General features: G+C 38.5%; 4 protein-coding genes and 2 non-coding genes across 6 annotated transcripts; 3 read left to right on the plus strand and 3 right to left on the minus strand.

Moving 5' to 3' along the window:
- Window positions 1-10,925: 10,925 nt before the first annotated feature.
- LOC149011940 (subtilisin-like protease SBT3.9) lies at window positions 10,926-14,643 on the minus strand. The gene is made up of 11 exons (XM_089164165.1): window positions 14,427-14,643; window positions 14,238-14,329; window positions 14,040-14,137; window positions 13,784-13,945; window positions 13,031-13,695; window positions 12,880-12,954; window positions 12,692-12,795; window positions 12,339-12,581; window positions 12,149-12,263; window positions 11,864-12,050; window positions 10,926-11,779 (listed from the first exon to the last, which is right to left on the minus strand). Exons 1-11 carry the CDS (start codon window positions 14,559-14,561, stop codon window positions 11,211-11,213), a joined length of 2,445 nt encoding a protein of 814 aa, XP_089020291.1. The 5' UTR covers window positions 14,562-14,643; the 3' UTR covers window positions 10,926-11,210.
- A 3,606-nt stretch (window positions 14,644-18,249) lies between these two features.
- On the minus strand, window positions 18,250-18,388 carry LOC149011941 (small nucleolar RNA Z247). The gene has a single exon (XR_016174904.1). It is a non-coding gene; the product is annotated as a small nucleolar RNA Z247 (small nucleolar RNA).
- A 6,087-nt stretch (window positions 18,389-24,475) lies between these two features.
- On the plus strand, window positions 24,476-33,875 carry LOC149011942 (wall-associated receptor kinase 2-like). Its single transcript, XM_089164148.1, has 4 exons — window positions 24,476-25,432; window positions 25,631-25,825; window positions 31,954-33,017; window positions 33,515-33,875. The coding sequence occupies exons 1-3, from the start codon at window positions 24,544-24,546 to the stop codon at window positions 32,979-32,981; spliced, it is 2,112 nt and encodes a 703-aa protein (XP_089020274.1). The 5' UTR covers window positions 24,476-24,543; the 3' UTR covers window positions 32,982-33,017; window positions 33,515-33,875.
- An 11,386-nt stretch (window positions 33,876-45,261) lies between these two features.
- LOC149011943 (small nucleolar RNA R71) lies at window positions 45,262-45,364 on the minus strand. Its single transcript, XR_016174848.1, has one exon. It is a non-coding gene; the product is annotated as a small nucleolar RNA R71 (small nucleolar RNA).
- A 337-nt stretch (window positions 45,365-45,701) lies between these two features.
- Window positions 45,702-46,505, plus strand: LOC149011944 (uncharacterized). The gene has a single exon (XM_089162800.1). The coding sequence runs from the start codon at window positions 45,702-45,704 to the stop codon at window positions 46,503-46,505; it is 804 nt and encodes a 267-aa protein (XP_089018926.1).
- Window positions 46,506-46,665: 160 nt separating this feature from the next.
- LOC149011945 (uncharacterized) lies at window positions 46,666-47,121 on the plus strand. Its single transcript, XM_089162801.1, has one exon. It carries the CDS (start codon window positions 46,666-46,668, stop codon window positions 47,119-47,121), a length of 456 nt encoding a protein of 151 aa, XP_089018927.1.
- Window positions 47,122-68,589: the final 21,468 nt, after the last annotated feature.

A 68,589-nucleotide genomic window follows, 5' to 3' on the forward strand; every position in this document is an offset into this window, starting at 1 on the left:
CCATATAGAACATGATCGCTTGTCCTGAGTTTAATGGGATCAAATCTCTTTCTATAACCTTCTAGTTTCTTCATGCTTATGATACATTTCTATCATGACTAGTTCGCTACCTAAGGAAAATTGATTCTTGGGCAAATTATTGACCTTATTTCCCATATTGAAAATCGGGGCATTATGTAGCCTCAACCACCATAGCTACAAATGTTTTAATCCTCTTACCGGGAAGACAATTGTGTCATGTCATGTTATTTTTGATGAAGGATTGTTTCCATACAAGCATAGATCTACTACTGGTTCCAATAACAATACTATTACTGGTTTGGTGTAATCTTCACAACAACTCAATACAGCTTTGCCGGTGCCGTGTGTAGTTCCCTTTCCTCCAAGAAATTCTAATGCTGGTTCTCCACATTTACTTAGTGATACAACATTGTATAATTCAACAATTGCTTTTTCTGTACCTCGGACTATAACACGGACTATTAATGATTTTTCTAAGCTTGTTTTTTATGCCTTTGCTGCTACTAATGGTTTGGTTCCAACAGTTATACCTAATGATTGTTGTCATGAACATTCTAGAGTTGTTATGGATAGCTCTCCCATTAGCTACGAGGGTACTTCTGCAGAAGAGGTTGCCAATCTTGTTGGAAGCACTCCATTGTGTACACATACACGTGACTTAAATGGTAGATGTCCTTTAGTGGATTTACATAATTCTTGTGATGGGCCTCCATTAGTGGATTTAATATTTCTTCTACTGAACATCCTCTGGATGTGTTGCCTGGCCCACGGTCAGATAGTGTTGCTATACCAAAAATGGTTGCACCTTCTCATGCTCCCTCTAATGCTCAATCATCTGTTAGACTTTCACCCTGTGATGCTATTGGCTTGGGTAATGTTGCGTGTCATGGGCTTGCTATGCCTAATGCCTTGCCCTCTTCTTCTCCAACATCGATGCTTTCTAGTACTCATCGCACCCATCAGATGATCACACGATCTTTAGATGGCACACGTGTACCTCGGGTCCCTAAGAATTTCTATGCTACTCGCTATCCACTTCCACTTGCTCTTCTTTAATCCATAGAGCCCACATGATTCTCAAGACAAACACGGAAAAAAAAAAAAAAAAAAATTTTTTAAAAACATAGTCCCCACTTCACCGCCTCCTAATCGACCTATTATTGGTTGTAAATGGTTGTTCTGCATCAAACGTTGATCCAATGGGATGATTGAGTGTCATAAGGCCCACCTTGTGACAAAGGGCTATACCCAAGAATATGGTTTGGATTATGAGGAGATTTTTAGCCCTGTTGTTAAACCTACTACCATTTGGATCATCCTTTCTCTAGCGGTTTCCTCCAAGTGATCTATTCGACAACTTGATGTTAATAATGCTTTCCTTCATGGCCATTTATCAGAGGAAGTTTATATGCAGCAACCTCCTGGTTATATAGACTCTAGATTTCCTCTAATGTCAAATCTCATTTCACTTGCAATGGTTTTGAGAAGTGCCTTTGAAAGAAAACTGAAATCATTATAGAATATGGTCTCACATAGTTTTGGGATCAAACTAATCAAAGAGGGATAAAGATCCAATAGATCTATAATAGGTCTTCACCGAAATCATACTGTGAAGTTCACATAAGAGTTAGAATGAATGGAGATTCACTCTAGAACATAGAGAATAGAAGAAAATGTAATAACAACAAATATAATCCTTGTAGAAGGTCAGTTCCGTATGTGATAGTCAGGTAATTTTCGCTACTAACATGGATCGAATAGAGGAGCATGGAAATTGTCTCAAGGGTTTATCACCTTCATTTCATAGAAGAAGAAACAATGAGCGAGGGGAAGGCTTTTGGAATGCTTGGAAAGCAATACATTTGTTTTCAACGATGGAGGCGGGATTTTAATATCCACTCTCCTCAACCAGCAGGTAAGTTGGTGAGGGTTCATTTCCCTGATTTACCTCTTGAGTATTGGGATGAGAAAGTGCTTCTTTCTATAGCAAAATAATTGGGAGATAGTTTCTCTTGATAAAGAACTAAATTCTGCAGTAAACCTCCCTAAGATAATCCTATTGTGGATGGGATTCCTAGGACGGTGTGAGAGTGCAGACTTCAAGCTCACTCCATCATTGATTCATGTGGCTCTAGAGGTGGCGGGTTTGGAGGACTCTATTTCATCCAATGAGGGCGCTAGCAAATTCAATTTCAAATTTCAATTCAAATTTCAAATCTACAATGTTGGTTCCCTACGATGTGGTGATCGCGTCTAGCGGACTCTTCTCTTGATCTTTCTCTCTCTCAAAGTGATCATTTTCAACTTCCAAAAATTTTAGATAAAGCGCAAGAGTTCGATGTTGGTTGGTAATCTTTCAAAGAACGTAGTTACCTCTATTGGTCCCACGACTAACCAACTTCCATCTTATTGGCCACTAAGGATATTGGCTCTTTTGATCGGTTTGAAAAGGTTTATGAGAGGCCTTGTGGGGCGGAATAAAGGTCTAGAGTGGAAGACTCTTCTACGGAATAGAATCCGGTTTATGTGGAAGACTTTTCTACGCAACAAAATTCGATTAGATTGGAAGAAAGGCATTGGACGTGAACTTTAGTTTGGAGCTTCAAGTGGGGTCATGCGGGCCCAACGGAATTTGAATAATTTTGGATGCTCTTCTTTGGCCGTGGACTCTAGTTTTGAAATTCAAAATTCCTTAGATGCGGCAAAGTGTTTTAATTGAATTGGTAAACTTCCTTTGGGGAGTTCACTTAGTGGGACCTACAGATAAGCTCGAATGTGGTTCGACCACTCCTTTTGAATTTCAAAAATGCTTGTTGCAGTGAGAGTTCTATGCAAATTGGAAACCCTTCTTTGGAGTGTTCATTGGTGGGACTGAAGTTGCAAATATTATTAGAAGTTCAGCCATTGAAGGAACGACGGAGGATGATTTGGATTATTGTAGGGTCGACATAATTGGCTAGGGTGGAGAGTTCGACCAATGATGAAACTTTGCAATTGAAAGTAGTTCTCCACTTTCATCTCGCTATACGTGCGAGGCTGAAGGTTCTCCTCGTCGGAAACTTGGTCGTCCAGAAGAAGGTCAAGGGAAGAAAGTAGTAACAAGTGAAAAGGTTTCGAAATAGGAATTCAAGAAGGTAGATGCGAAGATAGCGAAAGTATCTAAAGTGCATTAGAGCCTAAGATTTGGAAGAGAGGATAGTGCTGCTATGTACCTATTGTTTAGGAGCTTTAATTCTTAAAGATCTTGATTTGCATGCATCTAGACATCCTACATTTCGTTTGATGACTTAGTTGTTGTCAATCCATGAGTAGGAACCGGTGATGAAGGGTATATTGGGGGCAACGTTGTTGCGGGGGCAAGAAATAATTGCTGCCTATTTCTTTTTTCTGCTTATTTTTGTTATAAAATGACCCTTTTAGCGAAAAAAGGTAAAAACTTATCGAAAGAGAAGAAAACCTTGACATATGAGGAAATCTTGTGCAAGCTCATTATGCGGTTTTTAAACTTCACCAAGATCTTGGATTGGAATCTTGTGCAAGCTCATTATGGGGTTTTGAGAAGTGCCTTTGAAAGGAAAACTAATTTTCACATAAATTATACATGATGAGATAAATACATCCAATTGGTGGATGGATCAAGACTACAATATCCGAGATGATTTGAACTATTCCCTAAAAATACACATTTTAGTAGATCTAAAAGATAACTTACGATTATTATATGGTCCAACTAATTGACATGCTGCAGAACCAAAGACTCCTAAGAACTTGTGATTAGTTATGATGTGAAAGAGGCACTCAAATGGAGATTTAGTGTTCATAAGTGGTGTTGGAAGCCTGTTAGTAAAGTAACCAGTAATTTCAAAGGCATACGACTGAAATTTTAGGCAATTATATCCACAATTATGGTGCATTTTTCTTTCAGTCGCTCCATTTTGCTAATGCATGTGGGAAAAAGTAACACGATAAGTGATTCCAAATTTTAATAGATCTTGGCGAAGTTTGAGATATTCCCCTTCCCAATCAGATTGAGAAGCTTTGATGATTGAGTTTTGAAAATTGTCTACCACTGTTATAAATTGAACAAAAATGGATGAAACTTTAAAACATTTAACAAGAGGATATAACCATGCATTTGTGTTTTGTGAAATCATCAATAAATATTGGAGAATAGGAAGTGGAAGGAATGGGAGCAAGACATTACATATCACTAAAAATTATTTCAAAGCTTCACAACTATCAATTCTCTAAGTGGTAGATGAACATGATGATATTTACCATGGAACCAAGAAGAATATAAAGATGGATCGTTTGATGAAGATGGTAATTCATGTTGATGAATAATAGAATGAGCAAGTCGAAGATGTGCATGGGTGACCTAAATGAGCATGCCAGTCATAAGTAGAACTAAAATTGGCTTGGCTAGAGAAAGCCTTATTGGAGGAATAGAGATGTGGTAGTCTTTAAGGAAGCATTGGAGCAATGGAACCTTTGTCACTGCATCCTACACAACAAACTAATATCGGTAAATTCAAAGAAGCATGAGTTATCTTTGGTAAATTGATGAACATGAAGCAAAGAAGGCAAGGATGTCATCCTCAGAGGTTGATACTTAGTGGCCTAATTTGACGCTAGGAGAATTAGATTGGGATGCCTTTGGTCGACCTAGGTTTCGATTCTAAGGCTTATTAACCTGATTGTAGGCTATGGTGCTAGGGGAGTTTGTTTTTTCGTCTCCTAATCATTACTGAGAGTAGAACCAATGAGGTTGGGGGTATTGGATGCAACTGATGTTGAGGGCTGAGTGCTTGGGTTTTTTGTATTGATTGGAGAATTTTTGTTGTTTTATTTTCCACTTTAATAAAAATGACCTTTTAGCAAAAAAGAATGAGAAGCAAAGTTTTTTGAATGTTGGGTATATGCAAAACATTGGGAATGTGAAAATTCTTTTGGGTGGGAGAAGCAAAATTAGATGAACCAGTTTTAATAATATTTAATCCCATTTCATTATTGACGAGCAATATTTCTTTACTAGGCGAAGGGTGCACATATTTGAAGCATGGCCAAAATTAGATGTGATGTGGTTGGTTGCATGCAGCAGTGTCTAGTAGCAAATCTTTAAAAGCTGGATGTCGAGAGAGACGAGCATTCTTGGTTGCAGGGTTTTAATTGGTTTTCATTGTTGGAGTTGTTAATTTGGAGTACACTAAAGATAGCATCGATTCACAGTGTGGTTATACTCACCACAAATCCTATTACATTGTCCTTGATTTCAAAGAGCATTAGGAGTTGGAAGAATGCCTGCATTTGTGTTAGTCACATGCCATCACTAAAATCAGATCCAAGCTTTTAAAGATGACGCATTAAGTTATTCTAAGGATAGAGGCTTATTGGCAGCAGCGAACTGATCGGATATGTATTTTACTTCTCTGAGATGAACAACTACTGGTATGTCGCTTTTACTTGTGTATCGCGTAGCTGTAATATATTTGTGTACTTGAAAAAGAGTTCTGAAGGCCATCTGCAAAGATTGCCAAACGTCATATTCTTTGCTATGACCAACTATGTAAGGGAAGACCTTGGTGAAGTTTGTGATATTCCCCTTCCCAATCAGTATAGGCCGGATAAATAAAGAGAGCAGTGGTGATCGCTGTTGCATCTGCTGCAGCAGCAGCGAGAGTGGCAGAAGGGTACTTGGTTGTGCCATCAATAAAGCCGATCAAGTCACGAGACTGAAGTGTCGGAAGGAGGTGAGTTTTGAACCTGATTTTATGTGAGGAGAACCTCCATGTTTTGATAAACTCCACTGGTTGAGTCTCGGGTGGAAGTCTTTTTGAATAAATTACTGAGTTATAGACTTGGTTACATGCAAATATTGAATGTTAGGATTAAAGCGATCAATTACACACAATTTAACAAAAGGAGACACGGACTTTATTCTGGTTCACCCCAATGTGAAGCTAACAACTCCTTTAAGATGTTATGTTAGAGATATTCCTCCTATACCCCCATAGACTTATGAAATGTCTTTTGTATCCCTCTATTTGTCTCTTATATACACTTAATAAACTGTCTCAGAAATAAAGTGAAACATTCATTTTCACATGGTATCCATTGCTAGGTCATCTCTTGATTTCGGTTTCTTCCTTTCTTGCTTCGATTCTTGCATTTGGGGTTTTGCGTTGTTGCTTCGTTTTCTCTAGTTTCTTCATCTTGTCTTCTCATGGTGTTTGATTCATCAACTTCAGATCTGCAGTCTCCTGAGCCTCCTTCCATCATCTTGTTCAACAATGTTCATTATTTTCTCTCTACCAAATTTCTGCAACTAACTATCTTGTTTGGTGGTCACAGTTCATTCCTTTACTAAAATCCTTCAATCTCATGGGATTTATTGATGGAATGAGGTCTGCTCCGCCTCCATTTTTGCAATCGGTTTCTGACGCCTCAACACCGCTTCCTAATCCGGCTTTTCTGGTATGGCAGCGTCAAGATCAAGCTTTATTGAGTTGGATTATTTTCATCCCTGACGGAGATGATTCACTTGTAGGTGGTTAATGTTTCCGCATCTTTTGCTGTTTGGAAGGCTCTTGCTGAGACTTATGTGTTTGCCTCTCAAGCACGTGTTATGCAGCTGCGTATGCAGCTTCATTGTATTCGGAAAGGTTCTGATAATGTTACTACGTATCTTCTTTGCGTGAAACAGATCACTGATGCATTAGCTTTAACAAATCATCCCGTCTCTGATGATGATTTGGTTCCTTATGTTCTTGGAGGTCTTGGCTTACAAAGTTTCAAGCTTTTGTGACATCCATTACAACTCGTGCTACACCAGTTACCTTTTCTGATCTCCATGGCATGCTCTTTTGTGAAGAAATTCAATCCACTGCTGCTCTTCAAGATTTGACTAATGTTTCTGCTCAAGTTGTGACTCTTGATATTTCTTCCACTTCAGGACAAAATCTTGGTGGTTCATGATACAATCGGTCTCTTTCTCGCCAGAATTTTGGTGGTCGTACTCCACATCCACATTTTAGCTCTCAGAATCATATCGTGTGAATTTTGGCCGTGGTGGTTCTATTCACCCCTTTCATCGTGGTGCTTTAGGTAGATCTCCTTTGTTCTATGTAGCTATGTGATCATCCTGGTCATGCTGCCAAGAACTATTACCAATGATATCCCACTGATTCTTTTGCTCCTCAAGCTAATTGTGCTCTTCAGACTTCAACTGGCTCTGTGTGGATTCCAGACTCTGGGGCATCTCATCACCTCTCTCCTGATATTCACCAATTATCTGCGCCTACAGTTAATCAAGGCTCTGAGGTGGTTCGTATTGGAGATGGAACAGGTTTGGACATTCATCATGTTGGTTTTGCTATTTTGAATTCCTCTCAATCTTAGTTTGTTCTCAAGAATGTTCTACATGTACCGCAAGCTTCGCATAATTTGCTTTCTATTAGCAAATTGACGAGAATCATGTTTATGTTGATTTTTTTGCTGATCATATCCTTGTCAAGGATCTATGGTCGGGCCGCACTTCGGCAAGCGTAAAGATGGTGTCTATGTTTTTTTTTGGAGTTCCATCCATGCCTTCTTCTGTGATTGCACTCTCTGCTTGTAAGGGCTCATCGTGATCTCTGTCACATTCAAGTTGGGCATCCTGGCTCTGCTATGGTTTAGCATCTTATTTCCCAGGTTTTTCTTCCTACTATTGGTAATAAAGCCAACTCTGTATGTTCTTCTTGTCAATTGGCTAAATCTTGTTTTTTGCCTTTTTCTCGTTGTCCCACTAGTACTACTGCTCTGCTTCAATTAGTGTATTCTAATCTCTGGGGACCTTCTAGGATTCCCTCCAGTGAAGGTCATCGGTATTATATTGCCTTTGTAGATGACTATACTAGATACACTTGGATGTATTCTCTTGCTAATAAATATGATGCATTGAATGTTTTTAAAATTTTTAAGCTCTATGTAGAAAATCAGTTATCTCATTCTATCAAGTTCCTTCAAACTGATTGGGGGGGGGGGGAGGTGAATTTTGAAGTTTTAGACAATTCCTTTTAGCATCGGGTATTGGTCACCATATTTCATGTCCTCACACAAAATGGAAGAGTTGAACGTAAACATCGTCCAATAGTAGAGGTAGGTTTATCTTTGTTGGCTCATGCTGGTATGCCTCTTAGTTTTTGGATTGCTGCTTTCTCTTCTACAGTCTATCTAATAAATCATTTACCCTCTGCTGCTATTAGTTTTGACTCTCCTCTCTTTCGTCTTCATCATTGGCATCCTGATTATCTTTTTTTAAAAGCTTTTGGTTGTTTCGCTGTTTTCCTATGCTTCGTCCATATAATTCTCATAAACTTGAGTATTGTTCGGCCCCTTGTATTTTTGTGGGTTATAGCTCTCAATATCATGGTTATCGTTGTTTTAACCATGTGACTAAAACTGTCATTGTTTCTTGACATGTTGTATTTGATGAATTACTCTTTCCTTTAGTCAAGATACTCTGTCTTCCATGCCTCTTGCACCACCATCCTTTTTTTCTTTTTTAGTTTTTCCTCTTGTTCTTCCCTACTCTCCATCTTCTTTACTTGTTACTGAGTACCAATCTCATGTGGCCGATGTCCCGTTAGTGTCCATTAGGCAGGCCTCTCCAACAATGCTTCATGGGCCTAATTGTCTTGCTACTACTGGATCTGTTGTTCCCAATTTTAATGCATTTAATGGGCTTGTTATTGGACATTCTAAACTTGAAGCTGATGTAATAAGAACTGTACTTGAAAATTCTGAATCTAAGGTAATAAGGACTGGACTTGGACATTCTGAAACTGATGTAATAAGGCCTACTATTGGACATTTGGTTCAACCTGTTACTGTTGTTACTGATGGCCCATTGGCTCCTATGCATGCAACTAATGGATCTACCTCTCATTGTCACCCTATGGTAACTCGCTCTCGGGATGGTACTTGGATTCCTAAGGTGCCTCTAAATTTGTTCGCTACAAATTAAACACCATTTTCCCCTTGCCTTAATGGCTAATGAGCCTTCTACTTTGGAGCCCACTTGTTATTCCCAAGCAGTCAAGCATCAAGAGTGGCATACCGCTATGGATGCTGAGTTTAACACATTAATTGCTAATCATACTTGGGTGTTGACTCCTCCACCGTCTGATGGGCATGTTGTGGGTTGTAAGTGGTTATTTATGCATTAAACGAAAATCTGATGTTCTGTTGAAAGCTATTAAGGCTCGGTTAGTGGCAAAGGGCTTTACTCAGGAATATGGGCTTCACTATGGTGAGACTTTTAACCCGGTAGTAAAACCTACCACTATTTGGATTCTCCTCTCTCTTGCTATCTCTCATCGTTGGCATATACAACAATTGGATATTAATAATGCTTTCTTACATGGCACCTTAGATGAGGATGTGTATATGATGCAATTGCCGGGGTATGTTGATCAACATTTTGCCTCATATGTGTGTAAACTTCAGCAGTCACTCTATGGATTGAAACAAAGCCCGTGTGCTCCACGGGCTTGGTTTCAACGGCTTAGTACTTACCTATTACAACTAGGTTTTTGAGGCTCCAAAACCGATTCCTCGTTGTTCATGTGTCATGATCATTCTAGGCCTTTATACATCTTGGTCTATGTCGATGATATTCTCCTACTTGGGCCTTCTACTCCTAGCATTGAGACACTTATGGCTTCTCTTTCCGCTGAATTTGCCTTAAAAGATCTTGGACCTACTAGGTTCTTTCTTGGAGTTGAACTTATTCCCTTATCCACTTGGCTTCTTCTCTCTTAGCAACGTTACATTAGCACTCTTCTTGTCAAAGCTGGAATGACTGATGCAAAACCTCTTTCAACACCGATGACAACTCATCTCACTCTCACCAAGACCGGTGGCAAACCACTAAGTGATCCTTTGTTATATCGTAGTCTTGTTGGCGCCCTCCAGTATATTACACTCACTCGGATTTCTCCTTTAGTTTTTTTCGCTAAAAGGGTCATTTGTATTAAAAAGCGAAAAGAAAAATAACAAACATACTACCAAAATGCCATCCCTCACCCACACCAACATCGGTTGCCCCAAATACACCCAAGCTCACTGGATCCAACTCACATGATCCGGATTTCTCCTTTAGTATTAACAAGTTGTGCCAGTTTTTAGCCTCACCAACTGATGAGCATTGGGTTACACTAAAGTGTCTTTTCTTCGATATCTTAAAGGTACCATTTTATATGGTTTACACTTGACCCCGTCTCCTACATGCACCTTGGCGGCTTACTCTAATGCTGATTGGGCTGGTTGCCCGGATGATCGCTAGTCCACGGGAGGGTATCTAGTTTATCTTGGAGACAATTTGATTTCTTAGCAGTCTCGTAAGCAATGCACTATTGCACGCTCTAGCATTGAGAGTGAATATCGTGCCCTTGCTATGGCAGTTGGTGAACTTACATGGGTTCAATTTCTTCTTTGTGAGATCGGAGTTTCACTCTCCTCTCCTCCCACTTTATGGTGTGATAATATCGTGGTGACTTATCTTTCGGCAAACCCTGTATTTCACACTCGTACGAAGCCTATAGAGATTGATTTTTTCATTTTGTTCGTGATCGTACTGCCATGGGAGAGTTACTTGTTCATTTTCTCTCCACTACGGATCAACTTGCCAATATCCTTACGAAAAGTTTGGGGACCTCTCGTTTTCAGTGTTTACGTTCCAAACTCAAGCTCCTCCACGGACCCTTGACTTTGCGGGAGGGTGTTAGAGATATTCCTCCTATACCCCCACATACTTATGAAATGTCTTTTGTATCCCTCTATTTGTCTCTTATATACACTTAATAAACTGTCTCAGAAATAGAGAGAACATTCATTTTCACAGAATATATGTATATGCACTTAGAAATTCTAAATCACAGTTATTCATGGGCCCAAGCCCCAAACTACAAAGAAACTCCCATTGTTCACACAAAATTTTTATGCCAAAAAAGAAATTTGAAGAAAAGGAAAAAGACGTCACAAATTCCTGCAAGAGCACCAAGGCCCCCCATAACCCCAACAAAAGATGGCTCATACTTGAACCTCACTTACAATAACAAAAATTCACACCACTCAGACCCTAGAGCCATTATTCAGGACAACCTCACACGCTAGAAAATGGGTGAAGAAACCAACACCAAAGGCTATTACTTATGAGAAATTGAATATCGATGAGCAACGCGAACTGCCAATGGAATCCTGACCAAATGCTTTTTATCAGTCCAGGCCAAGCTTCCAAATAAGTAATCCATAAGCTGCACCTTTTGAGTTGAATTAAACGTGACTTTGAAGGAAAGCACTTTGGTTGATGCGGTGAAGGATAGTCTATCCGGTTCAACCTTGACACCGATACCAGGAGGAGATACCACGAAAGCTCTATACACTGAATTTACAGGCCCCACATTTGTCACTCTCCTGGTGACTGTTATAGTATTTTCCAGGTACGGGATTGAAATGGAGGGGAGATTCAGATCCAAGCTAGAAGAAAACCTCGAACAAGAGTCGTTTCTTTTAGTCATGCTGGCCATCTGTTCATTAGTGTAGCCTTTGGAACAGAGGTACTGAATGTAGTTGTTGGTGCTAATGTCATAAACCAGCCCTGGATGTGCTACTCTCATGGGATTGATATTCCCTCCACCCATATCGAAAGGGGTTGCTGCCTTGAGATTACCCGCCTGTGCCCATATTACCTGTCCGTCTGTGCCAGTTTGTGAAGCTGCAAGTGTTCATGGATGAGGTTCAGTTGTTTGAATCTGTGTAAATGTGTGGATTGATGCATATATAGGACTAGCTCTCTTACCAGTAGTCATAATTGCTGATTTTATGGCTGCAGGAGACCAATCTTTGTGGTAAGACTTGATAAGGGCAGCAACACTGGCCACATGAGGGCAAGCCATTGATGTTCCAGAGAGAATTTCATAAGGGTGACCGGTAATTGGCGTTGGATACGCACCTAAGATGTTCACTCCTGGTGCCGCTACATCAGGCTGTCATGCCACCACCACAAATAACCTAATTAGCCCAGCAGTGAATATGCATTGCAGTGTTCTTCAGTTGATGAATGAGTCTCGTTATTTAATAATACCTTCAACACATCTGGTAACAAAGAATTTGGTCCTCTGGATGAGAATGAGGCCACTAGTGGAGATACCTTTTTCCCAACTATAGTCATTGGTAAACTGTGCCTCACAACTGGGGAGCTGTTCCAAAGATGATCAGTGAATGAAAATGATTTTCCTAGTTAATCAAACTACATTGTGTAAATATGAAAATACCTTGCACTTCTGGCATAGGCAAACATGTTTGTGCCTGTTTCAAAGTCTACTTTCAAACAAGGAATGGTGCATGGAGTGAGGACATCATTGTGAGCTTGTGTGTATATAACCCCAACTCCTCCTGCGTCGGCCACAACATTTGCAAGTTCCTTTGCAGTTCGCCGTGAGGATGGCTGCACAAAACAAAGGACAACCTTCCCTTTCACCAGTGTCGCGTTTAAACTTCCTTTGGAACAAGCATCTCTGCACCAACAACCAAGAACGAAAAAAGCAAGCAAAGATTAATTAAACAAGGCTTAAGATGAGGACTAGCAAATATCAAAATCGCTCAAGCTAGGGTACGTTTCTCATACGATGAATCATCTGCTAGCACATTAGGACCCGTGTCTGGTTCGGAGAAGGATTCCGCAGACATTTGATCATTTTGATTACTACCACCTGACGATACCGTATTTGCCTGCAACAAGAAAATTATGTTTATGATATTAATTAGCTATATCTACATTCTGTACAGAGCATAACATTATAAACAATTTATTACCGAAGCCGTTTGGCTCTGACCTCCTTCACCATCCATTTGTGCATTGAAAGCCCTATCAAAAGTGCTTTCTCTCTCCTGCAACAAATATGATCATGAAAAAATTAGTAAATCATAGCAGTTTAATTAATTAAGTTCACTACTAATCTCCTACCAAGAAGGTTGGTTGAATATTTCCAAGTGTAAGTTCTGATTTGAAATCCCTGTCAATGGTGGTGGCTGCAACAGTGATGATCCATGGAGCTGTGTTCCCAACTGTATCAGAGTTAGGGCCATCGTTTCCTGCAGTTGAAACCACAGGAATACCCTTTGCCACTGCATGGAATGACCCAATTGCAATTCCATCGTCGAAATATGGTGGCAAAGGCAGCCCTCCGGCATCCCTTCCAAAGGACATCGATAAAATATCGACGCCGTCATGTATGGACATGTCAAATGCCATTAACACGTCTGCATCTGTTGAGATTCCAAACCAAGCTGCCTTGTAGATTGCTAGTCGAGCAAGGGGGGCACCTCCTCTTGCTACACCTCTACCTAGACCATCATAGCTTGCATTTGGTACAAGACGACCAGCAGCTATGGATGCACAGTGAGTTCCATGGCCTACTTTGTCTCTTGGGGACAAATACTCAGCCATTCCAGTGGTGTTGATGGGCCCATACATCTTCTCATAGCCTCCACTGAACCAGCGAGCACCAATGATTTTCTTATTGCAGTTTTTGGAAGTGAAGAACTGCCCAGTTTGGCAAGTTCCTTTCCAATGCGATGGAATTGGACCCATGCCATCATCCTTGAAGCTTTCTGACTCTGGCCATATTCCTAGACCGTAGAATAAGAAAAGTTAAAGAGATCTCAGAATAGAATAATAAACCACCTAGACCAGATATATATTTGTTGGATGCCTTACCTGTGTCTATAATGCCTACAATAGTGCCATCACCCATATCAGTTTTAGACAAAAGGTCTCTTCCACCTCTAAACTGGTTATTGAGCTTTAGAAAATCCCAGCTTCGGGTAGTATGGATTTTATGAATGCGATTACGGAACACAAGGACAACACCGGGCAATTCTACAAAGTTTAAAGATTCTGGATCATCAGTAATTTTTCATATACAATACTTTCTGAAGTTTAATTGCAGCTTCTTCTCGTACATGAAAGTTACCTGCAACTGCTTTTGCCTGGGAATCACTTAGAGAAGCTGCAAACCCAGAGAAGCCATGCTTATAGCTGTAGACAATCGAATTCCTGGCAGCTTCTTTGCTGTATGGGAGAAAAAAAGATTAAGATATGAACGAATGAGGAAGAAAGGAGCTTGGGATTCCTTGTATACATTACAGAAGCTATATGTCTGTTTGTATACCTTCCGAACAACGGTGCTAGCATGTCATGGTGAGAGGCGATAATGGATTCTGGGTCCTCTTGCTGCCTCTCACCCAAGTACACAATGTACACCTGGAGGTGAAATTTTACAAGTGGCAACATTAGATTCACTAAACCCACTATGTTCTAGATGGGAATGTATCAAATACATAATAAGTTTTTTGCTTACATTGGTTGTTGTGGTATCAGCAGCGGCAGCAAGTGCGAGAGAGCTCCAGCAGCAATGGAGGTTATTGAGCAAGAAGAAGACACCAATGATCATCTGAAAGTAAAAGTGCCGTGAAGCTGAAGAGGTAGCAGCCATAGTAAGGTGCTGCTGAATGTGCTGTGTGAGAGGTGTGGTTCAGTGCTTCCCACTAGTTGGCCCCATATATATAGAAATTCTGGGCTCCAACAAACCAGCCAACATTGCTTGTGTCTGATCCTTGGAAGATCTTCCCTCGGAGTTTTTCTAAAATAAGATTTTTGAAAGTGAGAAGCTTCCGTGAATGTAGGGTAGGGATTCTGCTCTTCACGACTAAACTTCAGGAACAGCTGCCCTACTTTTCAAAGTCTTCTTTTTCTGAGGATAACAAAACACGTGTTACAGCTGGAAGTTCCTTCCCTACCTTCTTTCTAGCCAAATTAGATTCTTGCCTTCTGCATACGGTTTTGAATGTAAAAATGTATTCCTCTCTTTACCAGCTTTTGACGACGTAGGAAAGAAAGATTTAGGTTTCTCTATCTGGGAGTGTTGATCATTGTGGGCTTTCACACTCTATAAGGTTGGGATCTTCTATATTAACAAATAATGTTTGTATTTCTCTCATACTTTTATTGTCACATATTTTAGTCGGGATTAATTTATACTACACTTTACTAATATTCACAGGGAGACTGCCCAAATTTATGGTGGAAGAATGTGAGGGGAGCATATTCAGACTTATTTTACCATATATTTAGGAGAGGAAACCATTTTTGAATATTGAAAAAATAAACTAGAGTTGGATCCCAACTTGTAATTTTGTGTATATTAATCCAAGGCATCTAATGTATTTGTGGATGCTCTGAGTTAGAATTCATTTGAGAAAGAATTCTTCCACACTCCAAAATGAGTGGAAGATGTATTTATAATATTGAATTTGAATTACAATTTGTTTACAATTAGAACTCTACAACTTGTTGACCCTTCAACCACAATTCAAACTCCTCTTGATCAACTAGAGATAAGATTAGTTGAGGATAGAGTTAGTTATGGTGGAATTGATTTTGAATCTAGATTGCTCAAAGGCTTGTATGTCCTTTACACTTCCCCCACAAGCTAATTGGTTGGGGAAAACAATGAAATTGGTTTGCAACAATTTAAATCTCAGAGTGGGTAAGCCGTTGGTGAGAATGTCTGCAATTTGGTCTCCTATAGGAATGAACTAGATTAACAGGTTTTCGGTGGCGACCTATTTGTGAACAAAATGGTAGTCAATCTCGATTGTTTGGTTTGTGCATGGAACACCGGATTTGCAGCATGGTAAGTGGCTCCCAATATTGTTGCAGTAAAGAGTTGGTCCATAAGTGCCCACCCCAAGTTTGCGTAGAAGCTGATGTAACAATATTAAGTCAGTAGTAGCATTGGCAACCCTTTGTACTCAAACTATGTATAGGAGCGGGCCACAATGGCGGGTTGTTTCTTGGAACTTCAAGAGATTTGGTTAGGCGCTAAGTAGACATAGTAGCCACTTGTAGATCAACAATTAGTAGTTGAACTGACCCAGTCCACATCACTATTGGTAGTGAGAGAGAGATTAGCTATTGGCAAAAATAGAATCCCAAGAGATGCGGTCTCTTTTAGATAATTAAGGCTTCGTTAACTACAGCCTAATGATCAACTATTTGGACGGTGCATATATTGACAAACTCTATTGACATCAAATGCTATATTAGGGCATGTGAGAGGCAAATATTGAAAAGCACCCGCTGTACTTCTATATTGGGATGGATCATCATGAGGAGAAGGTCTTCGGAGGTTGCTTTGGTCGTGGAGGCTATGGTTGCTATTGTTTGTCCTCATGCATATTCATCTTTTGCAAACTATCTAAGGAACATTTGGATTGACATAGGTGTAAACCTCGGTTTGACTTGTTGACTTCCACCCCTAAAAAATAGCTCAATCACCAAGATTTTTGATGGCGAATTCATTGCCACTGGCTTTAATCACACAATTAATCATAAAGAACTAGATCTAGTGAGGACAATGCCGTCCACATATACAAAAAGGTAGAAAGTTTGATTTGTTGAATTACGGAAATATAGTGCCGTGTTAAATGAGGACTGTGAGAATCCCAGAGAGTGTACATAAGTGCCAAGAATATGAGACCATTTCCGAGGGGCCTATTTTAAATCATATAATGCTTTCTTATGGTGGCATACATAAGTAGGTCTCTCAAGATCAATAAACCTTGTGGTTAAACCATATAGACCTCTCCAGATAATTCACCAATGAAATGCATTTTGAACATCCAATTGGAGAAGAGGCCATCCTTGTGCAACTACTAGAGATGGAATCAATCAAATGGTCAAAGTAATCAATTCCTTCACACTAATGCAATCACTTAACGACCAGATGAGCCTTATAACATGAAACAAACTCATCAATGTCTTTGTTTGATTCTATAAACCCATTTATTACCACCAAATTCATGTGTGGCTGATGAGGAACAAGACTCCAAGAACTATTGCGTAAGAGATTATCAAATTCTTCGCTCATAGCAAGCCTTCATATATGGTTTTCACTAGCATTAGTATATGAAGTGGGTTCAGTTCCAAGATGGGCGGCTATTTGGTTCAATTTGGATATGGATTTGAGATGACCTTAGTAGGATTAGGGTTGAGTGGGTTGGGTATGCAGAGGTGGTTGAGGTGCTCTTGTTTTAGGTGGGGGTGTTGGATTAAGATTAGTTGTTGGGTGGTAGTGGGAGAGTGGGTTGGTCAATTTTTTGGTACAAGTAGTTAGGGGAAATTTCAGGTGATCCAAGATGGGAGGGTAAATGGGGTTTAAAATTTGAATTTGAAAAAGGGATTAAACTATCAGTTGTAACTAACGCGGAAGTGGAGTGAGGTTGGGAAGTATGATTGGAAGGTTGAGTTGCAAAGGGAAACTTGGTTTCATTGAATATTACATGCTTGGAAATGAAGGACTGACCAAGAATGGGATCATAGCATATATACCCCTACTGTGAGTTGTTGTACCCTAGAAAAATACATTGCTTAAAGCGATATTGAAGCTTGTTGTTGGTATAAGATTGTAGCCAAGGAAAACATGCACATCCAAAGATTCTTGGAAAGGAGAGATCTCTCGGAAATAACACCTAAAATGGAGATTTATTTCCAAGTACTAGTGTGGGCATTCGATTGATTAAGAAAATGGTCATTTCAAAAGCTGTTGGCCAAAAAATGAGGACACTAAAGGCTCAAGCCATAAGGGACAAGTTTGTTTCTACTATATATATGTGCTTCCTTTTCGCTCTCCCATTATGTTCAAAAGTGTGTGGGTATGAGTAGTAATGTGATACACTATCTTCTTTGAAAAATGATCAACTTATTTTTTATTCCCTGACACGATCAGATTGAAAATTTTGAATCTCGAGATTAAATACATTGTCATAATAATAGAATTGCCTGAAAATAGAAATTGCATTTAAACTGCGTAGATGATGATGGGGAGGGCCCCAAAATCAGAGTGCAACAATTGGAATAGAAAGGCACCTCCTGATTTATTCAGCTTGATTGGTAACTTATGTTATTTTTTCATCTAGCACGTAAGACACAAAATTGGTGGTGAGGATGAAGGATGGAGCAGGCAGAACTACAAAGGATAGAGTCCATAGTTTTCTCTGATGGATGCGCTAATTGGTCATGCCAGATTTCTTGAGATACATGTACGTTGAGATGAATAGAAGGAGATGCGAATGATAGATGGAAGAGATAGAGGCCACCTTCAGTTGTTTGATCTTTGAAGATGTCTTGATTCAACAATAGCCCTATGAAGTCATTGAGGGGGACAGTGTTAAGACGACAGGTAATAGAGATGGCAAAGGACTCATACTCATTGCCCAGGCAACAAAGCATTGTGAAGATGATATCAACATCAGAGACGGGTTGAGCAACAATGGATTTGATCTTTTGAACATATCTGGCCATAGAAGAGTGGCCTTTTTGAATTTGCAATGGCTGATACTTCAATTCCATGATTTGGGCATGGAATTGGGAGTCATACGTGTGTTCAAGAGAACTCCAAGCTGCATGTGAAGTGGAGAGACCAATGATGTGAGAAAGGGTGCTTTCTGAAAGGGAAATGATCCAAGATAAGATCTGGTCTTGCTTACCCCCATTGATAACATCTAGGGTTAGGAACTGAGGTTGGTGTGGGTGTTGTGGTGGAGGGAGTAGTGATGGTCATAGGGCTAGCTAGATTGGTTCCATCATCATATCCATTAAGGTCATGGGGATGTAGTAATGGTAGAAATTGAGATTTCCAAAGGAGATAGTTGTTGCGATCAAATTTTACAGGGACAAGGGAGACGATGTTTGTAAAAGAAACCAGAGGGGAGGCTATGACAGTGGAGGAACCAAAGAAAGTAGGCAAGGTCATCGTGGTGAGAAGTGAGATTCTTGAAGATCCCGAAAAGTGGTCAAAGGTTGAGAAACTAATACCAAGTTAGAATTCGTTTGAGAGAGAATTCTTCCACACTCCAAAACGTTAGTGGGAGATGTATTTATAATATTGAATTTGAATTACAACTTGTTCACAAGTAGAACTCCACAACTTCTTGACACTTTAACTGTAACTCAAGTTCCTCTTGATCATTAGGAGATAAGATTAATTGAGGATAGAGTTGGTTACAGTGGATTTGAATTTGAATTTGAATTTGAATTGCTCAGAGGTTTGTCCTTTACACCCTAGGTAGGAGGCATGATCAGTTGGTCAATTTCCAATCCCTAGTTGGTGGGTATTCTACTCGCTAGATCCTGAACTCCTAGTTTAGTTGATGGTTTATGCTTCTTACTTTAAACACACACACACCAAAAGCAGCATAGGGAACTCTACCTCTCCATAAAGAATCCCGAATCCAAAGGAAAAAAATATGATCAAATGAGAATATTTTATCATTATATTAAAAAGATAAATGAAATTGTTCTTTTAATAATAGGATGTGCTGCATAATTAATGACGTTTACTTAATGAAGTCATCAATTTCTATGGCTATGACACGAATAGAGAATTCATTGGTTTCAATCTGAACCATTTCTCCACTCCTTTGGTGCAAAGAATAATTGAACAAATTAAAGTTGATTGGGTAAGTTACATGAGGATTTCCTTTATTTTGATTTAGCTCCAAGGATTTGCTTTACGCATATTAAAAAGAAAGGGGGAAAAGGAAAAGGAATAGACGAGGGCCATACCACCTCCCTTTTCATTTCTTTCGATTAAGAAAATAAAAGTAGTTTATACCATGTTTTCAAGTTTTATTTTCATTAAGAAAATAAAAGTTATAAGTTTTCTATGCATTAAAAGAAAATAAATAGATAGATTCTACTCTGCTTTAGCATGCTTTCCTACATTCTACTCTGCTTTAGATTTCTAAAGATAGTTTCTATCGAAACTCCATGTACTTTCACTTTTTCTCCTTTGCTTCAAATTGGAATTTCGTTAATAATATTTTATTTATTTATTTAAATTTTTTTTTATAACAGATGATTTTATATATTTTATCTTACAAGATAAAAAGAGAACGAATGTAATGATATTTTTAAGGAATAATTACTATTGTCCCCCTGTACTTTGATTTTATTACTAATGTATCCCCTGTATTCTGCAAAATTACTAATCCAACCTTTAACTTTGTCTATAATTACTAATGCCCCCCTTCTGTTAAGTTCCGTTAGTTTACTGATGATGTGGCATTTCCATATTTTTTTAAAATCCCAAAATACCCTTTACTTATCTCTTTACTTATTTACCCTTTTGTCAAGTTCGAGTAATACCCTTAATTAATTGTAGAGAAAAAATAATCATAACTGTTTACTCTAAAAAAAATCACCAAATTAAAGAAATAATAATTGAATTAAATTAAAATAGAAACCAAAAGGAGGGAGATAGAATTCAACTCAAATTTGGAAAGAATATCACCTACTCGTAATTCCTTCTCGGCAAGATTTTGTGGTTTCCAATGGTGGGTTAGTAAAGCGGTTAAAAGTCTAAACCCCATGGGGAGGTGTTACGTCCGCTTCCAATATTAAAAAGCACCAGTCCCCCCCCCCAAAAAAAAAAAAATTTGTGGTTCCTTCCCTACATATGCTAGAGGAGAAGGTGGAAACCAAATCGAATTAATTTTACCAATTCTTTAGGGCTGTTTGGTTACATGAGTCTAGAGATTTCAAATATCTAGAGATTTCAAATCTATAGACTTCAAACATGGAGTTATAATTTATAAAATTAAGTGTTTGGTTGTGGAATGAAATCGTGAATCATCCTAAAAATTTATTTGATCGACATGATTTTTGAATGTACAATAATTGTATAGTTTTTGAAATCTTAGATTTCACCCCTTACCCATAAATCTCGATTCACCTTTTACACTAAAAACATGAATCGAGATTTGAGTGAAATCCAAAGATTTCAAAAAGCTATACATTGCACATCACAAAAATCACGCCATCAAACATTTAAATGAATCCACCGATTTAATTCCACAACCAAACACTAATATAAATATACCCATAGATTTGAAGTCTATAGATTTGAAATCTCAGATATTGAAAAGACCATGTAACCAAAACCCTAATCAAAATAAATAAGTAGTGAAGTAAACCAATATTTAATCAAAAAAAGAAGTATAAAATGAATTTAACGTTTTATAAAGGGTAGTAGTTGATTTAATTTAATGAAGGACAAAGTGGACATTAATATTCAAATTAAGATTAAAGTATAAGGAAGGGGAATAATTTTTAAGAAGGGTTTTATTAGTATAAAATCAAGGAGAGAACAAGTAATTATCCCTATTTTTAATGATGGGCTTCGCTTTTGATGAAGTTTCCTTAATGATGTCATTAATTTCTACAAATGTGACGTATCTGAAGGCTAATTTTGCTAAGATTGACCCCACGTGTTCCCCAAGTTCTGTAATTTTCAAAAAGAAGCAGGGATGAGTGATTACATGGTTTTATTATCCTCTGGAGTTATTTTTTTCTTTATAGACTAACATGAAGCAATCTATCATGGATGTTCTTACCTAAAATGTCTGGATCATCTCTCCACTACAGGACACCAATGTGCTCTTCTTATGGTGTTGAACCACTTAGTAGGAAGTGGTGGGTACACATGTAAATTTAACACAAAAAAAACTAAAGATAAAAATCTCAGTAGGCTTCGTGTGGGACTGATCCCATACTGTGTGGCTCAAAACGTTCAGGGGAATACATTGTTCTCCCCAGACGGAGATCTGATCTGGACTTTTGCCCGATAGATAATGTGAGGACATGTAGTCGACGCAATTAGGATGTTGATAAGTGACCATATAATATCCAATGTCTTGTGTTATATCAACCTTCTATGAATTGCCAATCAAAGAAAATATTAGAGATGTCAACGGTGCAATTTGGAGCGATTTCAAATTGGGCTTAATGGTTTCGGACTCAAATACACTTAACCTAAACATGACCCGTTAGCAAAATAACGGTTTTCGGGCCGGTTTCGATTTGGTGAGGTTTGGATTCATGCTACCTAAAGGTTTAGGCTAACGGTCTATACTCGGGTTGACTAACGGTTTGGGCTAACAATTTATGATATGCAAGAAAAATAACAAAAAGAAATAGTTGCACATCTTGAAACAAGAGCCAAAATTCTATGGAAAGCAAAATTGTTATTGATCAATTCCTATTAAGAAATGAAAAAGTCATTCTACATTACTTAATTTAACTTGATATGCAAAGACATACCATTAGATTGGATAAATATTTACTTAATTTAAACAAACTTGGAACATTCAATTGAGCATTCATACTTAATCCTTTTAATTGTCCTTTACAAGTAGTAGAAGACTATTTGATATTTGAATTCATACTCGATTTTTTTGATAGTCTGTACCAACTATGTAGTAGTAATACGATGATTCAAACAATATTTAATGTAAAACAATAAAACGGATTGTAAAACGGTTTATAACGTGTTGCGGTTTGGGTTCGGGTTGGTGCGGGCTCTGCCAACCTCGGCCAAACACAGCACATTAAAGTTTGGTCTGGGCCGGTTCTAGCAATAACAGACCGGTATGGTTCGGTTATAACGGTTTGGGCTACAATTTGACACCCTTACAAGAAATCATTGAGCAATGCCAAACTTGTGATATAGATACCCCTTCTATTTGTGTTAAATGTTTCTTGCATATGCTATATAGTGAATAATGTTTCATTTTTATGGGCATTTCCTCCACTATTCTGTTTGTATGCACAGAGCACATTCTTTAAAGTATAGAAGGAACCCTCATCTTGTGTGTTTGTTTTTTTTCCAAGGGAGACTAACAGTTGTGCTGACTCCCTGGCTAGGATGGCTGTCTCTATGCCGAGAAGAGTTCACTGGCCAAGGTCCACTTCTTGGTTATCCAAGCTTTGTAACTCGGATGTTTGTGCTTCTTTGGTTGAATGAATTTGAATTAAAAAAAAAAAAACCCTCATCAGATTATTTTACTTTTAAGTATTCAAACAAATTTTAAAATTAAAGAAAAGAAATGAAAAAGAGAAAGCAACTCTAGAATTTCCGTTTCCTTCCCAACACGCAAAAGTCCCAACCTTTATCATCCAATAAAAGAAAATAAATTTTCTCCGTGAAGATATATAAAAAGGAAATTTCTCTACTTGTGTACCATTATCTTACAAGCAAAGACTAAACGTCTTTATAATAATAATAAATAAAATTAAAAAAAAAAAAAAAAAAAAAGAAAAAGAAAAGAAAAGAGAGTGATTAAATGTTAAAAGTTGAAAATTAGTATATAATGGGATTTTTTTTTTGGTTCAATAAACAATGGGATAATGACTATGGTCCTTTTATAATATAGTTTAATTTTCATTTGATCGACCATATTTTTTGAAATTATTAATTTAATCTTAAATTTTATTTATTAATTCAATTTTAAACTTTGCTTGTTATTACCAATAATCATTATCGTTAAGCTCCATTAGTTGAATGATGACATGGCATTTTTTATTTATTCAAAAGACCCCTCCAAAATAATTTTAAATTTTTTTTATATTTATATATTTTTTATATTAAATTACATTATTACTTATTACCCACAGTAAGGAAAAAGGTGATGGTAAAGCTAAAGTGCTAACTGCTAAGTGGTCTTCTTGTCTTACCAAAATAAAAAATAAAGAAAAGATAAAGAAAAAAATAAACTTGTCTTCTTCTCTTACCTTACCAAAATAAATAATAAAAATTAATTTGTTAATTCAACATTATATTTTGTTAATTAATTCAATTTTAGACTTTTCTTATTATTACTATGCCTTTTGCCATTAAGTTTTATTAGTTGAATGATGACATGGGATTTTTTATTTATTCAAAAATTCTCAAAATAAACTTAATTTATATTACTTGTCTGTAATTTGTACTAAACTACATTATTAGTTATTGTCATTAGTAACTAAAGTAAAAATAACAAACGGGGTTGGTCCATGTGGTAAGCAGCTTGATCACCTTAAACAAGGTTTCGATCCTTGTGGATGCAAGAAATCCCCGCTCGAAGACTCACCCACCACAGCTAGATGTGCGATGCGCTAAAGTACTAAGTGGACTTCTTTCTCTTATCAAAATTAAGAAAGAAAACTCAACTTCATCTCCAAAGAATCCAATTTTTTAAAACTTAAATCTGACAAAAATATAGTGTAAGGTCTTTTTAGTAATTAAACCATAGTATAGATGAGAATAATAAGTATCCTTAAAGTTGTAAATCATATTTAACTTCAATTACATTAATAATCATGATTTATTTTTCCAATCTACTACCCTTCGGTTGGGATAATGTGAAAGTATACTTGTCTCCCTTATATAAAGCCACCTGTTCAAACAAGAAAAAAGAAAAAGAAAAAGAAAAAGAAAAAGTTCCTAACCGAAAAAGAAGAAGCTAACACTAAAAAAAACAAAATATGCCATCCTTCATTCTAAAGCTTGAACCCATTCACTCATTTAAGATATCTGGTGAAGCAAACGAGCACCCTAGCTAGCCTCAAGTGAACTCACGGCAACCAAGAAGTAAGCCATGAGAACTGCTCTGGTGATGTTGCTTCAGTTCCTCTTCGTGGTCTTCCAGTTATGGCCAGCAGAAACACTGTCCTATAATTGCACTAGATGTGGCAATATCACAGTTCCCTACCCATTTGGCGTAGCAGATGTTCCCAATTGTCCCAATAAACCTCGTTTTCCGTTAACGTGCGACGATACCTTCGACCCTCCAAGACTAAGAATGCGTGGTGGTTCTGAAGTTATCAATGTCTCATACGAAGGCCAAATAACTCTGCTTTCTCCTGTTACTTTCGACTGCTTCAACAAGCAAGGTCAAAGGACTGAACGGAATAGAACAGGTTGGAGAGGGGGTGCCTTGCTCACAGTATCCGACACACACAATAAATTCACGACGCTGGGTTGCGACACCATCTCTAACCTCACCGGTTTGGGAGGCCGGAACATCCAGAGTGGGTGCAGTATGTTTTGCGTCAAGCAGTCCGATGTGATCGATGGTGTCTGTGCAGGCATAGGCTGTTGCCAGACCTCAATTCCATGGGGCTTTGGAAGGTTCAACGTCTCTCTCAGGACCTTTGAGAATCACACCCAAGTCTATGATTTCAATCCCTGCAGCTACGCTTTCATTGCTCAAAGTAGCTGGTTCAACTTCTCAAGGTCATACCTCACTAACTTCACTACTCCATACCCAAGAAACAATTCCTACTTCGTCCCTGTGGTTTGGGACTGGGCAGTGAGCACCACAAATTGTTCTGATGCTCAGAAAGACAAGGATAACTACGCATGCCGCGGCGACAAAAACATAAGCAAATGTGTCCGTTCCAAGAACGGTGTTGGCTACAGCTGCATTTGCTCCGATGGTTATCAAGGGAATCCATACCTTGATGAAGAAATCGGCGGCTGCACGGGTAGGTGTCAATAGAATTTTAATTTGCAGTTAAGCAAGTATTTCCCTTTCCCATACAGTTTTTGGTTTAGAACACTATGGTATTAACAAAATTGGGAGTTACAGCTGCACTGTATTTTAATTATTCATAGATCTATAGCTAACACTGAGACAATCTTGTTTCTTGTCTTTGTTGGATTGAACGATGGCGATGATGAAGACGTCAATGAATGTAAAGGTTTCAATAACTGCAGCGAAAGTGGCATTTGCAAGAACAAAATTGGGAGTTACAGCTGCCGCTGTCCATGGGGCTACAAAGGCAATGGCTGGAAGAAAAACACTACCATGTATGGCATAAATATAATGCAAGGTGGACACCCAGGGTGTAAAGACTATGTCATACGCACGATTGGAGGTACCTTCTCATCTTATCTCCTTTGTCTCTATTTCAGATGTCCTCCAAGTATAATACTTGACTTTCCCATGTAAAATACTAATTATTTTGCCCAAATCCTTAGCTCTGGCTTACTTTTTTTGGAAAACTAAAACAGTAGCCGGAATTGATTTTCTACCACTTGTGATTAGGGTTAGAGGATTGTGCTCCCTTTATATTCTTTTAACATATATTTAGATGGAGGCAAGGTGCGACATCTCATTGAGATATCGTGTTTCGCTTATGCCGAAATCAGCGAATCGGTGGGCAAGAATTCCCCGACTTAAACGGTAACTTTCGTACAAATATCAAAATAAAAAATATTGAAAATAATGGAAAATGTAAAACCTTCATTAATTGCTCTACACGTGAATACTCAATCCATTTCCATCCAGCTTTCATGCAACCCAAAACCCGCATTAATTGCTCTAAATTCACTCGATCAACCCAATCATTTACATCCAGCCATTCACACAACCCCAAGAGAAGATATTTATTCTCTTTGGGGTTGCCTGTGTCACTTGCATTTGGGATAAGGTTGCTTCACCGTGAAGTCTTCACTCTTCATATCTTCATCTTCACCTTGACGGCGCAGTTTCTTTCCCTTTGGAGTTGGACTTGGAGAAAAAGAAACTGAGCATTCTCTTCTTCCACAACAAGAATCCAGCTTTCCATGCGGAACCCATCTCTGTTTTCTGAGTTAAAGACAATTCTGATTGAGTCTTTGAACTATTACCGTCAACTTGTCTTTCGTTGCCGTTGCTGCCACGCAATTCTCTATAGAAAGCGAGTGGGTGCTAGGTGATTCTTCTGAGTCATTACCGTTGTTGTAGCCGTCACCGTAATAAGCTATCATCACTCAAATCTCCTTCGTCCACAACGCTCAACATCGTCCTCTTCTTCTTCTTCAGTTCTTCACTTCCATCAAAGCAAGGATCGGTTGGCGACATTTTGCAAGTTCAATGCAGATTTTTGCCCTTTTTGCCGATTCGGCATTTTCTGGTGATATTTAACAATTTTCCAGCAATATTGTATACTTTCGTTGTCACCAAACTGCGCGAAATTCGCCAAAATGTTTTACCTTGGGTGGAAGTCATCTTTGAGCACTAAAAATGTAGACAAGAGGTGAACCTTCCTTCTAAATATGTGGTGGTGGGGTGCGAGTGTAGAGTATTGAGCCGAACCTTTTAGCCTCCTTTTAGAACACTAACGTGGTGGACTAAGAGGTGTGTCCTCTTTTTAAATTTATAAAGGAGGAGATGTCAAGAGAGCATAATGTTCTACCTTCAAGTCACGATCCTCTACCTATAAGGAGAAAGGATTGTGCTCTCCTCGCTCCCTCTTTATCACACATTTTGGAGGTAAGTCCACCTTTGAAGAGTTTAAATTATTTATATACAAGGTTAGAGGATTATGTTTCTTTCACACTTATTTAATATATATATAGGAAAAAGTAGTGGACACTATGAATAAGTATCTATTGGAAAAAATCATTAAAGGAGAAGTAGATGGATAAAGTAGTCAAAAAGTATTCCCGTTGAGAGAGATGCTGCTTTGTTTAGTTTTGTAAAACAAACTCTGGAACTGTTTAATTTTGTTGATTAAAATAGTAAGTGACTAGTTATGAAAACATAAACTTGCTAATTATCGAGGTGTTTTCCCTACATGTTTTCAAGTTTGGCAGTAATGTATTTTTGGAATATGAGTGTGTCACTTGAATTATTAAAGTTTTTTTGTTTTTGTTTTTGGGTTCACTTGTGGACTCAAAGGGGAAAATTGTTATTTCAAATCTTGTCCATGCCCAGCCTATTTACTTGAAGTCTTAAATTGATGATCACAATGTAAGCTTTACCCATGCTGGGTTTCTTATTCTTCTGTTCATTTCTCACATAAAAATGGATTACATGATTACACAAAGGATTGAGATTAAATTAAAATAAATTTTTTTTTAATCTTTCAAATTTAATCTCAATTTTTAAAATTTAAATGAAATGAATAGTCAATTTCCATGTTTTTTTTTTTGATACGAAAGGTCCATTTCGATGAAATAAATAGATAAGATAAAAATCCAGAACAATAAAGCCTCAGGACGTAATCGAGGTGCATGGTAAAAGTAATACTTCTTAGTAAACAGAAGAGCCACTGATGATTAATTAGGGGCCAAAGGTTTTATTTATTTATTTCAACGTATTAACTTTAGGATGTTTTGCTATAAATAGATTTTTATTTCCTTTCTAGAATCTAAATTGAATAAGACTACAATTGTAAAATTGGTATTTCATTGTGTGTTAAATGATGATAATATTGTTTTGCAGGTGTTTTAATTCTATAAGGGAAAAATAGACATTAAATATCCAATCATAAGGATCTATTAAGACAAAAATTAAGAAAGTAATTTCTTAAAATCACGTTTTCTTTGCTTACCCATAAAAGACCATTTTTCTTCCTCTTTCTCTTGAGAATCCTAAATCCAATTCCTTTCCTTCTCTCATCCTAGATGAAACCTTGAAACCTAAATCAACATATAAGGTAATAAAAAAAAGTAATTTTTTAATCTTTTTAGTTTTTATTTATTTACTTTCCAAATTATTTTTTATTTTGTTAGTTACTTTCACTTTGATGTTATTAATTTTAGGAAGTTCGTAGTTCAAATAGGTTTTTATTTATTTATTTTCTAATCGTTTTAACGTTATTAGCTTTAGGATGTTTTTGCTATAAATAGATTTTTTTTTCTTTCTAGAATCTAAATTGAATAAGAATACAATTGTAAAATTGGTACTTCATTGTGTGTTAAATAATGATAATATTGTTTTTCAGGTTTTTTTAATTCTATAAGGGCAAAATAGACATTAAATATCCAACCATAAGGATCTATTAACACCGATAATAAGGGGCAATAATAATCATAAAAGAGGCGTAATTAAGTATAATGAAGGGGTAATTGTAACACCAAACAACCAAACGCAGAAAACCTGTACAAAAAAGGACAACCAGAGGACCACCAATAAAAAATAAAAAAAACAAATCCCCACCGATGGGCGGCCCAAGGAAAGAAGAGACCCAACGGGCCCAGGCGGTCCCCAGGTGAACTGAGTTTTTAATTAGTCACCTATAAGTGTGCTTCTGTCTAGCATCAAAGTTTGTGGTTGATAACAGTTTTGAATTTTAAGCTTTATGTTTAGGATGTGTATGGTAACAGTCTCAAGCTCAAGCGATTTTTTGTTGTTGGAGAATAGAAGGGAAGGGTGGGTGATAGGTGTTTGTGAAAATAGTTCCTCCTTTTTTTTTCTTTAAGAACAAACTAGTGAGAAAGTGGAATGGAGAATAGCTTTTGTATAACATGTAAGACATGTTATTTGGAGGGAACAGGAACTTGAAGAAGTGGTCCCAATAGTGAAAGTCTCTCAAGACACACCCCCACCCTTGCTTGTAAACCCCTTCCACCCTGCTCTCTTGCCCCATGCCTTAGCTGAAAAACAAGAATTTTCATTTTGTGTACCCAATTGGAAAAATATTTTCAAAACTAGTTTACTAAATGCCTATTTCTAAACAAAGAATAATCTCCTAGCATAAAAATATGTGAACACAAGAACTGATGTTCCAAAATAGAAATGTTATCAAACACATAGTTAAAGTTGGTATTCTCATAAACCTGTATGGAAACTATATCAAGGGACGTGGTCCAACCTATTAAAATACCCTAGAAACATAGCTAACCTCCCCAACTAGGGGGTTTAACCCATGGGTTGCCCCAATCAATGCCCTTGTTGGTAGGGAGACAATGCTTACAGGTACAACCTATCCATGCATTCTATCTGATGCCCATGAGTATGTTATAATGCATGGGAGTGTGGAGACTGTGGGTGTTTCCACTTACTTCAATCTGATTAGTAGATCATAATCCCCATCCTTCATGATTAAAGGATCAAATCAAATGAAATGATTATGTGAAAATATTAGATACTTCAAAATTAGACAGAATAAAAGATGCATAAAACATCCACCCTCCAAGGTATGATCTCAATGAATAATCTACAAGAATATCATCCACCCAATACAATACCTTTCACTTAGGCCTCAAACCCCTAACATGTAACATACAATTCATCCAAAATTTAGGGGTTTTAATCCCTAGGTTCCATTGGGCTTTCCCTTGATTTGATCCATCATTTCAATACTTCTTAAGCTTAACTAACCCACTGATCGAGTATAAAAATATTAGCATGAAAGATTATTCTCTAATCATTGGTTTTAAGATTCTAAACCCAATCTTGGGTTCTTTCCTACTATTACTACAACAATTTAGGTCTTTTTAAGTCCTTCTTGGTGAGGATATTGACCTAGAATCCCCTGGATTAATAAGACCCATGATTATCCCTCTTTTTAACCCAAGACACAATCGTTCCTAGCTACCTCTAAACTTCAAAACTATTTAAAGTTGTATGGGGTGGTAGAGGGCTGAGTATTATGCCTAGTTTGACAATTTATTGCAGAGTTGGTGCTCTAACAATTGGATTCTAGCTCCCTTGCCTCTGACCTTTGTTCCTCCCTTCTTCAAGCCTTCAAATGCCTCTAAAATATATTAAGGATTTTAAGTAGGGCTTTATGGAAACCTCTGAGGGCATTGAGTACTTTTGAGTTGGTGACCGTGCATAAATTTCAATTCAGTGACCTTGACTAGGAATGCTAGTTTATTGCGTTGTGACTTGTAAGCTGCACATTTAATGCGCAGCATATGTAGTGAACGGTCGAGATCGAAATCTTGACCGTTGGCTTCACCATGCTGCGCATTTAATGCACAGCACTGAAGCACAACCCAGTTTATTGGCAAAGTACCGTCCCCAATCAATTGCCCCCTATTTGACATCAGTAGAATTTGACCCCTGCTCACTATTTGGACCACAAAATTCTTTTTGCATTCATGTGAAGAACATTTGGCATGGTTACATCTCTATCCTCCCTTAACCTGGGTTGGAAGTCGGTTGTTGTGCTGCTAGTAGGGTATTCGACCCCTGACCACTTTTTGGAGCCTAAATCTATTGATACAAGTTCAATTTACTCGATTATTTTTGCATTGCTTTCTAGACATAAAATCTTTATTTCATATGAAGGACACCTGCTCTAATTTCCTCTATAACCTTCCATAATCTGGGTTGAAACTACTATTGTGCTACTAGCAAGGAAATTGTTCGTCCAATGTCACCAGGCCCTTAGGTTAGGACCCTACATCACCCCAAGGGGTTAGGGATCTAGGTTAGGGTATTGCACCTTTAGCTTCTGCAAATCTTCATAAACAAGGTCTTTCAATTCCTGCCACTGAAGGGCAGGAAATTAATAGAAAGACAACAACAATGTGCTTTGCTGGAGAAAAGTAGAGATTTGAAAAATAGAAATGATTCAGGTAAGAAAAAATATCTCCCCGGATCGGTTATAGAAACTAGAGTGACCATACAGAAAGCTCAATCCAATCATCAAAATCTTTGACCAAACACTCGGAAAAAAATTCATGATTTTTAAAAATTTGTTCATTATCATCCAACGCCTTGGGAATGAATTCACCCCATTGTGGGTCCTGTGATTGATTAGATGTGAATAGCTCCCAGATTGTGAGGCATCTTATTGTACAAGTACAGGAACCAATGCCTTACCAAAACCTATTTGGTGTGCTAAGGATGATTTTTCATCCATTCCCTAATTGTTTCTCATTTGAATTCTTTCTATATTATTTACTCCTCTCATTTGAATTCTTTTCATATATTGTATTTTCATACAAAAATTTTCATATATTATATTTCCATACAAATATTTTCTTGTATTGTATTTCTATCTTTTATATATTTCTTTTATTGTTCATAATTACCTACCAGCATGGGATGTATACTGCCTATATATTTGAGATTCCCTCATATGAAATTGTTCAACCATTTCTACTATTGAGGTTGTGTCTTAATAAAACCCAAAATCAAGAATGAAAACTCTAATCCTTGAAAGTCCTAGATAACTTATACAAATAATCAAAGCTGGAAATGTTTAACATATTATTACCAAAAAAGGGAAATGTTTAATATATAACATTAAGTAAATATACATTTCTTTTTGTGTGTATGCAGCTGTCGGTGCAACTACCATAGTTCTACCAATCCTCATATGGTTTTTGTATTGGGCAAAGAGGGAAAGACAACGTATGAAGTGCTTCCAAGAAAATGGAGGTAAACTATTGAAGCGAAAAATCAATTCTCATGAAGATGTAAAAGCGAATTTCGAATTTTTCAGATATGCACAGCTAAAGATTGCAACTGACAATTTCAATGAAAGAGAGAAACTACCCTTACAAAATGATCCAGATTTTTGTGAGCTTTTTAGAGGATCACAGACCAACAGTAAAAGCAGAGGGTCGTCACAGAAGAAAGCATATACTGTAAAGCGATACATAGGTATGAACAAAGACCAGAAAATACAATTTGTAAATGAGGTTGATACCCTCTCTCAAATCGATCACCCACATGTGGTGAAGCTTTTGGGTTGTTGCCTAGACACAGAACATCCAATGTTAGTTTATGAATTCATTGAAGGAGGGACGACACTATCTCAGTACTGTATCGAGCACTCAGGGAATCTTTCATGGGATGAAGAACGCAAAAGAATTGCAGCACAGATGACAGACGCCTTGTGCCATTTGGTTTCAGGTCCGAAGCCTCCTATCTTTCCTGGCAATTTCCAATCTTCCAATGTTTTAATAGAAAAGAATGAAGCTTCAGAATTGGTGGTTAAAGTATGTGATTTTGAAGCTTTAGGATTAGTTCCTCTCTATCGGGCTCAGTATCTTCAAGCTCAAATAAAGAAGAAACATGAAAACAGAAAAGACGAAGTAGAATGGACTGAAAAAGGTGTTGTTTATAGTTTTGGACTTGTTCTGTGGGAGCTTCTGACTGGGAAGAAGGAACCAGTGAATCTTGATTCTTATTCTGAAGATATACCGGAAGATGCGAAGAAGGTTGTTGATGCTATAAAAAGCTGTCTTCGGGAAAAAAGTGAAAATAGGCCAACAATGAAGGAAATTCAAACGATGCTCTTTCCAGTTGAGGGGGAACTTGGACAAGGTGTTCCATCTTCAACTTCTAGTTCCACTACAGCTTGAAAGAAGCTGTTGACGACCTTTGCGAAAACTGATGAGGTAACTTCTTATCATGAGCACCCATATGCCACTTCCACCACCACCATCACCATCACCAACTTCCCTTTTTTCAAATAAATGGGATTGGCCATATAGATCCTTGCCTTCCAATTAGCTATATTTAAACCATACTAGCTACAATGCCTAAACTATGCATATCGTTTTTCACCATGGAAATTATGGTTATTATTTTAGGTCTACCCTTAGTTCTAATCCCTTCAATCTGAAGTAAATCACTTCTCGGCAAAGGGGCATTTAGTGACCTCCGTTGAACGTGGTCATGACACCTCAATCGGCTTCTCTTAGCTTATCATTTATTGGAACTACTTTCAGTTCAGCTTTGGGTCAGCCAGGTATCTTGGTTGTGATGTCTTGTGGTATTTGTTGGTATGATTAGTGGTTTTTGTATTATTAAATCAGATGATAGCTTTAAAAGCAAAGGGATATTTCAGGTTTTCAATTGTTAATAATCCAAATAAATTCATACTGTTGAGCAGGTGAGATGAGATGAAAGAAGAAGGTTTTCTCTCAGCCGAAGAAGCTGAAAATTGTTGCTGATGGATGTGGTGATGGAGGTCTGTTATTGAGTTACTCACTTCGAGGGTTATCGTATCCTTGACGTTCAAGGAGTTGCAAATGATTTTTAGTTTGATTCTTCTAATTTGTTTGGTGAGTTTTTTGAAATGTTCTTAATTTGTGGATTGGGAGTGAACCAAGACTTCCTAATGGTTTGATATTCCGCGTGTGAAAGTTATTTACAATTCAGAAGATTTGGACTTAAGTGTTTTGAGGGATTTTGAAGTCTAGATCTTCTCCTCATTGGTATTATAATTCGTATGATCATTAGTAATTTTTATAACTGGCAGAAATTTATTTTTCATATAAAGAAAAGAAAAAAAATAATAATAAGGAAAAGAGGAAAACAAGAAGGAATGCTCTTTCCATGTTACACTCTACTACATCTGTTCAGTGTTTGAGTGGTTTGCTATACTACAACAAGAAGGGTCTATAACAACATTTTTTCTGCAGAAATAATACAATACTTCTAATTACCTTCGATTTTTTATTTGCATCTGGATGCTGAATGCTAACCTAGAGTTTTAAGTATAGAAGGCCTAAAGGTACTTTTTTTTTTTTTATTAACAAGGGTTGGTCCAAGTGGTAAGCAGTTTGGTCCGCTTAAGCAAGGTTCCGGTATGGAAACCTTGTGGATGCAAAAAATCCCTGTTGGAAGACTCACCCACCACAGCTAAGTGTGCGACTAGAATCGAACACCGGATTAGTCAGGGCAAAGCCTTGGAAACCAGAGTTGACAACAACAAAAAAAAAAACGTAGTAGATTTTTTTTTTTGTGCAACAAAATCTACAGATGCAAATTGGTGCTAGTTAAAGTCGGTAACTACGGAAATGACCTATTGGATCCAAAACAGACAACCTGAACCCTCTCGAACCTAGTTTAGACCTGTTCATGAAAACAATAGAGGGAGTGCAGGCCGGCTTCAAGGACCAGGAAGCCTCTTTCAATGATGAAGTCCGTAAACAGAAGCAATACCTTCACCAACTTTTTGGGATTGCAGACTTTGAACCGAGAAATTACAGAGCAAACAAGATGAATATACTACTATCGGATTGAACTAACCTTACTTAGTCACACCCGAATCCGGACTGCCCAGATCTAGTGCAACACAGAGATCCCTCATCAGGAATCTCCCACCAATCTAAGACCCATTGCTGCAGGCATAAATACCAAATTCCAACCATATAACACAATAGACAACAATAAGCAGCAGCGGCTGAGGAGAACCCAGTATGGTCATATTGAGGTGAACCTGTAGTGGTAGTCTTGCGAGACCTAGCAGTATTGATCCTGCTAGATAAGTAGAAAGAAGGAAAATTAGATACATGAGGGATATTTTGACCTATTCTAGCCTCCAGAGCATATAGAATAAGAGAAACAAATCTGTATTTTAAGATCATAGGGCAGCATATAGACATATAGGCATATTATGGCATTGAAATGTATGATTTTAATAGAGCATAACTAGGTGAAGCAAATTCATGTGTGGGGCGAGTGTTTAGTATAGAAACTCTGTGATCAAAATTATCAATGCCCTAATTGTATGTACCGAATCAAGCAAGAGAATCACACACATGAGAGAGAGAGAGAGATTGATGACGGAGTTTGGCATTAGATGTCTACATCTCCGGGATTCAAGTTCGAATCAAATCCACTATTGTCCAAGACATTACAGGTAAGGGAAGAAAGAAAGAAGATACAGATAACACTTGATACAGGTAGTCAATGAAGCCAATACTTCCACCGAGTGCTCTTCTAGCCTCAATGATCAAAACCCCCAATAGAGAACCATCAAGAACCACCAAGAAGCCATTACCGCAGGAGCTTGAAGATGAACACAGCTATGAAAGCTCCAAAGAAAACTCGAATCACGCAGAACATAAAACCCCAAAACACGATTTTCACATGACTTGAACCAAGCCATAAGCCCACATATACATAACCCCAAACCAACTTGAACCAAACGGTTCAATTGAAAACATCACTTAAAATAGGAATGGTCCAGATTACCCCTAACAGAAATTTGATTAAACAGATTGTGCGGCCAGGTTAAAACAAAAATAATAGAAACGAACAGCATTTTGGTCTTATGGAAGCAAGTTAACAATATATAAAGAAGCCTAATAGATTGGATGAAACTGAGATGAGTTCAAAACAGGAATAGAACACCATAGTCATGATTAAAAACATGTATTGGAATTGTAGATGGAAGAAAAGCAAGAATTATTAAGGAAGATTAGACATTTGCAAGTAAATCTAAAAACTAGGTATGTAAATGAGTGAAGGAGATTAAAAAAACTATTGAGTGAGCCACTACAAAAAAAAATTACTTTTAGTGGCGGTTTTTTCCGCCACTAAAAGTGCCCAAAATTGCCACCATTAGTTTGGTAGCGGTTTTTAAACCACCACAAATCTGCCAACGAAATGTGCCGCAGCCATTTAATGGTGGCGGTTTTAGGTACAGCGCGTGTAACGTGCAAATAGTGGTATTTTTTTTAAAAACCACCGGCGCTAATAGTAGGAAAATACTGACGAATAATACCGCCACTAATAGTCTTTACACAACTGGATAGGATGAATGATTTAGCTTATTTAGTGATGGTATAAGTTAAACGGCCATAATTTTTTATATTTAGTGGCGGTAAGCAATAAACTGCCACTAATTGTATCGTGTTTAGTGGCAGAAAGTACAAAACCGCCACTAGTTCTCTAATTGTTTGATATTTAGTGGCGGTATACAAGAAACCGCCACTAATTGTGCGGTGTTTAATGGCGGAAAGTACAAAAACCGCCACTAATTCATTATATTTAGTGACGATAACTATAAAACCGCCAACCAATGGGGGTTGGTCCAAGTGGTAAGCAGCTTGGTCAGCTTAAGCAAGGTTCCGGTATCGAATCCTTGTGGATGCAAAAAATCCTCGCTACAAATCCATATCAAGATTAAATCCATAAGAATTAAAGACAATATATCCATAAGTTTTACAGTCATCCAAGGGAATGGGGCACGGTTTCTTCAATCCTAATGATTGTTTCTTCGTAAGTATGGATGAAGTGGACCCAGCGCGGCCGCTCCCTCACTAAGGTGGGGCTAACCCTGGTACGAACCATAATCCTCCTCGGCACAATAATCCTAACTCTCATCGTAGCCATCACCCGAAGGGTAGTATGCGGGATCATAGCTCGGGTCGTAGTGTGCGCCATCAGGGTCTTCTGTACTTGCAGGATAATCTAACAAATTGCACAAAAGGAATGAGTTCAAAAGAACTCAGCAAGGCAAGTCATTTCATAATACACAGTTCATCCGATACAAATCATGGTATGATGCAATATGATATGAGACAATGATGATATATGATCTTGAGCGCCCATCAACCATACTCTACCACGGGTCGTTCGGTCTCAATACCCTTCCGATTTGGGTCTGATACGACAGCCAGGTGTGTGTCGCGGGTCGAACACCGGTTTATAAACCGGGGTTGGCAAACAAAAAAAAAAAAAACTATAAAACCGCCACCAATTAGGTTATTTATTTATTTTTTAAATTTCCCCTATATTTACTATTATTACATTTATTCCTGAAAGACAATACAAATACATGAATACAAAGAAAATTCAATAAAGCTAAAAGTATTCAAAGAACAAATTTTAAGAAAAATAATACCAAATACATATTAATCAAGTCAACTTTTGTACAAATATACAAAAACTACATGTAGCACTTAACTTGATGTTGCATTGTTAATCTAAACACCAATAAGAGAAGAAGGGGAAAAAAGGACACAAATTTGGCACTTGGGTAGGAGAATAATGTCATCAAATAGAGAAAGTCTCTAGAGCTGGCTGGAGCAAAGAGATCACAACTGTCCCTTTTAGAATACGGATGTATTGCTTCATTGAATTCACAATCTAGAAAGTAGTGAATCCCTACCAACCATCCTCTTTACTCACTCATGCTTCATTCTGTACCCTGTGAAACCATCTTATGCCTGGTAAAGTGAATAACAAACCCCCGTCTTTGACCAACTTTGTGGAGACCTCAAGGACTTGGTTCCAATATCCTGTGCCCCACAAAAAAAATGATAAGATCAACCTTAAGGATCTGCAAGAGTGTAACATTTGACTTAAACCGAAAAAAATTCCAACAAAAAGTATATAGTTTCAAAGAATTAGGGGTTCAAACAAGTATATAGTTTCACATTACAGGAATTTTTATCATACTAATCAGTTGTTGTGTCATATACAGTGGGAGTTACCAGATTACAAATCCAAAGACAAGGGAATCAAAACCCTTACAATATGCTTCTCTTTCATATGCAGAGACGGAAGAGTACCAAGCGAACCCTGCTGAGTACCATGTGGATATCCAACCAAGAAGCTCAAACCACCATTGGGTGGAGTAGAGACTTTCAATTATATATGGGGACAGATGTCTCAGGGGAAACCAACGTTGGGCTATTCACCAAACAACTCAAACTTATTGTTGAGAAGGTTTCTAAATCCATGCTAAGAGAAAGAGCACACAAGCTAGCTGGCCAGTGGCAAATGCTACGAGGTGGTCTACTTTGGGCATAAATTTAGTAAAACTGATATCTATCGTATATTTTTGTAGAAAACAAAACTAGGTCAGACGTACAACCTTCCAAATTTGATTTCGTGCGATGAAAATGCACAAATTAGTAAAATAAAGCAACTAATAAATTAATAGGTAAATATCACTTACCTCCCCTCTTAGCTGGACAAATAGCACTTACACCCCCTCTTAGTTGGATAATATCACTTATCTCCCCTCTTCTTACTGGCAAATATATCAAACACCTCCCCTCTGTTAACTTTTTCGGTTAAATTTAACTTTTACCGTTAAATATTTTTCTAAAACCCCAAACTACCCTTGGCTAAAATTTTTCTTTATTTTAAACTTTAAATTATCGTAATCACCCTAGCTGTTAAAATACTAAATTATCCTCAATTAAAATAAATAAAAAACAAAAACACCATAGTTAAAACCCAAATTATCTTTAATTGTTAAAAACCCAACATACCATTTTTTTTCCTTTTTTTTTTTTTTTAATTTATCAAACAATTAAAAAAACCCAAAATAGTAGTACATGTTTAATTTTATCAACATACTTTATTTTTTTAATTTCACTTGATAGTAGTACGTGTTTTTTTAATTGTTTGATAAAAAAAAATTAAAAAAAGGGTATTTTAGGCTTTTAATAATTAAAGATAATTTAGATTTTAACTATGGTGTTTTGGTTTTTAATAATTATTTTAATTGAGAGTAATGTAATAGTTTAATTGTTAGGGTGATTACGGTAATTTAGGGTTTAAAATAAAAAAGTATTTTTAATCAAGGGTAATTTAGGGTTTTAGAAAAATATTTAACGGTAAAAGTTAAATTTAACCGAGAAAGTTAACAGAGGGGAGGTGTTTGATATATTTGCTAGGTAAAAGGGGAGGTAAGTGATATTATCCAACTAAGAGGGGGTGTAAGTGCTATTTGTTCAGCTAAGAGGGGAGTTAAGTGATATTTACCCTAAATTAATTTATGTAAGTTAGATATGCACGAAAAGTAATGATGAATAATGTCTTACCAAAACAAGAACTATGATTACTTCTGTGCAACCTACATTCCTATTTAAATTGATTAGTTGTTGGTCAATTACAACATAAATAAAAGTTAATTTTCAAATCAATTATACCTACTTAGTTCTTAGCTAAATTATACGTTGGTAAAATGAAACATAATGGTTTATCATTACCTAATCTAGGTCTAAGGCATCGGGTAGCACCGAGTGGGACCTTCAAAAGCCTAGAAAAATTCAAGTAATTTGCTAGGTCTAAGGCATCGGGTAAAACCGAGTGGGATCTTTGAAAGCCTCGAAAAAATTGTAAGGAATTTTTTAAGGTCAAGGGCATCGGTCAATACCGAATAGAACCTTATAAAGCCTACAAAATTCAAGTTTTGTAGGTAAAAGGCATCGGATAGCACCGAGTGGGTCCTTCGAATGCCAGCAAAATTCAAGTTTTCTAGGTAAAAGGCATCGGGTAGCACTAAATGGGTCCTTTGAATGCCTGTAAAATTCGTTTTATAGGTAAAAGGCATCAGGTAACACCGAGTGAGTCCTTTGAACGACTGATAATTCAAGGAAGTTTTCTAAGGAAAGGCCTCGGGAGGCCACCAAAAGATACCTAACACTTAGAAAAATTATCCCAGTATTGATATCACGTTGGACAATATTAAAGTTCGATGAAATCTAAATACAACAGTCGCAATCAGGCAATTTCAAGACAAAAATGAAAGCCAGTTAATGAGTCCTTTTTCATTTATAGAAGGGCCATCAGGGGCCAACCTTTACAATACTAAGGATATTTTACAAACTGCTTCTGATGCAAAGACGAACGTCAACAAGTAACCTCTTCGGTCGGGACGAGGAATTTTTGATGCAAAGATGAATGTCGTTAAAAGTCCTTCGTTTGGGTGACGATAATATCTAGAAGGAGGAACATTTCTCTAACGGGAACAAGAGCCTGACCAACGACTGGGAAAGATTGACTAACGACTGGGAGGAACATTTTCAAACCCTTCATCTAGCATTTCCAAGATCCAAACCCTTCGGCTGGTAGGAGAACTATCTTCGGTCGCTGCGAAGAGTAACTCAAGTACCTACTAGGTAAAGGTAAGAAGAAGGAAGAGCCGAACGATGCGCCCTAGACTTGGTCTCCGATCGTTGTGAAAGAAAGATTGATGCCTTCGGGATTGACATTTGGGGACGTCATCTTCCTCCAACAGCCTACCATGCTTCGATCGTTGTGGAAGAACGATTGAAGCTTTCGGGATTGACATTTGGAGCGTCATCTTGTTCCTCTTCTTCTAAGAGCTCTATTATAATCAGAGTCACAGGAGGTGAATCGTCAAGAAAGAGCGTTATATCCGAATCCGGATCGGGCAAATCTACAACTTCTTCAGCCCAATCGGGAAGAGGAAGCTGTAATTTGGTGAAGACTTCAAGATGACAATGTTTCTGATGAGGAGCTGTGTCGAAGTTCGGGTCCCTCCTCAGAATTTATTGGAATACCTCATTCTCACCATCCTGATAAGCTTAATTATTGAAAATATCCATCAACTTATAAAAAGGCTTACTGTCCAATTATTTGCTGATGCAAGCCTTTCGGGTTTCGGCAGGGATACAGTCGAGATCGGGAGGAACTATTTGATTCTATAGCTCAGCAACCTTCGCTTCGGAATCATTTAGTTCCCTCGAAAGACTCACGATCCTCCGCTCGAAGCAGCGGATGCTCTTCTTAGCAACATCCAAATCTTGGTAAAGACGCTCGATCTCTATGTTCTTTACCTTGACCTCCTCCCAAAGTCTGTTTTGAAGACGCGCAATCTCCCGATCCTTAGCCAAAGACACAGCCCAAGGCCTAGAAAGATCAGAATGCATCCTCCCAATCCAGTAGGCCGCCTCTGCCTGTTTATAGAAGTTATCCACAGTACTCCTGCAACATCAAGAGATTTGTTCGGGAGTAAGAAGTATATATATAAAATAGTTAAAGAGAAGAAAGTGATTTCAACATTATGAGACTTGCATCACTAACGATTTCACGAACGCATTGTCAAGAACAAAATCGAAAGATCTACTTTGAGCTAGCGTTTAGGCGAAAGTGCACCATTCCAGCACTCTGTCGAAATTGTCCATCACGCGATCGGACCTTTTCAAATTCCATGAAGGTCTGTATATCTCTTTGCCAAACTATGAGGGCCTCTTTAATGCAGAAGAGGCTAACGCTTTGGAAGGAGAACACTTTAAAGACACTGCAACAAAAGTAATAATGTCAGTCAGGTTCGATATCGAAAGCAGATACTTAGATTCTAAGGAACCCAAGAGGGTTAATGGAATCTATAACCCTATCTACAAAAAATAAGGAAAACAGGCAGAGGAAGGAAAACAGAATTTCAGAAGCTTCAAAACTTACTTCTTCAGCAATTTTTTCCATCCAGGCGATGAAGCAGAAAACTTATAGAAATTCTTCCGTAAAGCCTTCAAGTTTTCAATATCTGAGGAAAGCAACTTTTGAACTTCGTGCAACTGGAAAACTTGAAGCAAAGAAATGAGTGAAGAAGAAGCAGAGAAGGGTTTAAATAGTGTGAGTGGAAGAATGAAAAGACTTGTGCTAGTGAATCAACGATCACAAATCAGTGATGGTTCGAAAGCTACAAGATGAACAACGGTGATCGAGCAACCTTTCAAATTTCGAAAAAAGAGTTCAAGCTTGTCACATCCGTCCACGTGGCGATTCTACGCCAGTTACGAAGACGGCTGACTTGAGTAGTGAACCGTTAATCGAAGTAATTAAGACTAAGTGACGTTTGCACTTCCCAACAAAGATTACTCAAATAAATCCCTCAGCAAATCAAAGGATCGGGATGAACCGCAAAAATGCTTGAATGTTACATCATGGAGCAAGAATACCAAAGCCTTTAAATTTTTTATTGGGGGATCATATGAATAAATAAAGGATGTGATAGTATAATACAATCGATTCAAAAGATTTCGGCTTTGGCCGATCGAGTCTCAGAGAAATGCACACCCGAACGAGGATTTTGAAAGTCTACGGTTAAGCCGAATACAACGAGCAATATCAAGGAGAAGAAGATTTTACCCAAAAAGGGAGGATCTACCCTTACACACAACCAAAAAAAAAGAGAAAAAACAGTTGGGCATTGTTCTAAGCCACACCCTCCCCCTCGGGAGTCATCGAAGGCTCATCGTTCAAGTACCCTTCAATGGATGGACGAGCAGGAGGTGGATTGTTCTTTTCCACAATCCAACTCGGGATAGGCTGCCGCAAATGCTCGAAGATCTCTTTGTAGATGAGATCTTTGTGCTCTTCAATCGGGTAGGAAGGCTCCACCGCCAAAATACTCTTCCAGACATCATTGACGCTAGCACGATAAGCTATCACATTATACCGGTTGAGCAGTCACCAAATGGATGGCTATATACTTATGAATACAGGCCTTTCGAACCTCCGGCTTCATATTTGCGGGACCCTCAGGATCAACGGTGGCCCTTAGTCTTTCCTTTAGCTCTTGCTTCTCCCTAATCAAGTCCCCAATCTTGGATTCTGAGGTCAAGACAGTATTCCTCAGCTATCCCAGTTCTCTATCCATCTCCTCCATTCGGGATTTGGCCACCACAAGTTCCCTGGCAGAAGAGCGCAGTCGGGCAGTCTCCTCCTTTAGCTTCGAGACCTCCCCAAGACTTTTCTCATCTATATCATCTCTGCGTTTTGCCAGAGCTCTCTGCCAGCCAATCCTCAAGTTTGCTTCCACCTCATGATGGAAGTTCTCTACAAGAACTCTACGGCAAATAAGCATTCGAGAACAAGTCAATAACATATAACATGATTAGCCAAAAGAAAAGATGGATGTTCGGCATATACCTGATGTTGGAATTCACCAACTCATCACCGGGCACCGCTTTCAAGCTTTACCATCGCTTGGCATTCGAGCATTGACAGCCCAATCAATGGACGCATTTATATGATTAATTTACTATATTTCTATGTATTTACGATTGTTTATATCAATTTACCCTAATATAATATGAAAATGAATATGTTGCACTCTTTCCTTTAATTTCTATAATTTTGGTGATTTTATATATTTCCTAACAAATTCTAATCAAGATTTATTACTTTTACATGTAGGAAATTATCAATCAAATCTGGGTATTATTGCAAGAGTCCTACCTCAAGTCAAAAACATAGAGAGAATGAGTCCTTGCATGCTTCTATGTTTTATTTCCTATTTAGGATTTGATCAAAGAAGGGAAAAGAAGAAGAAGAATCCAATTCAAATAAGAAAGATAGAAGAATCCCGTTTTTGAGTGTCTCTGTCCAGTTTTGATCAAGATCTTCATCGGATGGTCATATGGTGTCCGATCGAGCCGATTTTTGGAGGAGAGCTTCACGACGTCTTGGTCTTCAAATCCAATGGTGGGATTATGAATTGGAGATCTCTAAGTTAGTCCGATTTATACATCAAAACACTCCTTGGTTAAGTCAGATAAGAACTCTGAGTTTGATTCAAACTCTGAGTTTAATTAATCTATAAAAGGATAGCAAAGCCAAAGAAGAGGGAAGGACGTTTTTGGGAGCTTTGGAGGAGCGGAGAGATCAAACCAGGAGACGTTGGTTGGCTTTGGAGATCTGAAGCTTGGGAATAAGTTTCTCTTGATCTTCTTTCAATGTTCTTGAACTCCTCTGTAATGTTTTTAGTTTCTAGTATGAACTAATTTAGTTTTGCTAGGGATCAGATGTAGCCTATCTTTGGATTCCCACTCTTGACTTCATCAATATAATTTTGAATATTGTTTCCCTTGATTGAGTTTTTACTTCTATTCTTCATGCTTTTGATTAATTGGCCACTAATCAACTGATTTGTTAATCATAATGAACTGAGAGGGGATTTATGTGTTTAGTTCATTAGAGTAAAAGCCATGAATTACATGTAGGATAGAGATATACTTACATGGTTTGTGTAGTTGTTACATGGGAATCCACAGAATTTAATGATTTCTCAGTTGTTGTAACCCACATAGAAATATAGTGGGTTAGCAATTGAGGGAATTTCTATTAGTATTCGAGAGAGACTAGTAGATAGGGAAGGGAATCTCGACTATCAATCAGGAAAATATTTCTCAAATTATAAAGAGGGAGAAAAGGGTGGGAACGCTTAGTTATGGTGAAATCTGACCCCTAGGTCTTTAGCAATTAATAATCTAAATTTAACTTTCAATTTGCAATATAGTCTAGAATAATTATCTTCCTTATTATTTGTTCAAATAAAATTGGTATAATTAATTTGGTACTTAATCTATAGTCTTCGAGGGATCGATCTTTTATCATTATATTACTTGTTACTACAGCAATACACTTGCGTTGTACTTTTTCACAACAAGTTTTTGGCGCCGTTGCCGGGGACTATTAGATTAATATCAATATCAATTATTGCTAGTTTTAATTTGAATTCTTTTATTTTTCATTTTATTCTTTTATATTATTTTATATTATTTTTTAGTTGTGAATTGGAGTTCTTTCAGGTCCTACTGATTTTGCATGAGAAGGAGAAGAAACGATAATTTACTTCCTTTTGATCCTGAAATTGAAGCAACTTGTCGAAGGAACTCAAAAGCAAAGAAAGATAGAACAAATTCATCTTCCACTTCTAGAGCAATGGATCCTGAAAATAATCCACCATCGCTTGAAGTTGAAGCACCAAGGCGCAAGACTTTGGGAGAGTATGTTGCACCAACTGTGAGAGATAATAGGACAGCTATAAGGCGTCCACCTGTGAGCACTAACAATTTTGAAATCAAGCCTGCTATCATTACAATGGTGCAAAATAATCAATTTTCTGGATTGCCTAGTGAAGACCCAAATCTTCACATTGATGGGTTCTTCGACATTTGCGACACATTCAACAGCAATGGCGTTACTGATGATGCCATAAGATTGAGATTGTTCCCTTTTTCATTAAGGGACAACGCTAAGAGTTGGTTGCATTCTCTACAACCCGGGATCCATCACTACTTGGGATCAAATGGCTCAAAAATTTTTGGTAAAATTCTTTCCACCATCTAAGACTGCTAGTTTATTAACGAGATATTTCTATTTTTTTGCAGTATGATTCAGAAACACTATTTGAGGCATGGGAAAGATTCAAGGACTTGCTAAGGAAATGTCCACACCACGGAATAGAGCAATGGAGGCAAGTTCAAATTTTTTATGATGGTCTATCTAATTCCACAAGAACATTAGTAGATGCTGCAGCAGGAGGATCAATAATGAACAAGGATCCAACATAAATTTTTGATCTTTTGGATGTTATGGCCTCAAATGCATATCAAAGGCCAAGGGATAGAGTTGCCCCAAGAAGAGTTTTGCAGAGGAATGAAACTGATCCCATGACAGCCATGGCCATCCAACTTGAAGCATTAACAAAGCAAGTAGGGTTGTTAGCAACTCAAGGCACCAAACCTCCAGCTGTGATATGCAACTATTGTTAGGGAACACATTATAGCAATGAATGTCAAATGGCTAATCCTTTTGAGCAAAATCAGTTAGAGCAAGCAAAATATGTGGGGAACTTTAATCGACAGAACAATCCATATTCCAACACATACAATCCGGGGTGGAGAAACCATCCAAATCTTGGATGGAAAAACAATCAAGATACTGAAAGACAACCTGAAAATCAACAAGCTCAATCATTTCAGAAGAAAGCTCCATGGGAAGATGCTATTGAGAAAATGGCTACAGTTTCTTCACAATTTATGCAGAAGCAAGAGACCACCAATCAGAATCTTTTTGCATCCATTAAAAATTTGAAAGTACAAATGGGGCAAATCGCCCATGGGATGAATCAAAGGCAAAAAGGATCACTGCCTAGCAATACTGAGACAAATCCTAGAGAGTATGCAAATGCTATTGAGCTTCGAAGTGGAAAAGTATTAGAGGAACCTTTCAAGAAAGCCATAGTAACTGAACTCTCTTCTGAGGCGGTTCATGATGAGCAAAAAGATGCAGACGAATACGTTAAGGAGGAGGAGAAGCCAAAATCCAAATTGTTTCCAGACAATCCACCACCTTATAATCCACCCATTCCATATCCTCAGCGGTTCAGGAAGCAGAAACTAGATAAGCAATTTTCTAAATTTCTTGATGTATTTAAAAAATTGCATATTAATATTCCTTTTGCAGATGCTTTGGAACAAATGCCGAGTTATGTCAAGTTTATGAGAGACATTCTTGCTAACAAGAGGAAACTTGAAGATTATGAGACTGTGGCATTGATAGAGGAATGCAGTGCTATTCTTGCATTTGAAGCTTCCACCTAAGCTAAAAGATCCGGGGAGTTTCACAATACCATGCACTATAGGAAATTTTCATTTTAATAAGGCTTTATGTGATATTGGTGCTAGTATTAATTTAATGCCTCTATCTATTTTCAGGAAACTAGGTCTTGGAGAAGTTAAACCTACCACAGTGTCACTTCAAATGGCGGATAGGTCGATTAAATATCCAAGGGGAATCATTGAAGACGTCTTGGTTAAAGTGGATAAGTTTATATTTCCAGCAGATTTCTTAGTATTGGATATAGAAGAAGACCAGGACATACCCATTATTCTTGGTAGGCCATTCTTGGCGACTGGGAGAACTCTGATTGATCTTCAAACAGGTGAACTTACTATGAGAGTAGAAGATGAAAAGATCACATTCAATGTATTCAAGGCCATCAAGTTTCCAAATGAAGCAAATAACTGCTTCAGAATTGACTCTATTGAGAGGTGCACAAAGGCGGTATTTCAAATAAGCTATCCAATTGATCCAGTTGAGGCTTGTTTGGTAGGTGTGACAAATGCAGAAAATAAAGGAATTTCCGAATGTGAGATGCAGTTAGAAGCTTTATCACTTATATCTGTTGACAAATTTCCTACTGAGGACCATGGCTAGTAACTTAGTCACTAGTGGCTTCGACCCCCAGAAGTCACTCTTATCTTTGACCTAAAGTTGGGGGTAGTTAGGCTGCGAACTATGATGCAAGCGCTGTTTGGGAGGCAACCCAAAGTTTTTCTTTACTACGTCTTTGATTTTTCAATTGTTAATTTTTTTTAGGTTTGATGTTTTTTGTTTCTTTTTCCATAATTTGTTTTTTTTAGGATAATGAAAAGAAGAGAGTGGATTTGGACTACATCACTCTCAAGGCTATGAATCAAGGGAGTCTCCTTCACCTTACTTCACATCTTATTATTTTTTTCCCATTGCACACATTTAATATTTTGATTTTTTCGTTGCATTGAGGACAATGCTCATTTTAAAGTTGGGGGTGGATGTTAAGATTCCTCACTATGGGTTGAGACTCACTATACTATGTTAAGATTCCTCACTATGGGTTGAGACTCACTATACTGAAATTTCTTTTCAAAGCAGAATTTTTCAATTCATTTCAAAACTTTTTATCAGTGGTTGAAGCTTACTTGTCTAGTTAGTAGAGTAAAATAGAAGGAAGTTATGACATTAAATCTCTAAATCTTATTTAGTATTTCATGTTTTAGTTGTGTTCATCTATAATTCTTTGAAATGATGAGTTTGCTAAATATCAGATGAGTATGTGAATCACTTTAACCTTGACTATGCGACCCACCCTTTGAGCATTAAACCTTGCTACTGAGTTATTGTATTTAGGGATTTTCAAATAAGACTACAATTTTTCTTGTTCAGTCAACATATTAGAATCCACCTAGATTTCCTCTTGAGGCGAAATTCATGAGTGCCACTTGTTTAAGGATATGATAGAGGCCATTATTCTTTCATTTAAAAAAAAAAAAAAAAAATCTTTTCTAATCTGTTCCACCTCTACTATACCATGACTCACTACGTGGAGATGTATATGGTTTATATGCTAATACTTCATTGGTGACTCTCCCAAGTCGTGTGATCCCTTGAATAGACCGAAGGTGATATGGATTGTTAAAAGCATGGTGAGGGTTAAAAGCATTGTGAGTAGATCTTCTTTGTAGTTACGGGTCTCCGTAGTTAATGCCACTGAGTGAGCCTTTTGGATTCTCACTGGGTTAACATTGCACAATTGGAGCTTAGGGACAAAGGCCACCGCAACGCTTGGATAGATAGTAATTTGAGAGCCATGTTACGGGTGTAGGATATGTCTTGGACTACTTCTTGGGAGATGTGTTATCACCTTGAAAGAAAAAAAAAAAAAGTATGAAATTGCTATTTCTTTTTGCAAAAGGAAGAAAAGAAAAGAAAAGAAAATTGGTGCTTCAATGTTATCATCTCCATATATGTATTTCAGCTCTAGTCTACATTTCTTCCACCTTCACAAGTCCTCTTGACCTTGGATAAGTAATTACTCTTCATTAGTGGAGAGAGGGATGATAGGCTGGACATATAAGAATTGACTTGAAACTAGGGAGTTGTCGGTTGAATTTGGGGTCTCAAACATGCATGCACTTGATTGGTTAAGGTATACACACACACACGGGTCAAAGTTTTGATTTTGTGATCTATCTACTCATCTCTTATTTAGCTTATTTTATACATTCCTTTGAATTATGGTTGAACTTGACTAAGATTGAATATTTAATCAAAATGAAAGTTTGTCTGATCCTGATATTTGCTCGAGGACTAGCAACTGTTAAAGTTGGGGGTAATTTGAAAAAACTTGTTGTGAAAAAGTACAACGCAAGTGTACGCTGTCGTAACAAGTAATATAATGATAAAAGATCGATCCCTCGAAGACTATAGATTAAGTACCAAATTAATTATACCAATTTTATTTGAACAAATAATAAGGAAGATAATTATTCTAGACTATATTGCAAATTGAAAGTTAAATTTAGATTATTAATTGCTAAAGACCAAGGAGTCAAATTTCACCATAACTAAGCGTTCCCACCCTTTTCTCCCTCTTTATAATTTGAGAAATATTTTCCTGATTGATAGTCGAGATTCCCTTCCCTATCTACTAGTCTCTCTCGAATACTAATAGAAATTCCCTCAATTGCTAACCCACTATATTTCTATGTGGGTTACAACAACTGAGAAATCATTAAATTCTGTGGATTCCCATGTAACAACTACACAAATCATGTAAGTATATCTCTATCCTACATGTAATTCATGGCTTTTACTCCAATGAACTAAACACATAAATCCCTTCTCAGTTCATTATGATTAACAAATCAGTTGATTAGTGGCCAATTAATCAAAAGCATGAAGAATAGAAGTAAAAACTCAATCAAGGGAAACAATATTCAAAATTATATTGATGAAGTCAAGAGTGGGAATCCAAAGATAGGCTACATCTGATCCCTAGCAAAACTAAATTAGTTCATACTAGAAACTAAAAACATTACAGAGGAGTTCAAGAACATTGAAAGAAGATCAAGAAAAACTTATTCCCAAGCTTCAGATCTCCAAAGCCAACCAACGTCTCCTGGTTTGATCTCTCCGCTCCTCCAAAGCTCCCAAAAACGTCCTTCCCTCTTCCTTGGCTTTGCTATCCTTTTATAGATTAATTAAACTCAGAGTTTGAATCAAACTCAGAGTTCTTATCTGACTTAACCAAGGAGTGTTTTGATGTATAAATCGGACTAACTTAGAGATCTCCAATTCATAATCCCACCGTTGGATTTGAAGACCAAGACGTCGTGAAGCTCTCCTCCAAAAATCGGCTCGATCGGACACCATATGACCATCCGATGAAGATCTTGATCAAAACTGGACAGAGACACTCAAAAACGGGATTCTTCTATCTTTCTTATTTGAATTGGATTCTTCTTCTTCTTTTCCCTTCTTTGATCAAATCCTAAATAGGAAATAAAACATAGAAGCATGCAAGGACTCATTCTCTCTATGTTTTTGACTTGAGGTAGGACTCTTGCAATAATACCCAGATTTGATTGATAATTTCCTACATGTAAAAGTAATAAATCTTGATTAGAATTTGTTAGGAAATATATAAAATCACCAAAATTATAGAAATTAAAGGAAAGAGTGCAACATATTCATTTTCATATTATATTAGGTAAATTGATATAAACAATCGTAAATACATAGAAATATAGTAAATTAATCATATAAAATAATATGCATGAAATCAACTTATCAGTGCAACCTAGAGGGGGGTGATTAGGTTGTACCTCGTGGATTATACCAAATTCTCGGTTTGATTGCAATTTCAAGGTAAATTGATAATTTAAATGAAATTCAATAAGACAAGCAATCACAACACAAGAATTTTTAGTGGTTCGACTTTACAAGTCTACGTCCACTCCTCTCTTAGCCTCAAGAGAGTATTTCACTAATGAATCTCTTTCAATACGATGGGTAGAGAGTCAAACCCTTACAATCTTTGTTACGGGGCAAGACTACCCTTTACAATCTTTGTTCACGGGCAAGAGCACCCAAGCAACAAATTCTAATCAACCTAGACTAGAATGCAACAACCAATTCAAATACAAGAAGTGTTGGATATTACCTAATAAGGAGAGTGACACTTTACCCCTTATATGTGTGTGATGCAATGAATGAATGCTTCAAGAACAACAATGCATCAATAAAAAGCTCAAATGACCTTCAATGACTCCAAGCTTGGCTTTAATCAGCTTGCTTATCAAATTTGGAATATCCCTCAAAGTTGAATGGAGTTGGGGAGCTAGTAATGGTGCTAAAACACCCAATATTGGCTCTTTCACTTGTGAGTGACTATATGCTTGATGGGGGAGAAGAATGAGTCTCAAATGGGGGTGGTTGGGCTTTTATAGACATCAACTCAATGCCCTCCCCATTTCCCCAACAGATATAAAATTTCAATGAAATTTTACTCCAGACGGTCGTCCGTCTGCCTAGACAGTCGTCCGTCTGCCCAGACAGTCAGCCGTCTCAAAAACTAGCCGTTGAAAAATAGCCGTTAAAAAATAGCCATTACACATAAGTCAGGGCCAGACGGTTGTCCGTCTGGATTAAGTACCCCAGATGGAATTCCGTCTGGCCTTCTGTGTTCAAAAACACAGAAAACTGCAAAAAGACGGTCGACCGTCTGGTGCAGTTTTGCTGAACTAAGTTGGGGCTGGGACATGATTTGGGTTTTTGGACTTTTTTGTCAACCCTAAGCATTGTACACCTCACTAACATGTCTTAGGTCACTCTAGTAACATGAATTACATATAATTGATGCATTTACATATATGTGTATGCGAGAGTGTCCTAAGCCCTAATTCAGCCTAAGTCTTGGTCTTCGACTTGATCTTCGACTTGATCTTGTGCAATGGTCTTGATACTCATCTTGACTTTGGTTCTTGGTCTAAGATGGTTTGAGTTGGTCTTGAGTTTGATTATTCGGTAATTCTTTGATCCGGTCATTTTGCATCAAGATTCACTGTGGTGATGAGCTGGACAAAATACATCTACATGGAATCATTAGTAGTGTTTGTCATCATCAAAACTGATTGGAGGCTGATGTGGTAAATGCTGACATGGCATTTCTCAACAGTTATGGTTGAACTTAGGAGACACTACAAGATCAACAGAAGACCAGAATTATCACAAGTACAATAAAGAAATACGCAATAAAGAAAGTGAAAGCTTTGGGCGCTCACCATGGCTCAGGCCCTAGTAGCGGAGAATCGCTTCATACTCCATGGCATACCCATGGATTTCTGAATGCCAGGAAATGGCTTTAATGACCCCAACCGCTTCTTTTTCACGGTCAAAAAGAAAAGAAGGACGATTGATTTGAGTGAAGGAGTCCAGGGTGCTCCATCTCATCGGGAATTTTAGAGTGGATTCGGGAACCCTACAAAAAACAAACTTTACCCACCATCCTTTATTATTGGAAGGGAAGGTACCTTCGGCGAGGATTCCCCCTTGCTAGTTTAAGTCGGTCTTCAAGCGCTTGGAAAGGAATACCCACCTGGAAGGATTCGACTTACTCAGGGTATAAAAATTACAAAAAACACTAAAAGAGGGGGTTAACCCGAGCTCATGGCAAAGCCCCAGGTAACTAATGATATGCCTCCAGCTGTTCGGGAGGAGCATACCAGGGCAAATATTCCAGTGGTCAAGAATTTCGGCGATTACCAGAGAGAAAAGGAAGTTGAACCCCACTCTTGAAAGAATCAAGGTAAAGAGAGAACTCCCCTGGAGGATTGGAGTTGACCCTTTCATCCGAGTTCGGGGCACAAAGAACACAGGAACGTAGAATTGAATAATCGGAATAAAGACTTTTGAGGTCTGCAAGACGAACCTCGGAAATGATGTCTGAGGGACAGATGGAAGGTCATTTTGACGGGCGGGAACTTTCCGCCGTCGTTTTCTTAGGTGCTTTCCTCTTCTTTGAGGAAGTCCTTTTAATGATAGGGGCATTACCAAGTGGGTCTCTAGGGCTAGCCGGGGCTGATTGCAACCAGTCTTCAGTCACCCTATGGTCCCGATCATCGGAGAGTTCAATAGAAGCCGTAGGAGTTCCCTGTTCAGCAAATTCTTCACCCTCTATCAAGCAGTCTACAAAATCCCCCCTCCTCGAAGTCTTACCGCTACCCATTTTTTGACAGAAAAGGATGGACAAAATAGCAAGGGCAGAATAGACTATATGAATGCAAAAGAGAAAACAGAAAGATATAACAAAAGTAAGGAAAGTAAACTTACTTGTGATCTTGAGAAAACTAGAAGGACAGAGCTTGAATCGCACAGGCCAGAACTGGAGACTTGCAAGAGCACAAGTTGGAGAACTTGAAAGCAAGAGTGTTTTCTGATGCAGGAGAGCAGAGAAGTGAAAAGAGGAAATGAGGCAAGAAAAGCCTTTTATAGATTCAAAATTCAAATGAACGCATGAGATTGAATTTGACTAACAGGTAGGATCGTGCTTTGGATCAAGCAAAATGCACAAACAACTCAGATGAAAAATCATCGACAATCTATATTCAATGACAATTCGAAAATATTAGAAATGATGATAAAAGCCTGAGACACGACGGTTCGATCGACAAGGAGTAATTTTTGCGCCTCCCCGATTGCCACGTGGCACACTATACACAGGGAGCGAGGCGTTGGAATGGTTCCCTATAATTTCTCCGTAACTTTTCCCCTAACCCTCTCTTCTTTCTAGTTGTTAGTGTATTTTCTCTCTTTTTATTCTTTCTTCTTCTTCTTATTATATACTTTGTTCTTCACTTACTTCAAATTGTTTGTTTCTATTTGTTTGGGATCTCTTTGGCCATTCTTTATTTTTATCTTTATTGTGTAATGCATCCAAAAATTGCTTTAGCCTTCAGATTCCTACAAAACCAAGTTAGACGTGGGCCGACTACACGGTCGGGAAGCCACCTCCGAAGGTTAAAGTTAGAAATGGAACACCACAGAGCTCTGGCTAGTTGCAGAGCTTAGTTGAATTACGTTAATAAAGGGAAACAATTCAAATACCTCTACTGTGTGCGAACCTTTAGTTTATATAGGGTTTATCTTTCATCCTTGACTGTTAGATTCATTCGTACTCCTTAATGGTAACCGTTCGATTGTAGGGTTTTGCCTTATCTTTAGGAGTCCTTTACGATTCCCTCATAAGGCACAATTACGTATCCCGAATTCGACGGGAGCATGTATCTTCCCATAACTGTCAAGTTCCTTTGCCCTCATGTTACCTTCTGGTTCGACCTTTAAGCCGGTCCTAACCGGTTCATTAACCCGACCATGGTCGAACCTGGTTTGACTATCTTTATCCTTATCATAAGCCCCTCAGGTCAAGCGATCGATGTGAAACGACTGATGGCTTGGTTTGTTTTTCCCCAAACTCAAACGTTGAACCTAGCTGACAAAAAACCAAACATCTTCTTGTTCTTTCAAACGTCGCATTTATTACTCTGTCAGTCCAATGGTACATTCATTGAGCCGCATGTGCTTCTCCTAACCTGCGCCGTATACGACACATGTCCTCTGACAGCTGTCAGCATCATTACTCTCGTGATCGAACCGTCAGTATTTTTCAGCCATTGATTAGGTTTAATTTCATTCGTTGATTACTATCACTCGAATCATCGTTTGTCCTCGTTCGTTGATTGAGGTGAATCCTATCCATACACAATCTTGCCCCTGGGTCTATTTAAACCTTCCTCCTCACTGTTGCAAGCTTTACTTCTCCATTTCACGAATTTATCTGCACCCAAGGTTTCCAGTGTACTCTGCGATTTCCAGTCTCCCAGCTTCGAACTTCATCTCATCTAAGATCCAAATGAGTAAGTTTCTTAGCCCTTACCTTTGTCCATTCTTTTGTTTCTCCAACTCTTTCTTTTTCTGTTTGTGTTCTAGATCTCTACGGTAGCTTTCTCAAGATCCCAATCCTTCTTTTATTTCTGCCAAAAACCCTTAGTATTTGTTCTTTGTTCTTCAATGGTTGGTGGTAGAACCTTTGACAATGACTCCGTCGACCGTATACTCTACGGAGATGACTCTACAAATCAAGGTAGCCCCTCAGTTTTGGTAGAACTGTTGGGCAATAAGAAGGACATGATAACCGACCATTGGTTAGCCTCCATACATTCCGTCCCTAGGGCCCAACCAGGAAATGCCATGGAAAGTAGAAGGGTAGTTTCTCCTCCAGCTTCCCGAAAGCAAAAGGCTTCTTCGCAAGCTATGGTCGAAGGCTGCCGACCTTCTAAAATACCTTCCCATGGACCTAGCTTTTACGTGTCTCATACTCATTCTAAGGAGATAGATATCCGCTCCGACCAATTTGCCCTCCCTTTTTCTTACTTCCTTCAAGTCCCAAACTCGAATGAGAGGGTTAACTCGAATCCTTTTGAAGACTTTTCCATTTACACCAATACCCTAAAGAGTAGGGTTCGGTTCCCTTTTTCTGCCCCTTGTTTTCTGAAATTCTCAATCATTAGGAGATATGCTCAAGCATGCTTCTCCCAAACAATTGGCATCAAATCATTGGCCTTTTGGGCCTCTGCCTTGAACTTGGAATTACTCCTTCTGTTCCTCTATTCTCTCATTTTTTCCTATTTGAGAAAATCCAACCCTCGCGGTTCGGCTTTCTTTTCCAAGCATTCCAAAACCGAACTTGGGTGGTCGAGCAGTATCTTTGCCGAGGGTACTTGCCCTTCAAACCACAAGGGGTGGCACCATCAATATTTGTACAACCAAGCACCACCATCGGACCTTAGTTTCCCGATTGCCTAGGGCAGTCTTGTTTCTCATACTCAGGTGAATCATCCTCTAGCCATGTCTTCTAACGAAGAATGCGCTGCAACGAAGATTATATTTATTTGGGCGCCTCAGGAGATCCATGGTCTAGCCATGAAGTATGAAGTTGTCCTCCAAATGTGGGGTCTAGCCCCTGGTGAGCTCCTAACCCCCATCTTTCTTGTCTCTTCTTAGCTTCCCATTTATGCCATAGTGTATTCTATTGATCTCTGTTGTTTTTGCTTCCAGTGCCTCCATGCTACAACCCGAAAGCAGTTAAAGCCAAGGCTTCTGAGGGTCTTGAAGCTGCTGAAGAGAGGGCCGTTCGGGCTAAGAGGAAAGATGTTGAACCAGCCCAGCCGAACCCAAAAGCTCCTCCCACAGCCCCCAAGGGACTACTGAAGGTCCTACATGCCCCCACCGAAAAAAAAAAGAAAAGCCCCGATCAACATCGCAGAGTCAACCCATGACGACGTAGTTCTAACAAAGAGGAAGCACGATCTTCTCGACGATGCTGCCTCCAAGAAGAGGAGAGTGGAGGATGCTTTTGTTCCTCCCTGGAGGGTCTCTGTGTACGATCAGGTCTCTACGGACCCTAACACTGCAATGGAGTGGGCAATCAACGCTCGAATGCCTACAGAGCGCAAGATCCTTCATGCTGCCCCCGATGAAGAGTTGATCAACTCTTCAATCAAGTAAGTCTCTCTGTGATTGTTTCTCCCTCTTTTCTCGAACCTGGTTTTTGAATTCAAACCCTCTTCTTGCATGTAGGGTGATTGCGAACGCCTTCCATAGGCAGATGGAGGCATTGTTGAGGATCGGACATCTCAGCGTTCGGTCCAAACACTACGAGGAGGCAGTTGCTGCCAAGGAAAGAGAAGTCTGTCATCTTCGAGATGATAATTCCAAACTCAAGAAGGCGACAGAAGAACTTGCAGTGGCCTCTAGTAGGATCAGGGAGCTGGAGAATGAGTTTGCGAGCCTTCAGAGGGCTCTTTCGAAGTTGGACACCAAGAGTGACAACTTGGCCAAGGAGAGGGATGCTCTTCAAGATATGAGAATTCCTTCCAAGCCCAAACATCTATTGTCAGATGTCTGGAAAGCCTGCGTTTGGAAGTACCTAAATGCTAAGTCAGTTAGCATCTTAATGGTAAATTATAATGCCATGGCTTACAGGGACGAGAGCGAACGAGGTGTGGAAGTCTATCCTCAGCAGAACCCAAAATTCGAGATTGACCCTCACCATGAAGTTTGTCATGCTGAGGTGTTTGAGGATCTGAACATGGAAGTTCCCAAATGGGCACTCAAAAAATCAGACTTCCCACCAGAGGACCCGAACATTGAAGGATACCTAAGTGATTCTCCTCCAGTGACTCCCAAACCTAAGGTAGCCAATGAAAATGCTAACCCCGAACTGCATCAAGATCTAGGCCTCGAACAACCATGAACACTGAACCTTTTCTTTTCTCTTCTTCTTCTTTTTCCAATTGTGTTTGGTACTTTTTCTTGTATTTTTCTTTTGTTAATTCTTGTAAGGGTTCGCCCCCCTTGGCCTTTATGAATACAAGTAAAATGTTTCTTTTTGTTGCTTCTCAATTGTATTGAGTTTGTCTTCAACACTGTAATTGGTAGATCCTTACCAAGCGTACTTGAGTGTTAAGTATTGAGAGATCTCGTTCATGTAGGCTATGTTAGGATGACTCATTGGAGCCTTATGCAAAAACTGCGGTGTCACAGACGCACCAAATGATGTGTCCAAAAATTGCTTTAGCCTTTGGATTCTTGCAAAACCAAGTTAGACGTGGGCCGACCGCACGGTCGAGAAGCCATATGTGAAGGATAAGTTAGCAATGGAACACCATAGAGCTCTAGCTAGTTGCAGAGCTTAGTTGAATTATGTTACTGGAGGGAAATGATTCAAATACCTCTACTAGGTGCGAACCTTTAGTTATATAGGGTTTTACCTTTCATCCTCGACCATTAGATTCATCCATACTCCTTAATTGTAACCGTCCGACCGTAGGGTTTTGCCTTATCTTTAGGAGTCGGTTATAGTTCCCTCATAAGGCACGATTATGTATCCAAATTCGACAGAAGTATGTATCTTCCTGTAACCGTCGGGTTCCTTTGCCCTCACATTACATGCCGATTCGACCTTTAAGCTAGTCCCGACTTGGGGCCGGACCAGTTTGACTATTTTTATCCTTAGCATTGTGACAAATCTATGTCACATTAGTTTTGTTCTCCAACGTGGGGTAATATCATATAAATGATTAAGCTCTAATGATAAACTTTATATTAGGGGAGAATTCTACACTTAGGATGAAAATTCTAGCTTAATGAATTCTAGCAATCAAAATTTTAGACACTTAACTCTAATCATATTTTCTACTAAAAAGAAGAAAACAAACCCCGGATTTTCTTTTTCTTTTCTTTCCAAGAGGTATAATAAAGAGTTCTATTCTCAATGACACACATGCTAACCTCATAAGAAGAGTAAGAGGTAGTAAGTCCAGGATTAGAAATTTTGTCCCTTCCCACCCTCTCCTCCTCTTCCCTCCATCTTGAGTTCGAACTTTTGTCTCTCCACACCTTCTTCTCCAGCTCTCCCCCTTTTTCCATCCCAATGCGTATGACCTATTTGAATTGATAAAAAATAATAAAAAATAAAAGAAAAAAATAAATAAAAAAAAAGAATGACACACCGGAACGGACATGCGCACGACAAGGGCCCACATGTGTTTTTTGCATTGGATCTAGCTAGGGAACGAAAGTTCGCTCATATCGCCCGGTTCGCTGCCCAGCGAACCGGGCGATATGTATATTTCTCGCCGATATTTCGGCGAGATATGACATCCATGGTTGATGGTTCATTCAGGTTGTTGGCATGCATATTCCCTAGTATCTGTCATATTTATTAGTGGGGCCCATGCACGTGACTCCAAAGTTCAATTCAGTCATGAGGATGTCTTCGTGGGAAGGAAATCAGGAATTTGGGTGGGTCATTAGACTCTTCCTCACACGTGGTTCTTTCTTTTTCATTTAATTTCATTATCACTTATCCAATCTGACAATCTCCACCCAGTTTTTCTTCTTCTTCTACCGTGTTCTCGACTTTTCTCCTGGTCTTTGTCAGTTTGTCTTTGTGTCTCCCTCGCTCTCTCCACTGGTTAAGACGAACTCCCTCGCCATCTCCGCTTGTTTTAGATGTAGGGTTTCGATGCAACTACAATGGATTTTGAGGATCTCGGGAGAGCAGACGAGGAATCAGAACTAGCTCCCGGCGTGTCTTCTATTTTCAGAGGCGAAGACAGCCCTAGCACCACCAGCTCTGCTGAGTCTCCCGGCAGCAATAGCAGCCGTAGTTCAATTGACTGTCTAAACAAAGAAGAGGAGGGAAGCCTTCAATTGCTCACTGAGGCGAAGGACTCATTGCAGAAGAACTTGTTGGAAGTTCAACAATGTCTTGAGGATATGGAAGTCAAAATGATATCCACAAACAACTTGTCTGACAGAACCTTATCCTTGTTAAAACTTAAAAGACACCGTAGCTGTTGTGCGTGGATCTGAACAAGAGGAGCATGGAAAGGTAAAAGCAGCTATTGATGCAGTGAAAGTATGGCGAGATATCGTTACTTTCGGCGGTAAAGCGATAAAATGGCGAGATTTCGCCGAGATTCCGGCGACATTTTGCATATCTCGTTTCGCCCCCTGGTTTCGTTTCGCCAGGGGGCGAAACTGGCGAATTTCGCCGATATTTCGGCGAAATTCGCCGAAATAACTTTCCTTGGATCTAGCTACCTTGCTTACCAGCGAGAAGACTGATGATCTAGCTTTTATGATTGAAAACTAAAATATCAATTTAAATAAAGAAGATACACAATCATGACGTAATGCAATGACAAAAGAATAGAAGTCTAGAACAAATAATGGAAACACTTTGTTTTGAAAATAGTGCAAGCTTTTAGCATTTGGTTTATAGTCTTAAAAAGGAAAGCATAGGATTTAAGGACAAAGAAAGGAATAATGATTATCTAAATTTATGCAATAATAGAAAATTAATCACAATGAGCCACAAAATGTTTGCTAAGAGGCTTGGGATTCGGATTCTTTCCACCTAATCTGCTCGTGGTCCCATCCTACCACACTTATGTGTGAAAGGGATTGTCCGTTTCAATCATGTGTGATTGTGTGAGGAATGGAGACACGAGCAAGTTAAGTGCAAAGGATTGTCACTCAACGCACAAAAAATTCCCTAATTATCGCCATCATCATCATCTCTTCCAATGGAATTAGCAACAGCAGCAAGGAAAGCATCTAAATGGTGGACTTCATTTCTAATATGATAATTGAATACAAATATGATAATATCCCTATATTTGCAACATTTAAGTGGGAAAAAGGTGATTGGGAGGGATTTGGAAGGAGGGGAGAGGAGAGGCCCTCTACTGAAATGAACTGTGTGGATTGAAGAATTAGATTCCCACCAAAAAAAAATTGAAGAATTAGATGCATTGATAATCAGAATAAAGTGGAAGGCCCATGGCTTCTTTTCTTTTCCCAAAGGAAAGATGAAGAGAATACATCAACCATAATAAATTTGGAAGGAAAAGAAGAAAATAAATTTTCTCCTCTTTTACTGTTTGTTTGTTCTTTATTGATTTGTCGATGCAGAGACTTCAACCAATCCAAAAGCAAAAAACTCATCTAATCCAATGATGGGTTAGTAAAGCGGTTAAGGCTCAATTTCCCACGGGAAGGTCTTGGATTCGCACCCATTCGGCGGCATTAATTATATAAAAGCTCCCTGAGGATGTAATCGTGGTGCGTGCATGCTAGCCCGGATGAACCTCATATCAAAAAAAAAAAATTCATTTAATGCAATGTTAAATCATTAAATTAACTTTGATTTTCCTGATTCTATCTTCTCTCTACACTTTACCATGCCATCACTGGCTGGAAACCACCACACACAAACAAAACAAAACTAAAAAGACATCCCACGACATGGGCTTACAATTTGTTTTTTCCAAGACTTTGTTTGATCGTAAATCGATTGCTCCGGTTTGGCAGGAAGACCTATGACCATGTTTTTATAATTAAAAAATTCCAAAGGGTGGTTCAGTTGGCGAAAGACCAACACTTTTACGGAGATCAAAGTCCGAATCTTCTCGAAGCCATGGCGAAGCCTTGCCTATATTAATTATACGAAGCTCCTCTGAGGATACAGTCAAGGAGCTCGTAACCTAAAGGATAAACTCATATCCAACCAAAAACTAAAAATTGTAATTAAAAATAAAAATAAAATTAACTAAAGTAAATACATAACATGACATCATACAAATGATGTAATGAACTGATGATCTCATGCATGTACAAGAGTCGAACAAATAATGGAAACACTCTTATTTTCAGTCTTAAAAAGAAAGCATCGAATTCAAGGACAAAGAAACGAATAATCATTATTTTAATGTATGCAGCAACAGCAAATTAATGACAGTGAGCCACAAAATGCTTGCCACAACATGTAGAAGTATCCAGCAATGCAAAAAGGGAAAACCTATGCAAATCCAAGCAAATCCAAGCAAACCAGAAATAGAATAGAACAGAAGCAGATGCATGATCTTGCAATCAAAGTTCTCTAATTGTATCACCATCATCGTTATCATCTCCTCCAGTATTAGCAGCAGCAAGGGAAGCATCAAAATGGTCGACTTTTCTGTCAACTTCAATTGAAACCTCATCTGAGTTGACTTCAGAGCCACAGTGATGAGCAACATAGTGAGAGACAATCCCTTGATTTGCAGGTTCACCGGGTTCATTATCTACCCATGACCATTCGATTTTGTTTCCGAAAGACTCAAGTTTAGCTAGCAACTTCAAGGCTTTGCAGACTTTATCTTCGCCAACTTTAGTTGGATCATCCCCGTCCATCTCTTTCAATATAGCCAGTGGGAGACAGGAGAGAAAACAATATATCATCTTCACAAAACACATCTGTAGAAAATGAGATGGGTCATCCTTGAACGATGTATCCTTGTTGGACTCTTTTGCTAAGAATCTACAAATGATTATACATTCACATTTAACCAAATTCTTGTGCTTTGTAGCCAAGGAACCAGCGTCCTTCTTCAAATATTTAGTAACATTCTTTCTGACAGATTCAAAATCCTTTTCCATCTCGGATCGAACTCCAACAAGAATCTCACTGGCACATTGCTTATCATATTTCCTGTGGAAATATTTAGAGATGACCTTTCTACGGAACCAATGCAAGCGATTCTCCCATTGTGCCCACAATTCTTTTGCCGCTGTCCACCTTGTTTCATTTGGGACACTGGGAGTATGCCTACGATCAACATAGTCAATGATTTCGAATGACTCATCTAAGCTTTGCTTCATAAGACCCTTGCCAGAAGATGGCATCAATCTCAGAAGGATACTTGAAAGGACCAAGACAGATACACATGAAACTCTGTACACATATTTGTCTTCTCCGTCGCTAGTTGAATCCTCAAAAAACCTTTTCCCTTCGGATTCTAATTTTCGTTTAAAGTCAAAACATTCTGATGAGTTCCAATCTTGCTTTTGTTTGGTATCAGATATCAACTGGATGAGAGGGGTTGGACGATCCGAAGAATTATCTGTCAATCTTTTCATGTCTCTGACAGCCGTTTTGCTGATCCAACTTTCAAAATCGCCACCCAGAAGTGATAATGTGAATTTGTCAGTGATATCTGCCATAGTGATTCCCAGATCCTTTAACATTCCATCAATATCATTTGTGTTACCCTCTGAAAGTTGGAATTCTAAGAGGTACTTAACCCCGGAAATTGGGCATCCAATGAAGAGGCTGCTCCATGTATACAACGCAATCTGTGTACATATAAGCATGTTCATGATGAAGTCTTTGAAAACGACAAAGACACTGGAGAGTTTCCCAGGTAGAACCCTAAGAGATAACGTCTTCAACTTGAGGAGTTCTAATTCTCTTTCAGGAGAATATTGTGTTTTATGTGCCCAGAAAAAATTACCTATGTCGGTATGGATGAGAAAAGAAACCCATCTACAAACGATGGCCAAAGTCCCCACTGCAATAGTTACACTTTGGGCAGCAATAATGTAGGGAATGGACCACTTGTAACCGAAAGACTCAACAGGATGAGGAGAAAATTTAGATATCGACCCGAGAATGGCTTTAAACACAACTACTGAAGAAAGGGTGCACAGAACAGCAATGGTGTGTTGATGGGAAGTTTCACACAACAGTGTCTGAGGGCTTCCCGTGTAGCTGAGTACATGAAACCTGAGTAACAGTGCTTTTAACCCTTTCCCGTTCTTTGAAATTTTCTTGGGATCTAGAGACGTTCTGGATCTATAAGAAGCTGGCCAGAACTCTGTTTGCCCTCTGATCGCTATAGCAGATGACCACATCACCAAAAGCATTATTAAGATGCAAGGAACGATGACGAGGTGCTCTATTCTAAATTTAGAGATCTTACCTGTGAAGGCTTGCATAAACAAATTTGCAGCCATAGTAATTACTGTCACACTCAGTGCTGCCAAATTGCCATAGCGTTCTGATGGGGCTATAGTCCCCAGCGAAGGCACATAAAATCCAAGTGACGTGCACAACAATGCAGCACTGGTGAGCTTGGAGAGGTGATCCTCAAGTCTAGGATCGCAAGTGACCGTGAGATCAACAGGGGTTTTGGCAGCATATGCTAGCACAGCCAAGGTGATTGCATTCAAGTTGAACCATCTACATGGCACGAACGGCTTCCTGTGAATGAATGCCTGCACCAAGTCATAACTCATGCAGACAAAGAGTGCCATTACTGCCGTTATGACATATAGGCCAACCCAGGAAGCGGGTGCACCATACGTTGCTCCATTACAAGATCCCTCCGGAGTTGGAGCAGGTGCAGTTGCAGTTGAATTAAGTATGAACAGATCCATCTTCTTCTGCTTTTTCTAATTCTCGTCGTAAACTCAGTGGTTGGGACAGCAACTTCAGTACTCAAACCTTATCAGAAACCCAAATCGTTGAAACACTAAGATGCTGATTGTTGTGGTAGTCTTAATTTTCAAAATGAGGAATAAGCAAGTTTCATAATGAAGCTAACATTGTTTTCTCAAAAGTGATTCTCTGGGAAAAGCGTTAGCTGTAAACGCTAAAGAGGAGAATCTGTAACGACTACTCACAAAAGAAAAGGTGAAGAAAATACATAAATATAAACCCTAACGAATTAAATCGAAAAGAAGAAAGAAATTATCTTCTCTTTTACTTTTTGTTATCTAATCTTTCTTCTCTTTCTCTTGCCAAAGAGTTCATCTAATACAGAAGCAAAGAACTCATCTTAACCAGAAGCAAAGAATCTCTCCACCTTTTTATTTTATGAATATATATACAACAGGGTCTCACCTTATTGGAAATTGCTTGGGTGCTGCGTAACTGATGCGCAACACTGTGCTGCAAACGGTCGAGATCACCGAGATTTCGATCTCGATCATCCATTTCCTCAAAGTGTGTGGTGGAGATCTTGCTTTCGACTGTTCGCAACACAATGTTGCGCATTAATTGCACAGTACTGAAGTCGAACCCCACCTTATTACTTTGCACAGGAGGTGATTGTGTAGTAGTTATAGCGGGTAAGGGTGCACGTTGTTAGGATTAGAGTGATCAATCACATAATCGAATAGAAAAGAAGGAAGGAGACAAATTTTCCCCTAGTTCACCTCAATGTGAGGCTACGTCCAGCATTAGGTTTTTCACTATATTCTTCTCGAAACAACAACTTACAATGTTCTATATATATAAGCGTTAGAAACCCGGAGCCACATCTATTCATGGGCCCAAGCCCAAGTTGTAAAGAAACTCTAAGGCCCACTGAAACATGGACCCTCTACAGGCACCCCTGTCGGGGCGGCCTCCCTTGACCCCCGCTCGCTCACCGGAGAGTGGGACTTCCATGTCCGTCAGCAACACAATGAGAAGCATGAGCCATACTCAACAATGAACTGGAATCTTCATCTACAAGGGTAGGGGATCTTTATCTTGTGGGTTAGAAAATTGTGTTTCCCTCACATCTCTCCACTATATATTAGAACGAAACCACCATCTCTGATTCATGTTGTCTGTGCTTGAATATATATAATGGGTGGAACTCACATCTAATCCAAACAAAGAACTCATCTAATCAAAAGCAAAGAATTTCTATGCTACAGGAATCCACCTTATCAAGCTGCAGATCGAGAGGCGATTGTGTAGCAATTATAGTGGGTGGGGGTGCATGCGTGTTGGAATCTTCACCTACGAAGGACAAGGATCTTATATCTATATATGAAGGCAAAATATTGTGCTCCTATCACTATCCTCAACTATACATTTAAGAAAGAACCACATCTTTGGTCTATCTTATTAGTATTTAGAAATGGATCTCTAAGTATATGATGGAATAATATGAGAGAAGCACAATCTACCATTGTAAATAGAAGATCCACTCAATGTGGCATGGAGTCAATCATTGCAACTCCATTATAATTTATATTCATCTAAGGAGAACAATATACTAAGGCGAGGCCACCTATACATATTGTCAAAACACATATCTCATATAAATACGCTGTTAGGAACGCCTCTACAAGTGACCCCAGGACCGGAGCTTGGAGCAAGCAACTCGTAGGGCAACACCCCAGCCCCACACCGATTCCTAAGACTTGGATCCTCATTCCTCTTATCTATCTCCTTCTCTATCCGTTGGATCTCAACAACGAATGCATAGAATGCCTCGATGATATCGGCATCACCTGATCAGATGGACGGGTGTTGTCACTCTCCAATGTATTCCTCATCCAGCAAGTGAGTGGACAATGTGTCTACCACAGAAATAAACTGAGTCGATTATAGCAAACTCGGAAAGTGCAGAGAAGAAGAATCTATGTGGGTCAGCCACGAAATACTCATATTCCGGGTCACCCTCCATTGGTATCAACCGTCACATCAATGGAGGCCGGTTCAGTACATATCCTCCATAAGGATATTGGCCGAAGTTTAGAGCCGCGTGTTGAGCCAAAGTGAGCCAGATGAGTGTGGTAAGGATGGAGACGAGCTCCTCTGCACCAAAAACCTTGGGCCACCAATTCTCGTGGCGGAGATCAGCATGTCCGACGTTGATTGCCTTGCTGTACCAGGATTGGAGCTCTATATCGGACCGAATAAGGCTCGAATCCAGGTAGTACTGGTTCACATAGGTTCAAACCCAATTCTCAATAGCAAACCAGATGAGCAGCCCATCGGTGGCATAAGGGTAGTCTTTTATGACCAACTTTAGTCCGTGAGGCTGTGTGGGGTCCTTGACCGCCATTCCCTTGCAATCATTTAAATCTTCAGTGTAAGTGAAAATCCCATCTTATATTTAAATTATATACGTAAAAGTTAACGTTAAAGGACTATATACCTACGGAGGAGATCGGCTGGAAGGACTTCGAGGTCGAAACGCCATGTGTTACGGTAAGCGGCAGCACTAATCTCGATGCAATATTGACCAGGGGTGATGTCACATCCACCCAGCCGGTACCCTATCTGGCATACCCAGGTGTGTGATCCACAACCCCGAAGATCAAGTATCGAGAAAACCAACCTCCCACATATACAATAACATAATCATGAACAAGATGTAATCAACGTAATATCATAAGAACAACGAGATCAAGATAAGAAGAAGAGAGACAATACAATCAAACTACGGAAAGAAATGATACCAATATATGCATAATCAAAATATAGAATGTGCGGAGAAATCACTCCCCATATCGTCAGCGGAAAAGTAGTTCGAACACAATTAACCAGTTCTCCAAAGAAGGAAAGAAATGGATAAACAACTACACTAATGTCTCTTCTAACTTATACAATGTATCCTCATAAACATAAACTAAAGAAACAAGACATGGCCGCTTCCATTCCAAAGTAGGACTAATCCTAGTGCGCAGCATAATCACTTAAGGGATCTTTAGTGTAATCCTCATAACCGCTAGCACTCTGGGAGTGGTATGCCACATCAACTGGCGTCTCGTAGTACTGGCCGTCATGTTCTTCAATTCCTGCAGGATAATCAAACAAAGATATTTACACAAAAATGAGTGAGTTTGAAAGAACTCAGCAAGGCAAGTTATTCTATAATAACATAAATAACATAATACAAAATATAGCATGATGCAACATGATATGAAACAGACAATGCATATATGAATCTAACTCTATGTATGCTGGTCTCTATGGAATACATGCTTTAAGTCATAGCACCATACTTCTTTGGGTAGGTCTCAATCACTCAACACCGGTTGGTAATGGATCCTGCATCCCTCTCGGACAATCCATGGTTGGGGTTTAGGTCACCACTCTCTCACATCACTTTTTGGTTTAAGTATTGGCGCATGTCAAGGTAAAGCCTAGCCAAATGCAAGTCATCTACTTAGTCATATCAACTCAGATCTAGATATGTCCATTCCTCCCCTCTCGGCATCCTTTCCGGTATCCTTCACACTAGAGTCAGCGTATCCGACTCTCTCAAATACGGACTCACCAACCCTATTGGTCATCCACAAATAATAGAGGGGAAGCTCTCATGTCCCATCACGGATATAACTCACCGGTCTCGGATGCCCATGAGCCCAAGTCTACTATTTGCAACCCTACCAATAAATTGCCCCCACAATGTGATTTATGTCCTCTCATGGATATAACTCACCGGTCTTGAGTGCCCACAAATTCCCATTGCTACCATGGGTCATTCGGTCTCAATACCCTTCCGAATCGGGTCTGATACAATAGAGACATCCTAGCCAAAACCGCTAGACAAGCCCTAGGTATGACATCCAATGATCCGGGAAAGCGTCAAAGAGCACCATCAAAAATATCCCATACTATTCCCACTAATGTCCAAGGACAAAAATATCAAAAGAACATTCCCCAATCCCAAATCATACTTAATCAATCACAATCTCAATTCAAACATAACATACACAATCGATATCTCATCATATAGAAAGATACAAATAACATGATCAATCGCATATGTAATGACAAGAATAAATATTCATAATAACAAAGAAAATACATAAACATGGTACTACTGTACTTGAAGTACGTACAAGCAGTAATACAATATTCCGAAATACAATAATGAAAGTGAATCGAAGAAGTTCCCAAAATATAAACTAAGATTCACGCAATCTATATAATTATGGTAACAACCAAGGTTTAAAGTATCGTGTATCGGTAGTGTATCGGTTGGATGATTTTAAGAGACATTTCGCTTTGTATTGTATCGTTTCGCAAATATGTATCGATAGGTACAAAATTAAATAGAAATAACCAAATACATAATTCAAGCAATGGGTAAGCTTCCATAATGTTATTTCAGTCTTCATATTCATACTGATGGTTTTGGTTGGGAAGACTCTCGCAAGTATGTGTTTCTGTTGGGTTTTCCAAACAAATTTCAATTTTTGATATAATGTTTGTCTTGTAACTCAATTTATGTATTCTCCAAATTCTTCAATTATGCAATACCTAAGTTAGCTTTGATGATTATTGATTACTTCTAGAAGAACCCTTTCTATCAGATGCAAATGAATCGTGCTTTAATTTCAAATTTTACATGGCGTATCGCAAAAAGAGTTCTTTGACAATCAAAAGGATTTGGACTTTTAATAGTCTTTTGAAGAACTGAATTGCCCTGCAATACTACAATAACACTAGTATCTCACTCAAAACAAACTTAAAATCTTTTTGAAGACTTGTATGACCAACAACCAAACTTAACAAAGAATACTACATTTTTTTCACCAAAGACAACCCCTATGTGTACAAAGGGACTTCCAAAAAAATGCTAAATATCCTGCTAATGCAAGAAAATTCCCCTGCAACTTGTTATGCATTTAAAGTTGAACCACCAACATTTAATCTCAAAATTTTGCTCATCCCATGCAACAGAATCTGGTAAAAGCATCTGGCAACAATTTGGGTCTGGTTGTTTAATTTGATACGTTGATTGTAAACTCTTCTAAGTGAGAAGCTCTCTAGCTCAAACACGCAAACATACACAAACACACTATGTGCATGTGTTAACTGTTAATCTTTGTAATCTGTATGATAACAATTTGGTTGTTCTATTTGAAATTCCAAAAGGCCAGGCGGGGAAAAGGCAGAAAATG

Source organism: Hakea prostrata, chromosome 7 (assembly GCF_041222555.1).
Source record: "Hakea prostrata isolate BN-2017 chromosome 7, UWA_Hpros_2, whole genome shotgun sequence".
Lineage (NCBI taxonomy): Eukaryota > Viridiplantae > Streptophyta > Magnoliopsida > Proteales > Proteaceae > Hakea > Hakea prostrata.

What these genes read in the sequence shown, in the direction of transcription:
- LOC149011940 (XM_089164165.1), bottom strand. Translation starts at nt 14,561, where the DNA reads ATGGCTGCTACCTCTTCAGCTTCACGGCACTTTTACTTTCAGATGATC. An exon ending in CCAGGCAAAAGCAGTTGCAG is followed by an intron (nt 13,946 to 14,039) that starts GTAACTTTCATG and finishes TAAACTTTGTAG; the next exon opens with AATTGCCCGGTGTTGTCCTT. An exon ending in ATCAGCAATTATGACTACTG is followed by an intron (nt 11,780 to 11,863) that starts GTAAGAGAGCTA and finishes GAACACTTGCAG; the next exon opens with CTTCACAAACTGGCACAGAC.
- LOC149011942 (XM_089164148.1), top strand. Translation starts at nt 24,544, where the DNA reads ATGAGAACTGCTCTGGTGATGTTGCTTCAGTTCCTCTTCGTGGTCTTC. An exon ending in AGAAATCGGCGGCTGCACGG is followed by an intron (nt 25,433 to 25,630) that starts GTAGGTGTCAAT and finishes GCGATGATGAAG; the next exon opens with ACGTCAATGAATGTAAAGGT. An exon ending in TGTCATACGCACGATTGGAG is followed by an intron (nt 25,826 to 31,953) that starts GTACCTTCTCAT and finishes GTGTGTATGCAG; the next exon opens with CTGTCGGTGCAACTACCATA.
- LOC149011944 (XM_089162800.1), top strand. Translation starts at nt 45,702, where the DNA reads ATGGCTAATCCTTTTGAGCAAAATCAGTTAGAGCAAGCAAAATATGTG.
- LOC149011945 (XM_089162801.1), top strand. Translation starts at nt 46,666, where the DNA reads ATGGCGGATAGGTCGATTAAATATCCAAGGGGAATCATTGAAGACGTC.